At 42.1% G+C, this 72,089-nt stretch overlaps 1 protein-coding gene and 1 pseudogene across 1 annotated transcript; one reads left to right on the forward strand and one right to left on the reverse strand.

Moving 5' to 3' along the window:
• Positions 1 to 29,775: 29,775 nt before the first annotated feature.
• On the forward strand, positions 29,776 to 46,763 carry SPTSSA (serine palmitoyltransferase small subunit A). The gene is made up of 2 exons (XM_087422729.1): positions 29,776 to 29,948; positions 45,604 to 46,763. Exons 1-2 carry the CDS (start codon positions 29,846 to 29,848, stop codon positions 45,705 to 45,707), a joined length of 207 nt encoding a protein of 68 aa, XP_087278855.1. The 5' UTR covers positions 29,776 to 29,845; the 3' UTR covers positions 45,708 to 46,763.
• On the reverse strand, positions 35,822 to 36,186 carry LOC101403018 (large ribosomal subunit protein eL31 pseudogene; annotated as a pseudogene).
• Positions 46,764 to 72,089: the final 25,326 nt, after the last annotated feature.

Here is a 72,089-nt window from a genome sequence, read left to right on the forward strand (position 1 = left end):
TGCATCTAAAGAATATCTATAGAAAACATACAGTAAAACACATGGTATAAAAGATAAAAAATGGTACACTTGTATAGGGCATTTACCATGAATGGAGTTTGCAGGACTGGAAGTTGCTCTGGGAGAGTCAGTGAGTGAGTGGTGAGTGAATGTGAAGGCCTAGGGCATTCCTGTTGTTGGGGAAGAGGGAGAATCCCCCTCCACCCTTTCCCTTAAGGTTCTTATGGCTGGCCAGATAATTACAAGACAGGTTAGCAGGAGAAAATAATACCAAGTTTAATAATATGTATACATGGGAGAAACCAGGGAAACTCAGTTTCTCCTCAAAATGTCAGAGATTCTCATCTTAAATACTATCTTCAGCTAAAGACAAAGGAGGATGTTGGGGGTGGGGGGAGTAGTTTGGGATTTCAGAGGGGAAGAAGACAATTCACATGGAGAGGGAAATGTAAGTGTTTGTCAGACAGTTCTTTACAGGGCCACCTCTAGAGAACGTGGCTGGAGAGACAGAAATTACAGTAATCAAGAGTATGTATATTTAAGTCTTTTCCTTCCCTACTGATAAGAGTTTCCAGAGAGGAGGCCATGCCCCCCACTTCCCAGTACAGAGAGGGAGATACCTTTACAAATGTAAATGTTTGGTAAACAGAACTTTGATAAGAATGGGCTTAGGGAGGACCCTGCCAGCCTATCCATACCCAGAGTTAAATTCCTTTAGGCAGTTAGTGGGAGAGGTCAAATGTCCATCAGAGAAAATAATCAAGGAAAAGAGATATATTTCAGGGTGGTCAATTTTGATCTCCCACACAGTATGCTACTGTAGACTTTATAAACACTGCACACTTAGGCTACACTAAATTTATAAAAAAATATTTTTCTTTCTTCAATAAAAAAGCTTACTGTAACTTTTTATTTTATAAACTTTTTAATTTTTTAAAACTTTTTGACTCTTGTAGTAACCCTTAGCTTAAAACACAGTTTACAGTTGTACAAAAATATTTTCTTAATATTCTTTTTATATAAGCTTCTATTTCTAAATTAAAAATTTTTTTTTTTTAGTTTTTAAACTTTTTTGTTAAAAACTAAGACACAAATACACACATTAGCCCAGGCCTATACAGGGTCAGGATCGTCAATATCACTGTCTCCCACCTCCACCTCTTGTCCCACTGGGAAGTCATCAGGGCAATAACATGCATGGAGCTGTTGTCTCCTATGATAATATTTTCTTCTGGAATACCTCCTGAAGGACCTGCCTGTGGCTCTTCTTGAGGAGGTGACACCTCCTCAGGAATATGTCCACGGTGGTTTGCTTCGTTTGTTTCTTTTTTTCATCATAGGTTTGCTTGTAAGCAGATAACACACCGTGAACATTCCTCTCTATTAATGAAAACTTTGTGGGGGTGTCCATGTTTTCGAACTTTTTCAGGAGCTTGTTGGGATCTGCAAAAGCTTTTGTTAAACTCTTCACTGTGAATTTTCTTGAGGGTTCTTTTTCTTCTTCTGCAGTTTCCTTTTCTCTTGCCTCTTCTTCAGCTCTGCATGCCTGTTCCAGTTCCAACAACGTCTCAGTCAGTTCCTCAGGAACCACCTCTAGGAGCTCCTCAATGTCATCCTCATCCACAACCAAGTTAAAGTTGTTTCCCATCTCAACCACAGCTTTGTTGATTTTTGCAATCTCCTTCTCCTTGGCAAATCCACTGATGTCGCTGATGAACCTCTTGAGTGTCTTCTTCCAGATGCTATTCATACACTCCTTGGTGGCATCACCCCAAGCCCAAGCAAGGTTCTTGATGCAGTCATAGGTGTTGTAATCCTTCCAGAATTGAATCAGTTTCTTCTCAGTGTCTTCCTCAGTTGCATAATAGCCTGTCTTCCTCAGGTAGTAGGCCTTAAAAGCTGCTATAACTCCTTGATCCATTGGTTGGATCAAAGAGGTGGTGTTTGGGGGGAGAAACATTGCTTTGATATTGGGATGAAGATCACCAATAAAAGGAAGATGTGTGGGAGCATTATCAACAATAAGCAAAATCTTGAAAGGTATATTATTCTGCAAACAGTACATCTCCATTTTGCTGGCACAGCATTTCAGGAGGGCACCTTGGAAGAGGAGCTGGGTCATCCATGACTTCCAATTGCTCCTGCAGTACACTGGCAGTGTGTGCTTACTGAAATGCTTGAAGGCCCCTGGGGTTCTCACTGTGCCAGATCACAAAGGGTTTCAATGTGTAGCCTACAACATTGCCCCCAAGCAAGACTATTATCCTGTCTTTAAAAGCCTTGAAACCCGGCATTGACTTGGTCACCTTATGGATGAAAGTCCTTTCAGGCATCCGTTTCAACCATATTGAATATTTGTTCTGGAAAGTAATTTTCCTCCACAATCGGCTTATCTAGAGTTTCCAAAAATTCTTCAGCTGCCTTCGCATCAGCACTTGCAGACTCACCACTCACTTTCACATTATGTAATGAATAATCATTCTTGAATCATTTAAACCACTCAGAGCTAGCAGTAAATTCAACATTGTGGTCGGGTCCAGCCTTTTCTTTCAACATCGCAAACAAACTTTTTGCTTTAGCCGTGATTGTCATAGTGCTGTGTGGGATACGCTTCTGTGTCTGGTCTTCAATCCAGGTCATTAGAAGTTTCTCCATGTCTGATAGAGTCCCTTCTCAAATTTTTGTTAGTCTCATTGCCTTCAATGAACGCAACTCTAACAGCTTCTGTCACTTTGTTCTTGTTTTTCAAGATCATAGCTATGGTGGAATGGGACGTGCCTGATTGATGAGCAATAACCATCACTGATTTTCCACCTTCAAGGTCCTTAATCACATTTAATTTTGTTTCTAGGTCAATCACTCAATGTGGCCTCCTACTGGCAACACTAGCAGTGGATTTTGTACCCTTAGGGGCCATGATGAACAAAACAACATAAGATTAAATCAAGCACAAGGGAAAATGATGCAATCAAGAGACAACGGTAGATAGGAGATGTATGAGGCTGCTGCCGGCATAACATGGCATAATGTTTTACAGTAAACTTTCTTTTTATAAGTAGAAAGACTACACTCTAGAATAATGGTAAAAAGTATGGTACATAAACCAGTAACATAGTTGTTTATTATCAAGTATTATGTACCGTACATAATTGTATGAGCTATACTTTTATATGACTGGCAGTGCGGTAGGTTTGTTTACATCAGCATCACCACAAACACGTGTGTAATGTGTTGAGCTACAATGTTACAAAGGCTGCAAAGTCACTAAGCAATATGAATTTTTCACCTCCCTTATAATATTATGGGATCATCATTGGATATGAGGTCTGCTGTTGACTGAAACGTTGTTATGCGGCTCATGACTGTATATATGTATTTGTTGTTAGTTCTGTCAAGTGGATTCCAACTCTTAGTGACCCTGTGGGCAGCGGAGTGGAACCCTGTCCGGTCTTTTTGTGCCAACTTCTCATCTTCCAGCGCTCTATCAGTCAATGCTCTGCTGCTATTCATAGCGTTTTCATGGCCAATTTTGTTGAAGTGTGTGGCCAGGTCCTTCTTCCTAGTCTGTCTTAGTCTGGAAGCTCCGCTGAAGCCTGTCCATCATGGGTGACCCTGCTGGTATTTGAAATCCTGGTGGCACAGCTTTCAGCATCCCAGCAACATGCAGCTGCCACAGCACGACCACCGACAGATGGGAGGTGAGGTTCCCTGATGGGAAATGAACCCAGACTGGTGGAGTGAGAGTGCCGAATCTTAACCACTAGACCACCAAGGCTGGCATCTATATGTATATGTGTATATGTATGATCAGCAGCTGATTGAAATTCATACCTTTATATAAAATATTTTTTACTCTATTTATTCATGATACATTCAGATCTAAGCTTCCTAAAAAAATGATATTGCCTGACATTATAGAAGCACTTCCTATATCACTGATTTAATATAAAGTGATTATTTAAACACACACAGACACACATGCACACCTAGGCATGCGGATAACTTTCCCCCACTCATTAAACAGAAAAGCTGATCTCTCAGATTCACTGTATTTCTGGGTTTCGGCAGACGTTGTGTTCTATAATTTCAGGGAATAGGCTTGAAATTATTGTAAGACATTGTACCCGTCACCACGACTGACTACAAACATCCACAAGTGGGCTGCTGCTGTTGCTACTGCTTCCTGGTGCTGCTGGTGGAACCTATTTAGATCTCTTGGTTTTAGCTGCAGGATTCGATGTTTGGAATGGTTTCCTTGTGGGCTCTGAAGGGAGAGAAACCCTGTTTAGTGTGAGCCGATTAATTTATGGGCTGCTACAGCAGCAGCATCTACTTGTGTCCCCAGAGTATTACATTTTGATTTACATGGGTTCTTCTCTTTCTTTGCTGGGGCTTTTCCTTCACTTAAAAAAAAAAAAAAAACCCACAAAACTTTCCTTTATTTTTACTCATAGTGAGTTATTCATCATTCTTCTCACTCTCACTGAAGTCAGGTCACTAATACTGGGTCTAATGCTTCCTCTTGAAAGAATGTTCCTCTGACCTACCCAAGCATTAACCATCATGAAAATCATCTTCCTCAGTGATTTTATCCAAATGTAAAGAATAACTAGTTGTGCTGCAATTAGAGAAATGGGGGACCTCCCCCATTCTTTGTGTTCCAGTACGGCCACATTTTTCACTTCCTTTACCTTGAGGTCCCTGCTCGCCAGCAGAGACTGCTGATGGTCCCTTCACTGATGATGCTGATGTAACTTCTAAATCTGTCTGGTAGAGCTTGTCAGGTAACAATGGAGTGTTCACTTGAAGTGGAGCATCTTTCTCAGATTTTTCAATTTTGAACTTAAGTTTTTGTTTCTAACTCCAGGTTATTTTTGGATTTTTTAAGGTACAGTTAAGCCGTATCATTCTCATGGTCTCTGTTACACTGTCCAAACTTTAGTGACTGTCTGGCCTCGGTTGCTTTTACTAATGGCTTTTCTTTTTTCCTTTCTAAGCCTTGTACTTTTTATTTATTTCTCATATCTTCCTGGACTGGCTAGGATCTCCAGTAAAATGTTGAATAGAAGCATTGATTGTACACATTATTGTCTTGTTCCTGATTTAAAGTATATGCTTCTAATGTTTTAAGAAATAATGTTTGCTGTAGGTATTTGGTGGATATATTTTATCAGGTTAATTTATTTTTTGCTAAAAGGTTTTATAATGAATATGTATTGAATTTTATCAAATACTTTAGTTATTGAAATGATTATTTTTAGGGTAGGGAATGCTATTTATAGATTTTATAAATGTTAACTACTCTTGCATTCCTGGGATAAATTTAACTAGTTTATATTATTGTGTGGAGAAGAGCTAACATAGCAGGCCTGACTGCTCCCTTTGAAAGGCCTGCTTGCAAGGTTGGCCCTTAGCTGGCATCTGGGAAGTTGGAATTTTGGGAGGATTCCAGCACCCTAACTGATAAGAATGGCTCACTGTGCCTAAACTGTTTGTACAAGCAATGTGGTTTATGTTGAACACCTGCTTTCCTTCTGGGAGTCTGGAATTTTGGTATTGCTAGACAGAAGGTGCCTACGTGACCAGCCTCAAATGAAAACCTTGGGGACTGGGTCTCTAATGAGCTTCCTTGGTAGGCAACATTTCACACGTGTCACAACTTGTTGCTGGGGGAATTAAGTGTGTCCTGGTGACTCCACTGGGCAAGGACTCTTGGAAGCGTGTGCCTGGTTTCCTCTGGACTTTGCCATATGCCTTTTTTCTTTGCTGATTTTGCTGTGTACCTTTTGCTGTAATAAATCATAGGCATGAGTAGGACTCATGGGGTATGGGGAATCCTGTGAGTCCTCTTCATGAATCATTGAATCTGGGGGTGGTCTTGGGAACCCCTCCCCTGACGTGATATTATATATGTACATATATAAAGTAGACTTTATTTTTTAGAGCAATTTTAGGTTCAGATTATAGTTTTTATATGTTGCTGGATTTGATTTATATTCTATTTATGTTTTTATAGTATTATTGCGGTATAACTGATATACAATAAAGTACACATTAAAGTATACAATTTTATTAATTTTTCCAAATGTATATACCCATGAAACCATCACCACAATCAAGATATTGAACATATCACCCCCAGTAGTTACCTCATGCCCCTTGGTAATCCATCCCTTTCTCCCCACCCCCTCACCCCGGGCAACCACTGGTCTGTCACTATAGTTTGCATTTTCTAGAATTTTATATAAGTAGAATAATACAGTATGTACTCTTTGTCTGACTTCTTTCACTCGTTCAACTTATTTTGAGATTCATCCACGCTGTTGCATGTATAGATAGTTTGTTCCTTTTTACCGCTGAATAGTATCCTCTCGTATGAATTTTGTGTGGATGTACTACAATTTGATTATCCATCACCTGTTGACAGACATTTGGATTGTCTCCAATTATTGGTTATTAGAAATAAAGACTGCTATAAACATTCATGTATAAGTCTCTGTATGGGCACATTCTTTCATTTGTATTTGGTAAATATCTAGGAATAGGATGGCTAGATTGTATGGTTGGTATATGTGTAATTTTTTAAGAAACTGCAAAACTATTTTCAAAAGTAATTGTACCAATTTGCATTTTTACCAGCAGGGCAGTAAGAGTTCCAATTGCTGCATATCCTCAACAACACTTGGTATAGTCAGTTTTTTTAATTATAACCATTCTACTTGGTGTGTAGTGCTTTCTCATTATGGTTTGAGTTTGCATTTCCCTGATGACTAATGATGTTGGTCATCTTTTCTTATGCTTATTTGCCATCTGTATATCTTCTTTGGTGAACTGTCTGTTCATTTTTTAAAAATTGAGATATAATGGACATATAACATTGTATTAGTTTTAGGTGTACAACATAATGATGTCTGTTCATTTCTAAATTGGGTTGTTTGTCTAATTTGTTGGATATGTATTTTGCAAATATTTTCTCTCAGTCTACGGCTTGCCTTTTCATTTTTGTAACAAATAAAAAGTTTTTAATTTTGATGAGGTCAAATTTATCAATTTTTTCTTTTTCTTTCATATTTAAGAAATCTTTGCAAAAACCAAAACAAGATTTTTTCCTCAAGTTTTACATTTTAAGCTCTTACACTTAGGTCTATGATCCGTCTTGTCAATTTTTGTGTATGATGTGAGATATAGGTAGAAGTTGTTTTTTTTTGTATGTAGCTGTCCGCTTGTTCCAGCACCATTTGTTCAAAAGATTATCCTTTTCCCATTGAATTGCCTTGCACTTTTTTTTTTCTTTTGTGAGGAAAATCAGCCCTGAGCTAACATCCGACGCCAATCCTCCTCTTTTTGCTGAGGAAGATTGGCCCTGGGCTAACATCTGTGCCCATCTTCCTCTACTTTATATGGGACGCTGCTGCAGCATGGCTTGACAAGCGGTGCATCGGTGTGCGCCCGGGATCTGAACCTGCAAACCCTCAGGCTGCCGGAGCAGAGCCAGAGCGCGTGCACTTAACTGCTGCGCCACCAGGCCAGCCCCGCCTTGCACTGTTTGATACCGAGCAATGGGCTTGCTCTGTTCACCTCTATCTGAGCCAGTTAATCACAATGAGTTAGGGATAGAGAAAGGAAGTTTAATTTGATTAGCCGGCATGATCGGGAAGATGGCAGACTAATGTCTCTAAAAAACCATCTTCAAAAATTACAGAATCTAGAGTTAGTTATATAGGGAAAGTGGGCAGTAAGGAGGGGGTTTCCTTTAGGCATGATGGACTCCAGGATCTTTTATTGTTCCATTCTTCTGTCAGCTGTGATGGATACCTTGTAGGTGTGTTTCCTGCCTGTTATCAGCCTGTTCCTAGAGAGAAACTCATAGAACAAAGTTTTAATTTATCAAGCTATCAGGGAGTACATATGTAAGTGGAGGCCATAAATCAGGAGAGCATGTGAATTTTTTTAAAGTATGTGCAGAGCAGCAAGTAGTCACACAGAGGAGCGGCTGGGTCCAATTAGCGTAACAAGATGGCCTCACTCATGCTCACTTCCACTTTCTTGAAAATGAAATGATCATATATATGTGGGTCTATTTTTCAACTCTATTCTGTTTCATTGATCTATAGGTCTATCTTTGTGCTAATCCACATTGTCTCAATTACTGTAGCTTTATAATAAGATTTGAAATTAGGTAATATAAGCCCTCCAATTTTTTTTTTTTAATTTTATTTATTTTATTTTTTTCCCCCAAAGCCCCAGTAGATAGTTGTATGTCATAGCTGCACATCCTTCTAGTTGCTGTATGTGGGACACGGCCTCAGCATGGCCGGACAAGTGGTGCATCAGTGTGCGCCTGGGATCCGAACCCGGGCTGCCAGCAGTGGAGCGTGCACACTTAACTGCTAAGCCATGGGGCCGGCCCTAAGCCCTCCAATTTTATTCCTGTCAATGCAAATAATCAATAACCAATCTATAGATAAGAAAGATAGAGTGATATTTATTGAGTTAAATGCTGAGGACTAGCCCAGAAGTGCTATTTTCACCAGGGAAGAAAGCACTCTGGAGAAGTGTGGCTTACAGCATGGTTATATACCATTTCAGAATGAAGAACATACATCAAGCATGATAGGAATACAAATTGTTTCCCCACCAAAGTCACAAGGATGTGTTTTGCTGCAGTTTAGAACATACACAGCAGGTCAACTTGACCTTGGTTCTCCAGGAAGAAAAGCTTATCTTCAAAGAAGTGTTGGTATTGGCGTCAGAGAAAGGGAGATATTCATCCCTATCTTTAAAGAGTGCATTCTTTGCTTTGGGGAAATGTTTGAAGGAGATGTAGAATGCATGTTTGGTGGGCTATAAGTCAGGCTGCTCTGGGAAAAACAAGTTTTAGGCCAAATCAGATTTAAACAAGAATGGCTTCCCCATATACTGCAATATGTGAAAACTTATTATTATTTTTATCATTCCTTTTGAAGTTGTTTTGGTTATTCTAGGCCCTTTGCATTTCTATATAAATTTTAGAATCAGATTGTCAATTTTTATCTATTTTTCTACCTATGTTCACAAGTGATATTGTCCTGTACTTTTCCTTTCTTAGCTGTTCTTATGTGCTTTTAGGATAAAGTTTATTTCCTCTCATAGAATGAGATGAGGAGGACTCTATTATCCTGTGCTCTGAAAGACTTTGTATAAGATTCGGGTTATCTGTTCTTTCAAAGATTGGTTAAACTCATCTGTAACACTGTCTGAACCTGCTGTTTTCTTTATGGAAGATTTTAAACCTCCAATCAAAGTTGCTTAGTGGTTATAGGACTATTCAGGATCTCTATTACTTCCTGAGTTCATTTTGACAAATGATCGTTTTTCTAGAGATTTGTCTGGTTTAAGTTTTCAAATTTATTGCATAAAGTTGTTCATAGCTTTCTCTTATTATCTTTTAATCCCTGCTGGACATGTAGTTATGTCTTCCTTTTACATTCCTAATATTTATGGCTTCTCTTTTATCTTGATCAAATTTTTCACTTTAATTGGCCTCTGGAACAAAATTCCCATTGGGTTTCATCTTATAACTCTAAAAATTCCTTCTCAGTCTCCTTCCTGGGGCTTGTTCCTAAAGAAGGCGGACATATTCCTAAATATAGGCATTGCTGAAGTTATGTTTTTGGCTTTCATCTCACTTTGCATATGTTCTTTGGGTCATCATATCTCTCTCTCTCTCTTTTTTTTTTTTGTGAGGAAGATCAGCCCTGAGCTAACATCCTTGCCAATCCTCCTCTTTTTGCTGAGGAAGACTGGCCCTGAGCTAACATCTATCGCCAATCCTCCTCCTTTTTGTTTTCCCTCTTTTTCTCCCCAAAGCCCCAGTAGATAGTTGTACGTCATAGTTGCACATCCTTCTAGTTGCTGTATGTGGGACTCGGCCTCAGCATGGCCGGAGAAGTGGTGCGTCGGTGTGTGCAGGGGATCTGAACCCGGGTTGCCAGTAGTGGAGCGCACGCACTCAGCCGCTAAGCCACGGTGCCGGCCCCTAGTTCATCCCCTTTTTAACAAGTTTCAGCCTCAATGCCGGTGGCTCCCATGTCTATTTTGAGCCTTGACTTTAATTCTGAATGTCCAAAAGTATATTGGATTTTCCTAGGACCTCGTGAAGTCTGCTTATCTAAAACTGAACAACGTGGCTACTCTAGGATTCCTTTAGGCCAGTTGTGGTATCCACTTCCTAGCTGTTACGTTTAAAATTTAAAATTTTTCTTCGATTCCTTTTTCTTTCCCATTTCCACTTAGATATCATGTCTTTTTTCTTCTTCCTTTCAAATGTCCCAAACTCATCTATCTCTCCTTCTAGTCACACTGAGTCCATTTTCACCCCTGTAGACCCCAGACTCCCCTGCATTCGTTGGTTCATCTCTTCAACAGTGACTGAGTTCCTCCTATGTGCCAGGATTGTGCCAGGAGCGAGGAATCTACAGATCATTGATAGGGCCCTGCTCTCAGCAGGTTGACCTGAATGGGGGAAACAGGTAACCCAACAATCACACTATTGTGTGGTGTGTGCCATGGCACAAACCTAACACCAGGTGTCACCAGAGTATAGAATAGGAAGGACCAGGGACAGCTCTCAAGAGGAAGTAATGTTTGAGCTGAGCCTTACAAGGTTAGTATGAATTGGCCAGCAAGTCAGCCCTCTGAGGTTGTTACCTCTTTGTTTGACCAAATTCTTTTTTGGGAATTTTTTTCTCTGAATGCAAATTTTCCCTATATCTTATTTTTTATAGTAGACTTTAAGGCTCTTAAAATGCTATTTTCACATTTCAATCATTGTAATTCAAGCATAGAATCAAATTTCAAGCTATGAAATAACTATATTTACTAAAAAGCTAAACCTTGGGTATGAATTTGCTAATCTTTTCCCTTGCCACAGCTGTAGAGTCATATTCCAAAATACTATACTAGCTAGATTGTTATGATAGCATTTTGGAGATCAACAAGGTTCTCATAGATTTGATGCTGTCCTAGCCAATCTACAGACCTGTAATCCGACAAAGTTAGGTTTATTAACCCATTGCAATGAGGGAGGCTACACACCATAGGGCCAAAGGATAGAGTTAATAAAGGATTTGGGGGAAGGAGGGAGATAAAATTTAAATGAAGCAGTTTTTTGACAGGCTAAAAGCAAAACAGGGCTCATGTAAAGGGGTCAATGTCAGGTCTAACTTGTGAAGTGGCCCTGGAGTGTTGTTTCCTGGAAAGTACAAAGTTTAGGTGTGGACTGCTGTGTCCACACCCCTTTTCTGAAGCTTTGTACCTGGGTCGTAAGTCATGACTGCTTCTCTGTGTCAGAGTGACTTGGATTCTCCAGTCAGGAATGGAATATTTCATTTCTACGGATACAATTTCAAACAGTGAAGTTTCTGGTAATCTCTGATTTTAAAGAAGAAAAAACTTTCAGTGAGTTAGAAAGCAGTAGTCACACAAAGAAAGGGTTTGTTTTGGTACTTTACAGCTGTGATGTGTCACTATCTTGCAGCTGCCTTTATCCATGTCTGTTATCCTAGCCTGAGCAATGGCAAGGCAGATTTTTAGTTTTCTCAGTCCTGCCAAATTTTGACTTTTTCACTGCTCACATTGCAATAAAGCAGGATCTGTAGACAAACGGCAGAGGGGTCTGATGAAGGCGAGTGCTCCTTGGTGAAGCCTGTGGTGGGTGGGCCTCATTGCTTACCTCTGCAGTGGGAATGGAATTGCATGTAATCATCTGTTTACATATCTGTGCTGTGAGCTTCTTGAGAGCTTCCGGCCTTTCAAAGATTCCTTTTGTTCTCCCAGCTCCTGGCACACAGTGTTGGGTGAACTTGGGGATGAGTCATGAGGGTTGCTCCCTGCTAAGATTTTACCAATCTGCTACTCTTTCAATTTATCCAAGGTGGAGGTAGCAAGAGCCCGCTGTCACCTGACCAGCGTGTCCCCAGAATCCCAAGGACTGTAAAAGTGCCTTTGACTCCTGGGGTCACTTGATCAGCGAAGAATGGTGGGGGAAGTTGTTTACATTTGTGTCAAAATCAGCAGACTCAATCTTCATGCAGAGCGCTAAGTCATATTCTGGGCTTCTTGCAAAATCTTTTGTGGCTTTTAAAAGCTGAGCCTCTCTTTTAGCTGTGGAGGCTGGCACCAATGCTCCCTCCCTGTGTAAGCTGCTGTGGGAAAGTGTGATGATGCTCTCCCGGAACATCCTTAAAAAAAACACAAACGGTCATGGATTTTTCAACTTGCAGAGTTTAAAAGAAGCAGTATCATATTTAAATGAACTCTTAGCCTCTTTTTTTTTTTTTTTTGTGAGGAAGATCAGCCCTGAACTAACATCCATGCCACTCCTCCTCTTTTTGCTCAGGAAGACTGGCCCTGAGCTAACATCTATTGCCAATCCTCCTCCTTTTTTTCCCCCCTTTTTCTCCCCAAAGCCCCAGCAGATAGCTGTACATCCTTCCAGTTGCTGTATGTGGGATGCCACCCCAGCATGGCCAGACAAGCAGTGCAGTGGTGCGCGCCCGGGATCCAAACCCGGGCCGCCAGTATCGGAGTGCGAGCGCTCAACCGCTAAGCCACAGGGCCGGCCCCACTCTTAGCCTCTTTAACTTCATTGGTGTGTAATCCGTCTGCATTGTTGTAGGAGTAGCCAATATGAGTCACTTTAAAGGTTCTCAAGTTGAGTTACTTTTGCTTTGGTTTTTAAATTGCCAGATAAGGTGTGTTTGCTTAACTCAGGATTCCTAGGCACATGCAGAAATGCTAGCTTTTGCAGGGCTCTAGGTACTTGGGCCAGAGTAATTGCCTTTCTCCTTTTACTGTAGTAAGCTGCTTTATAAAATAAGTTCAGCTTTTAAGCGTTCAGCTTCTGGTTCAGAATTATTTTATTGAATCAAATATAGCGGTCCCTGCTTATTAACTGTCTGCACCCACAATGTAACATAATACACCAGTTGCCAAGGCAGTTTTCTGCCATATAACAATATGATAAATAATTCATAGGGAGGATCATAGTCTGTCAAAATATACCTTATGCCTTCAGTAGCTTTTACCTGGAGATCTCAAGAGAGCTTTACACAGATGATCCAGACTTGCATGGAAAGTGCCCTTTGCCAATGTGTCTTGAATAAAAGAATGATCTTCATCTTTAGGTAAGGCATAAAGCTTTGCCCTTTATTCCTGTAAATCTTAGAATTTTTTAATTTTAATTTTTATCAAGTTAATATATAAACTGTTTCAAGAATAAAATAGCACTAAAAGGTAACAAAAACAGTGGTTCCCTCTTCTAGCCATGATGGTGCTACCCAGAAGCATCCCTTTCCAATTTAGTTGTTTTTTCTGGTATTCACTTCTGCTATCTAAATAATATGCTTATACTATGGATTCTTGATTCATCGACTTTAGATAATAGTGTTTACTTTCTAGGTGGTCAACAAGGACCTAGAGCTCTCTTATGCCCTGCCTCCTCTCAATATAAATGTAGTGCAGGCTTTCTTTTTAAAATCAATATTAAGCGATTACATTATTAAATTACTATGGCTGAACCAGGCAGTGTAAGATGGTTACAACTCCTTTCTTCTCCATTTCATTTTTCCTGGAGTTAAAAATCACCTTTTTTTTTTTTTTTGTGAGGAAGATCAGCCCTGAGCTAACATCCATGCTAATCCTCCTCTTTTTGCTGAGGAAGACCGGCTCTGAGCTAACATCTATTGCCAATCCTCCTCCTTTTTTTTTTTTTTTCCCCCCAGAGCCCCAGTAGATAGTTATATGTCATAGCTGCACATCCTTCTAGTTGCTGTATGTGGGACGCGGCCTCAGCATGGCCGGAGCAGCGGTGCGTCGGTGCGTGCCAGCGATCTGAACCCGGTCGGCCAGTAGCGGAGAGCGAGCACTTAACCGCCAAGCCACTGGGCCGGCCCGAAAAATGCAAGTTCTGTGGAAGTAGTAAGTATGAAAGTCATGTGCAGCCTGCTGATGAAATAAAGTGACAAAATGAGCTCCTTAGGGAATGGGTGGGGCTCCTCGATGGACTGTGTGCCTCCCGTCTGGGCTCAGTGGCCCCAAATGACCCTTCAGCAGAGCAGTTACATCCAGGAAGTGTCTCTCAGACTAGACTGAGTGCTCCTCAGGGTCCGGGCGAGTCTTCCCTAGCACAGTGCCTGCCCAGCACAATGACGAAGTTCATCAAATGAGCTCTTACTGGGCTGACCTTAGAAGAATGAAGGAAGAAGCTGACCAAGAAGGAAAGAAGAGAAGGTAAGAATCTTCTAGTTTGTTGGTTTGATGTACATCCTATCAAGTACTTAGAATTATATTGGTAAATCAGACACTTGCCTTTTGTTTTTTTAACAACTCATTACTAGTCATCAGATTTTCATACCTTCTGATTTCTATCTTTATTCTGGGCTGGAACAGGAAGGTGATGATTTCTGGTGTAATTAGTCATGACTATTAGGTGTTTAAGTATGACACATTTTTAATATTTTTTAAGTGGGGGAGTGATATCATTGAAACATTTTTATTTTTAAAAACATGATTTTTCCCCTGCAACATTCAATGTAAATATAACCTGACACTATTTTTTAAAATACGCTTATGGGAATAATTAAGTTTATTCTTAATAGCAGTGACTTTGGGAAACTGTGCTTATTTTTCTGATGCTGTTGTTGCTAAAATATTCTATAAGTTCTTCATTCTTTTATTTATTCATTCAACAAATATCGTTGAGAAGCTGTTTGGTCCTAGGCACGGCTGGGACCTAAAGATGAAAAGGCCTAGGGCTTGTCCTTTGGGAGCTCACTGAATGGTGGGCACACTGTGACAGTGCAGTGACAGTGACAATGCAGGCAGCAGGTGCTCTAGGGGAGGTGTGTGCTGGTGCCATGGGGGAGGGGGAGGGAGGTCCACTTGGGGCTTGAAGGAGATAGTGAAGGCAACATGAAGGAGGAGATAGCGGAGCTGATCTCTGAAAGGTGAGCTGGTTCCAGGAGGAGCAGGAGTGGGACTTGGTGCTTCCCGGCAGAGGGAATAATGGTTCTTTGATGTAGGCACAGAGGACTGAGAGAGAGCTCGCTCCACAGAGAGTTGTAATACTTCAGTGTGCCTGAGGGAGAGAGGGCAGAGCAGAAGCGTAAAGAAACTTGCCCGTCACACTGAGATGATGCAGAATCATGGAAAGATGATTGGAAAGTGCACTCCGGCAGTAGTGAGGAAGGATTGGATTTGGGGACAAGACAGGAAGATGAGGTACGAGGCTGATTCTGCTCATCTGCACAAAGTGGGGGGCACTGTGGGAGGTGGCTGAGGGACCATGCACACCCAAATTCCTAGAGGGAGTTGAAATACTTTAATAACTCTTAGAAACGTGATAGAACTATCCTATATGCGAACTGTATATGTACATGGTGAAATGTAGCCCACAGTTTCATGTGTTCTGCAAGAACGTAACAATTGAACATTTTTTGTCAAGATAGAAAATGACAATCTGGTTTCCCTTACCCTCCACCCAACCAGAAAACATGGTAGTCATGCTGCACCTTTGGTTCATCCACTGAGAATCAATGGTTAACCTACGTTAGGAACTGGGAAGAAAGGAATGAGGTGGCCAGGACAATGGAGTGATCCAATGGTTAGGGAAACAATTATAGATCTTTGTCAGTAATTTAGGAGGCTAGGATAATTCCTGTATTTCCAGCCTGGTCACTAACTTTTGGAATTGCCTTCTGAGTCCCTTCATGGGCTGAGAAGATTAGTTTCACGACTTTTTTACTCATTCCACAGAGCATGAAAGATGACTCATTTAGTCATCTTTTTTACTTATTCCGTAGAGCATGAACCAGCTTGGTAACCTACTTGAGTCACTAGAGTATTCTGTAATTGACTTTGGGATATTGCCAAAAAGGATCTACTATCAAAGGATAAGGTTTACCCTCAGGAAGGATTTGTGAGAGAGCATGCCCAAGCTCTGTCTTGTTCTTCAAAATGCTTTCTTCTTCTATCTGCACCTGGGAAAACATTTATATTTGGAGAAATTTAGTGAAAACTCAGTCTTTTTTTTTTTTTATTTTTTATTTTTTCCCCCAAAGCCCCAGTAGATAGTTGTATGTCATAGTTGCACATCCTTCTAGTTGCTGTATGTGGGACATGGCCTCAGCATGGCCGGAGAAGCAGTGCGTCGGTGCACACGCGGGATCCGAACCCAGGCCACCAGCAGTGGAGCGCGCGCACTTAACCGCTAAGCCACGGTGCCGGCCTGAAAACTTAGTCTTGAACTGAGCTAGTGTGTTTGGTATTCTGAAGAGGCTGGGCCTTTTATGTTTTCAGAGCCTCTGGCTCAGACACTTTCTTCTGTCTAGAATGTCTCTACACATCCCCCTCCTCCCCATTTCCAACTTCAAGCTGGGGAATCATACACACCCTTTGATGCCCAGATCAAATGTCATCTCTTCTGCCTTCCTGACACCCTCACATCCCAGGCAGGAAAAATCATTGCCTCTTCTGGCCTCTTTTCTCCAGTAGACTCTGCACTCTTTTAACAGAGGTCCCACATGCCCATCTTTGAGTTGTCATCATTCACAGACCTGGATACAGCGTATAATTAATTCATTTGGTTGAGTTGTAGAGCATTCAGAAAGGTAGTAACCAATGGTCCATCTGCCTGGGAAGGTTAGAACCCAGAGCCCACCATGAGGAGGCTACATGAGGGTGCTCAGCCAGGGGGCAGGACCTCCTGGCATCTGGCAACAATAATAGCTGGGCACCAGGGAGGACTGAAGTAGAAGCAGGGTGGCTGTGGTTCAGGGCCAGGATTACTGCTGCTAGAAGGCCTTGAGGGCCAAGGTAGACAAGGACCCAGACAGGGACTTGGCATGGAAAGTGGAGGAGGAGGAATGGGGGTACTGGGATGGTGTAGGGGGGTGCTTAGGGACCAGAGCTAAGGCATTACCCAAAATGTGAGAGTCCTGGAATTGCCAGGAGACTTTGATAGCCAAATCTGAGCTGAAGGAGAGGTGGGAGAGGCTGGGGCCAATTGGTGTGTGTGCTGGGGATACCTGAAACCACCATACACACAATTCTCATCTTCCTGGAATATAGGATTCATTTGGAAGATTTTTGGGGAAAATACTTATATATTGAAACAAATTTTTGGAGTAGAATGCAACTTTAGAATGTAGTTTCAGATCAATGTTTTGTCCTTTCTTCTGGCTGGCCCCTTCAGGTTATACCCAGCCCCTCGCCTCAAGGGAGAACTCACTACCGTGCCTCTCAGGGGACCTCAGTGATATAGAGTGAGAGGACTGGTGGAGATGTTCTCTGTGGGGGTGATGGGAGAGTTAAGGAGGCTCATGGACTTGTGATGGTGGTGGCTGAAGGTCAAGGGCTAGCATTGACTGGGGCAGCAGAGCCAGGAAATCCCCGTCTATTTTGTGCCAACTTTCCTCCCACTGTCACTGGGTCAGCACTCTACTTAAAGGGAAAAAGCAAACTCTCAAGTTTGGACATCACCCACTAGTGTCATTTTCATATCATTTTTTTTGTTATTGCTGATTCCGACTGCAGAATGGAACCTCTGCTGAAACCTGTCCACCACGGGTGACCCTGCTGGTATTTGAAATACCCATGGCATAACTTTCAGCATCACAGCAACACACCGCTGCCACAGTATGACAACCGACAGGTGAATGGCGTGGTTCCCTGACTGGGAAACAGACCCAGGTCAGCACAGTGAGATCACTGAATCTTAACCACTAGACAACCAGAGTTGGCTTTCGGACCATACCTGAGTGTTAATTTATGCCACGTTAGGAGCTTTAGCTACTTTATGTGTTGGAGGAATGGAAGTTTTTAGGTATCAAAAATTCCTGTTACTTAATACTTACACATGTGGACCTAGACATAGATAGGGAAAGGATTGTTAATGTAAACAAGTGTAGTCAAGCAGTCATACAGATGCTAAATGTAAGTTTTTCCTGGATTTCTTAGAGGCTTAGAACAAAATGGCTGGAGTGAAGTAGTTAACATGAGAACAACTTGAAGGATGACAGATAGTAGGACATATACTTATTTTACCCATATTTTTCTAAGAACTTCAAGCTTTCTGCCCCCTTCCTCTACTATTATAAATGATCACACAGTATTACATGCTTGTAAGAAAAGCTAAAGAATATAGAATTATGTAAAATGAAAATTGCCTCTTTCCCTTCTCCCTTCAGTCTCCCTGCCCTCAGGGTTAGTTGCTGTAACTGTTGTGTATTTTTAAGGACACACTATGGGATCACCTGGGCCACCAGGTAATTTTCTAGCTTCTGGGAGACTGCAGAGAATATAGTGGACAAAGCTGTAGGCATCCTAGATCTTTCTCTTTACACACATTCATCCATTCAGCAAATATTCGAGCACCTCCCTTACTCGAGGCATTGGTGTCCCTGCACGCACAAACCAGATAATGTCATCATGGCGTATATACTGTTCTGCGAATCTTTTCCCTTAGCTGTACCTCTTAGACATCATTCCATTTTAGTCCCAAATGGACCCAATTCATTTCTTTCAAAAGCTAGTCCATTGTATGAATGTATTATAATTTGTCTAATCTCCTGTATGTGTACATTTATACTTGTGGCCTAGTCTTTCACTATCACAAAAGTAATAACAGGGGGAGGTTTTTGTGTTCTCAGAGGCTAATATGAGCAATCCCGCCTCCTAGGCAGAGGTGGTCTGGTAAGCCCCACCTGTAGGGTGGATGCCAGCCTCTGGGCCTGGCTTTTCAAGACCGGCCACCAGAATTCCTGAATAATTGGGACCTGGGAGGAGCCACAGGGTTGGTCAGAGGCCCAAGTGAAGAGGGAGATCTTTGGAGGATTTTCCAGTGAAATGCCACTGAGAGATGTGATGTCCCACCTGTATTCTTGCCCACCTCAGAGCAGCTGCAAAAATCCCTGTGTTCTTGCTGTGCCTGGATTCCTGGTGGAAGCCACTGAAGGGGCGGGTTGTGTGTCGAGGTTGTTGCCTTTGGAACTTTAGTCTTCATGGATCCTCAGCCACGTCCCTCAGCTTCCTTAGGGCAAATTCTCATAAGTGAAATTTCTGGTTCTTACCTAAGTTGCCAAATCACCTTCTTTTGGAACATGTAACAATTTATACACTAAATAACAGAGATTAAAGTCCTTCTCCCACCCCCCATCCCTACCTATGATAACAAGACTATTGATCAGCCGTTTTTTTACCTTTGCCAATCTGATAGGGTGAAAATGGCATCTAATCATTGCTTTAATTTGAATTTCTTTAATTATTCCTGATGTCAAGCATCTTTTCATGTTTATAGGTTATATTTCTGCTGTGAAACACTTGTTCAATTCTTTTGCCCATTTAAAAATATAGTTTTTAAAAAAAATTTTTTTAAGGAGTAAAGTATTTTATTGAAGATTCTGTAGAGACATAGGAAGAATTACGTCCCTAGTTTATCTTTTTTTTTTTTTTTTTTTGCAGGGAAAGATTCACCCTGAGCTAACATCTGTTGCCAATCTTCCTCTTTTGTTTTTTTCTTTTCCCTCCCCAAAGCCCCAGTGTGTGGTTGTATATCCTAGTTGTAAGTCCTTCTAGTTCTTCTATGTGAGCTGCCGCCACCGCATGGCAACTGGCAGACGGGTGGTGTGGTTCCGAGACCAGGAAATGAACCCAGGCCGCTGAAGTGGAGCATGCCAAACATTAACCACTAGGCCATCAGGACTGGCTCTATCTTTTTTATTGTTGACTTGTAAGAATTCTTTGTATGTTATTAGGCATATTGGCTCTTTGTCATATATGCTGCAAATATTATGAAGGAAAAATTATATTTGCTAGGTAAAACAGACTATTTTAATGAGTATTCTCCAGTTTCTTTTCTTTTTTCTATAACCTCTTCCAGTTTCTTATGTAATATAATTATGTATAATGTATTTTTCAATTATTTAAACTTGAAATATAGCATTATAAAGATATTATTGAGTCACACTTTCTATGCAAAGTTTTAAACAATGAAAATCCCTCCAAATTAAAAAATAATCAAGAATCACATATTCTAAAAGAAGTTGGTTTAGTAAATTGTAAACTGCATTTAAGTATTACTACATGACATTTCTTCTTTAGCAGATAAACAAAAAGTAAAGGCCACCCTCTGTCAGGCCCAGGCTTGAATTAATATTTTAAATTATACAAAGTCTTTAGGAACACATCCCTTGCATAAAATGGAACAGCCCTGCATCCTAAATCAAATTTTATCTTTTTAAAAAATGAATTTCTTATGAATCTCTGAAGGTTTTCTTATTTGTGAGTTTTGGGAGAAAGATTATTTTTTTTTCTTGTCTTCCTCTTCTTACCTAAAGACTTTGAGACAACTCTGATATGTCTTCAGAATATTTTGACACTGGTTGAATTTCAGTATTAGTCAACTAGAATAAAGATTTATTTTGGGAGAGTATCAGAGACACTAATTCCTAGAACTTGCTAGGGCAATGTCAGATAATCCGGTTTTTATTGTACCTGTAATTTATAAAATTATAATGAAATAACATGTGTGACATAATAATGCAGGGCAGCTGCTCCTAACTCCCTGGCCTGCATAATATATGTTCAGATAGGATTGAAATTCAGCAGTAGGAAGCTTGGCATTCCAGCACTAATGACAGAAAACACTAATTGGCTCTAATGAGCAGATGTGCAATTTAAGCAAATAGTTGGAAACCACCTCCACCTTAAGTTGTGGACAAGCTCTTCCAGGACCTTAAATTGATTTAATTATGCCTAGATTAAATAGCACAGTCCAAAACCTATTTGATATAATTTTAAGAGTCATAGAAGGGAAGTTATTTTACTTTACCGAGTGATTATTTTGTAGAATTCTGTCTTATAGGTGAACTGATAATCAGTTCAAATATCTTTCTTTCTTTCTTTTTTTATTTTTTTTGTGAGGAAGATCAGCCCTGAGCTAACATCCATGCCAATCCTCCTCTTCTTGCTGAGGAAGACTGGCCCTGGGCTAACATCTGTGCCCATCTTCCTCGACTTTATGTGGGACGCATCACAGCATGGCCTGACAAGCGGTCCCTTGGTGCGCCCCCGGGGATAGGAATTGGGCCGCCAGCAGCGGAGCACGAGCACTTAACTGCTACACCACAGGGCCGGCACCCAAATATCTTTCTAAAGTAGGCAAATCTCCTGCATCTGAATTTTAGACTTTAAATTTCAGTACCCTAAAGAATATTTTATATTCTATATTTGCACTCTCAGAGGTTATTTTAAAGGCTACAAAGAATGACGCAAAGGGCATGGCCTGCTATTTCTTTGCAACATAAAGGAGACTAAACATGAAATCACTATTGTATTTGTACTCGGAAATGAGAATGAGTCAGCGGAAGCAAGAACTGTTAACGTGAGACTTGTTTAAGTGGGGCCTCACGTTTACATGCATTTGCTAGAGACAGGCAGGTTTGCAACCGATGGTATCTGAAAGGGTACATTTGGCCCTTGCTCCGGGATCTACCTGCAGGACACCACCCTTCCATCCACACACTGCTCCCTGCCTTTCTCTTCTCACAGCAGCCTCTGCTGCCTTCTCAGCCTTCACCTCCCTAGCCTCCTTGCCTCCTCAGCCTTGAACTTCTCAGGCCTCAGGGTCCTCAGTTCTCATCTCCTTTCATAGTCTAGATCCCTCAGCCCCGCTCTTTGGTTGGTCTGGGTATTTGGATGAACTCTTTTCATTTACTTCTGGCAAGAGGAGGGCAAGATCATGCCACCCTTCTAGTCCCACAGGTGTGTAGACTGCATATGGGGGGTGTGCCTTTTGCAAGGGGGAGCAAGGTTTCATTTCCTTGAAGACCTGAGGTCAGAGTGGGGACTGAGGGTGTGGACAGTAAAGCCCTTGTGTGGAGGGGAAAGCGCCCTCAGTTCCAGCTGTTCCTCTCCTAGGAAACCACGGACAGCACAGCACGGACATCTGGACTACTTGTCGCCGACATCAAGGTTCCTGATCCATCAGTGCCACCACACGCACTCATGGCATTCTCAGAAGTCACTTGTCATAACCTAGCGCCAAACAAAACGGGGATATTAGAAGTCAGGCTTCAGTGCCTAGTGCAGAGTCAGCATTCAAGAAGGCTGTGCTAAATGAATGTGTGAATGAATGCAGTGGTTTAATCAGCTTTCTTGTATTGCCTTTATCTTGAATCAAATTACTTGCCATTTTTAGCCATATTTTAACCAATTGGTAAGGCATATTTACCACTACACATAACATGGGTGAGGGAAACTCCAGAGCTGATTCTACCCCATTCTGAAGCACGTGCATTTGTGAACTCTGTTTTCGTTCCACAGTAATAATCCCAGTGAATAAATTACATATGGAGGAAATGTTGATAGTCGTTCTTTATGAATGTTTGTTTTCTTCATTGTGCCATTCTGTATTTGCTATAATAAAAAATGCATGCCCATTGACCAACCATCTACTGTGTTTTGAGACATCGTGCAACATGTTTGGAGGGTTTTCCTTAGTTTATACTTGAATTCACTAGTTTTGCTTAACCCCTCTCCTCCCCACTCCCAGCCACCATACCAGCGCTTTCTCTACCCTGGGAACCAGCTGTCACCTCTGCTATCCTCAGAGCCTCTGCTTCTCACCTCCTTTTCTTTCTCTTTTACTCACCAACAGTCCCCTCATCGCTCCTGGAACAGCTCAGCTGCCAGAGGCCCTGCCCAGTCCCTGTAGGATGGGCTTGGGCCTAGAACCTGGAGGTCACTGTGGCTTCTGGTCCAGGAGTATTATGAAAACCTAGTGGGCAGGATGAATCGCATGTTTCGTTGCCAGTCTGTGTGTTCATATGTCCTCCGCTGGGCCATTAGCTCCTTTAGGGCAGGCTCTGTGTGACCCGCCCTGCCACTCCCACAGCCCCTGGCAAAGGGAGGCACTCACTACAGCTTTAAACCTAATTGTAAGTTTAAAAGAATGGGACAAACGGAAGTGTTTCTTTCTTTTTTTTAGGAAGATCAGCCCTGAGCTAACATCCATGCCAATCCTCCTCTTTTTTTGCTGAGGAAGACTGGCCCTGAGCTAACATCCGTGCCCATCTTCCTCGACTTTATGTGGGATGCTGCCACACCATGGCCTGACAAGCGGTGCGTCGGTGCGTGCCTGGGATCCAAACCCCGGCTGCCAGCAGTGGAGTGTGCGCACTTAACCGCTATGCCACAGGGCCGGCCACGGACGTGTTTCTTCTTAGACAATAAACTGAGGGCAGAGGTCACGTCGCCTCGGTCTCTCTGTGACTTGTCACTGGCACAGCTGGCATATTGTGGGCACACAGCAGTGCACGGTAAGTGAATGGATTGGTGAACCACTGGGTCATTTTGACTGAAAAGATGATTTAAGTGAAAGCTTTCAGGAGGCAAACAACGTGGAATAATTTCTTGAAAACCTGTCATTCTTTTCTCATAGGCCCAAAGTATTTTCAGGATGAGTTTTCAGGGTTAACAAGCTGGTAAGCCAAGTTTGGGTGACAAAAGCCAGCTCATTATGTTGATAAGAGTGAGGCTATGTGTGGACATATAAAATGGCCGATCCTAACAAAGAAGGCAACCTGAGATGTGTGGAAGAGTGACCCCTTATCACTCAGGGACAGAAATCAGGGGTGGGGAGCAGAGAAGGGAACTAAAACTGGTGCAAGGTTTCTGTCTGGAAATCAAGGTGCTTTTTTGCCATTAACAGAGATAAGAAAAGTGAGTTTTGGGTGCAAGATTAGTTTGGACTTGAATGTGTCTCTGAACTCCAGCGTCCATAATTATTAAATAGGGGTGTGCTTGCTTTCTGAGGAAATGGGATAATGGTTGTGAAAGCACTTTGAAATTTGAAAACTGGGAAGGCCTAGACTATTACATTAATGATAACCTTTATTATTATTTTAATTATATTTAGATATATTCTGCCCGCAGTTAGAGAAAAGACTTGAAGTGACATTTGGGATCCAAAAGGAGGGATGAGACAACAGAAGAAGCGGGCGCAAATGGAGAGAGGCAGAGGGGCCAACAAGTCTTTAGGGATGGGGAAGAAGATAGGCTTTATCAAAGGGCTAGTGAGAACTCCAAGGGAAGGTTAGATAGTGCAGAGTGGTAGAAAGCAAGACTATGGAGAATTTTCAGAAGCTGGAAATGTTCCACAGTGTCAAATGCTGCAGAGAGGTTGCGTAAGAAGAGGAATGATTAAACCCCACTGAATTTGGTAAACTTGAGTAAATGGTTTCAGTAGGGGGTACATTCGTATATTTTGGAGGGGTGGTAGGGACTAGGTGTTAAGGTCCTGGAAGGGAGGAAGTGGTGGCTGTGGGTATCACCACAACTGTAGTGCTTAACAGCAAAAGAAAGATAGCTTGATAAATTCTTTTATACTCGTATTCCAAAAAGGATTTGAAGGGAAAAACAGGGGCAGAGAGATTGGCTGAGAATGTATGGAGGGTGCAGGGAAGTACGAGAGGAGAGAGAGGAGACTCTTGAGGATGTGACATTCAGTCTAAGTGGAGGGAGTCGCTTTACAAACTAGAGAGAACTCTTTTGAGGCTGGGGGGAAATGTGAGGGTCTCAAGAGTATTGGCAGAGCAGAAGAGAGGGATTGCTGGAGGGAGGCCTCCTGTGAGCGCAGAGGGAGAGAATTGGGCAGTTAAGAAGAGAAGCTCTGAAACTGCGCTGGGAAGAGCTGGGTATTTAGCAAATGTTTCTTGTGGTATAGAAAACATATAAAAATTTGCAAATAACAAATGTTCATTTGTCATACTCAACTAAGAACTATGGATTAACTTTCACACAAATCTAAAAACATACAGTAACTAGATCTTTAAATGCTGGTTGAATTGCTATTTTTATTATGTGTCAGCAGGCACTAATCGTTATGAATGCAGCTACATAGTTGTGCATGTATGTGTGTGTTGCATGCGTGTTTCTTTTAAAGATGTTGCAGAGTGCACTGTTTCTTCTCACACCTGACTCAGACCTGACTTCACTTTTCAGAAGCTGGAAGCCCTAGGCTGACATCCTTTCCTCGTCCCCCGCTCCTCTCGGGGCAGGGGCCTGAGGTCGGGCAGAATGCATGGGCTATTGGTTGCTTCCATCACCTGCATGACCCACCACGCCAGGTGTGAGCTTTGCTGAGGTACAAAATTACTTCTTACTAGCATGTAATCGAAAGACAGGCTGAGAAAGAGTAAAGGTCCTGGCTTGCTGACTGGACTGTAATCAGTGGGTGCCCCTTAGCCCTGGACACCACTTGGGGCCTGCCGGTGTCCACACTGATGCTCCTGTAACCAGGCCTGGAGGTCAGCCTGGCCCATTAGCACGACCTCCCTAAGGTGCCAATGTCCCACCTTCCCATTCTGCTCTGGTATTTCCGCCTTCCAGACACATCCCGGCACTGAGCCCTCCCTGCCAACCCTTTCTTGTGCCAGACTCTCCTTTTCCCTATAAACGAAGTCTCCTCTACTGTCAACCTCTTTGTAAATACTCTACCTTCTTCCTCTTCCCTGAGGAATGACCCATCTCCTCCCACCACAGAGCTGGGGGTCGGGTGGGGTTGGCCGCCTTCTTGCTCCCCATTACTGCCTCCTAACCAAAACCACATGCCACTGGGCTTTACCCCTTCCTGCTCCGCTTGTCTCCTGAGCTCTTCTCCATGCTCCTTGAAGACTTTGACATTTGGTCTGCAGACTTTGCCTCTCAACCGTTAGTCCTGCCATCAGCCTGGACAACTTCAGCTTTCACGTGGTCAGCCCCGCCCAACGCCAGCGGCACTGGCGTTTACTTCCCCTCCACTACACTTTGGCTGCCTGTCCATGGTCACACCTGTGTCTTTCATTGCCTAGGACTGGCCCATCTCTGTAATCTCAAGTTTCAGAAGCATATTCGCGGTTATCATCCTGCAGGATAGAAGCTCTCCAGCTCATCTACTCCTACAGTTTCCAACCTCACACAGCTCTGGACTACTCCAATTTCTCTTTTCTGCATTGACTTCTCCCGCTGACCCAATTCTCACAGCCATTATTTTATTTATTCTCTCCCCACCAACCTTCTTGCTTCCTCATTTCTGCCTTGTACTCAGCCAGCAAGACTCCATCCTGGAGTAAGGCTCCTAATTCATCCTCTCCGGTTTGTAGACCAGGGAAAAATTCACTACAATTCAAATAGCAGATATTTATTTGGGCAATTAGAATTGCAATTCGGGAGACACAGATTCAGGCAGAAACCCAAAATGTGTTCCGAGGAAGAAAAGGGAGGCAAGGGTTTATAAAGGCAAAAAGATATAAATCACACAGGTTGTTTTGCAAAATTTATGATTGGTGCTGGCAGCAACTGTTACTTCCTGGCTATACATGATTGGTTGCTAAGGCCGTCTCTAAGGCAAAAAGTTCTTATCTATGGGAGTGAGCATGTTTCTTGAAAGAAGGTCAAGATGACAGCAGTGAAGCACAATTCAAAAGTTACATCCCATCTGGGTAGAGATGTGTGTATGCATAAGCCCCATTTCATTAATGGCCTCCCAGCTCCATTTTAGAAGCCTTGACATATGTTACTCCATGTTGTTATTGCTATCCACAACTTCTATATATATGGGTCCTTGTGGGCTGCTGGTGAAAACTGTATGATTTTTTTCTGCCTAACAATCCCTAAGCAGCTTTAGGGAGCTTCTGCCACTCCCTTTTTTCCTTTTCAAACCCTCCACCTCAACACCTTGCTTACTCTCAACAGAGGGCCTTACTTTAGAAAGGCCTTTCTTTTTCACTGAGAAAACTGAGTCTGTAAAGTAGGGAGTTCCTTAAGTTACTCTCCTGTGTTTATGTCCGTCTGACTCCCATCTTTCCATCCTTCTCCTCTTAGGAAAGAGCTATGGGCTGCTGTTTATTAAGGCTTTAGTTCTGGTCCCTCATCCCACCATCTTTACCTGATTCTTTAGGCCCATAAACTTGCTCACACCTTTCCCATCTGAAAATCAAACCAAACAAAAACCCTTGTTACCATCCTATCCTTCTCTTTCCCTTCACAGGCAAGCTTCCTGAAAAGACAAGTCTGAGTAGCTCTCTTCTTACCTCCCACTCCCTCTCTAATCAAGTTTCTGCCCTTATCATGCCACAATGAATGAGTCATCACTTGAGCCTCATGTGGACAAAATGTATTGGCACTTCCCTTCCTCCTTTTGCTTGCCCCTCCCTGAGCCATTTGATCTGCTGGCTGTCCCTTCCTCCCTTGGCTTCTCCCCTACATCTCTCCTCTTTGCTATCAAATCTCAGTTAGCTCCTTCTGAGTGCCCTTTACTGAGTCCCTTTGGACCCTCATCCCTGAAGCGCTGGAGACCCTGGGTTTATTCTGTACTCTGCTCTTCCCACTCTGTGTGCTTTCCCTGGGTGACCTCATCTGCAGTCACAGCTTCAGTAACCAGGGGCTTATTGAAAATTCTCCTGCATCTAGCTCCTGTTCAGGCTTCTCTTCTGAGTTCTAGACCCTTATGCCCAACTGCCCTCTGGGCACCTCCACTTAAATGTCCCTTGGGTACTCAGTCTCAGCCTCATCCTAACAGAATTCACATCTTTTCAGCCAAATTTCTTCCCCTGGATTCTTTGTGAACATTGTCATCATCCAGGATCCCAGCATCCCAGCCTCTTTTCCCTATTTCTAGTCAGTCGTCAACTCTAGCAAGATGGGGGGGGGGGTTTGTTCACGAGAATCCCAGGGAAGCTGAGGGATGCGGATTGGCTTGGTAGGGCTGCTCTCCAAAGAGATGCAGTGGATTGGGGGGCTACATACCGTGGGGAGGGCCCTGTGGTAGGAACAGCACTCGGGGAGCTGGCCCAGTGAGGGAAGGGTAGCTTTGGGTGATGCTGCCAATCCTAGGTAAACTTAAGTGAGCATCACCAAGTGCTGAGGTATTTGGAGTTCTTGAAGAAAAAGGAACAGAGCTTGCCTGTGCCCGAACAGAACTGAAAAGAGATAGCTCAGAGAGGAACAGGGACAGAGAGAAGCCCAACACAGTAAGATTCAGAAGTGGGAGGGCCAAGCGTACTTGGATCTTTCATAGGTAAGGAGGCCCCAAGTGAGTGTGGGTTATACAGTTCCTATTCACAGGTCTCCAACCAGATCCTCTTTTCCTCAGTAGCCTCCAGGCTACTGCCCACCCTCAAGTCTTGTCCAAAATGCAAATCTTATTAAGCCATTGGCTCTTTTAACTTTTGGATGTCAAGTTAAACATTCCTTGGCTCCTTACACAAGGCCCTTCAGGATATGGTCCCTGTTTACTATCTAGCCCCATCTTTTGCTACTGCCTACACATTCTTTTTGCTTCAGCCACGTGGAAGTTCTTCTAGCCCTTTAAAAGCATGAGGCCTTCAGATAGGGGTTCTATGCTCCTGTGCTTGGAATATCCGCTGGCCGTCTCCTCCTCAACCCTATTAATTCTGCCATTTCTACCTTCCCTTCAGTACTCAGCTCCAGCATCATTTCCCAGATGGCTTTTACAGTCCCAATCTGATTTTCTCTAGGCTACCATGGCATCCTACACATAACATAAAAATACTCTTTACCACATCTCACTGTAATCAGTTAACTTGCCTCTCTTCCCTAGGAGACTGGTACTGTATGAAGGCAGGTCTCAGTCTCTCTGGCTTTCTATCCCCAATGTTTAGCTCACGAACAGCAGTGGATATTTCTAAACGAATAAATAAAAGGTAATCAACCATGAAAGTTCTAACGTTTAATAAGTAGGCTATTTAACCTAGAAACCTTTTAACATACAAATAGCAGGCCACTTAATTGTGCCATTTCACACGCTGACTGTCGTGCATCTCGTTCCGGATGGTGAGTGCAATGTTGGTGGCCCATTTGCCAGTGGGAAAATCTGGACATTTAAGAGAGCATCTTCAGGAGGTATCATCAGCCCACAGACGGATCTCAAGCAGCCTGTCATCTGCAGAACTCACATCAGCATCCTTCTCCCGGCCTTGACCTAATCATTACCTATAGCTACTAACAGAGGTGGGCAGATAGACATATTTATGGTAATCTCTCTTTGGTATGTTGGTCTATGTGGGTGTGTTTCTGTGTGCGCGCGCGCCCAGGAGAGGGAGGAAGGAGCGCACCACTTTTTCAGAGACGCCTTTCCTGACCTCCTTGACTAGGTGACGGTCGCTTCCCCACCGTCTCTGAGCACCTTATTCTCCCATCTGCACGGATCACATCTTTACTTGCATTCGTGTGATTAGTGCCTGTCTCCACTGCATGAGGTAAGCAGCCTAATATGTTCCTGTTCACCCCTGTAATCCCCCTGCTCAGTAGGATGCCAGAGGCATCACAGGTATCCCACAAATAAGTACTCGACAAGCATCTCTGGCCGGAGTGGGGGACTGGGGGCCGCGAGCAGCTCCCACCCACTCCGGCGCGCAGACCCCGGCCAGCGCTAACGCCCCGCCCACCAACGGCCGGCGTGGCCAGGCGGGGCCGGGCGGGGCACGCAGCGCGGGGGGGCGCGCTCTCGCGGGGACAGTCCTCCAGCTCGCGTGGGCGCGGCCCGGGGAGGGGGAACTCGCGGAGGGGGCGGGCGCGACACGAGGCAGCGGCCTGGCCAATGAACGCCGGCCTGGCGGGGCTCGCGGCCGGCCGCCGGAGCGCGCGCGGGGCTGGGCGTGCCCATGGGTGACGCGCCGGCCCGGGCGGGCCAATGGGCGCGGGGTGGCAGGCGGGCGGGCCTGGCGACCGGGGGCTTTAGGAGGCCAACAGGAGGCTGGCCGGACAGGCTGACGTTCGTCCGCAACGCGGGAGGCGCGTGGCGGGGATGGCGCTGGCGCGGGCCTGGAAGCAGATGTCCTGGTTCTACTACCAGTACCTGCTGGTCACGGCGCTCTACATGCTGGAGCCGTGGGAGCGGACCGTGTTCAGTATCCTGCCCGGGCCGCGCGCGCGGGGGCCGGGGCGGGGCGCGGGGCCGGGGCGGCATCCTCCAGGGCCCAGGGCCCGGGGGCCGCGGGCGGAGGGCGGAGAGGCGGCCCCGCAGGAGCCGCGCGCGCGGACTGGCCTCTGCGCGGCAGGCGCGCGGGCGGAGGGCTCGGGACCGAGGGGGCGCGCCGGCGGAGTGGGGGGCGAGAACTCTTGAGACCCGATCGCCTGTGAGTCACTTGACCCGGGGTGGAATCGTCTTTATTCCTGGAGAAAGTCCCCTAGGGCGATGTTTAACCTGGTGTGTCCTCACCTGCACTTCGGCCGCGCCTGCGTTGGATTCAGTGCCCTGTTCTGTGAGAGGCAGGGACCGTATAAGTGGAGCAAGTCGCTCCCGGCTTGGACGCCTTTGACCTTTAGCTGTCCCTGATTTAGCTGGCTTTAGCCCTAATGAGAATGCTAACCAGTTTTAAAATCGGTTTGTGAATTTGTGTTGATGACACCCCAATACAGTCTTTGAAAGTAGTTATTGTACCTTTTTGGTCTTCAAGATGGCTAGTTGTAAAAGTGTGTTTTTATTCATTAATTTGCTGTTTGCACAGTCCGTAGAAGTGGAGCCCAGAAAAGGAATTGTGGTTAGTCGTAGATAGTATTTGAAACTTGTGTTTTCGTAGATAGCTGATAAATACTTGTTAGTGACTGTTGAGTGTTTACTGCAAGCCAAGCAACCGTGCTAAGCACGTTGCCTGTATCTTATTTAACTTTCATAACAACCTCAATTAATAATTCGCTGTTGTGAAGATAGGCTCCGTGAAGTCTGTGATGTACGTGTCTCCATTTGTCTATGTTTACATCTCTTGATATTATTCTTGCGGAATAAAGGCTAATAATGAGTTGTAACTTTTTGTTTAACTTGGGGGCCAATATGAAACATTTATTTAACTTGCTTACTTCACGCAGGGTTTCTCCTTTTCATTGTGGTTTATTTTGGAGTAACTTCAGAATGACTTTGCAAGTGCATCGTTGCATTCTGGTAGAGTGACTGGTTAATTTCATTCCAAGTCTTAATAAATGTGTTTATTTGTATTGAACTAGTATAGATTGTACTCAAAGCTGAGTCTTGTTTCAACACTTTCGAGGAGGAATCTTGGCTGCTTACAAGTAAATTTACTTATTTTTGTTATTGTTGGCATTTCTTTCCAAACCTGGAACTTAAGAACTGGCATGCATATTTTGGATTTTAAGTCAGAATGGAAAGTACGCTTTGATTTCCTGCACCATTTATTTGTAGCTACAGTTTAATTTCACTCTGAGTTCTGTAGGTTAGAGCTCATGAGGTCATCCTTGTAAAATGGATACAGTCATGTATTGCTTAACAACGGGATACTTTCTGAGGAATTCGTCGTTAGGCGATTTTGTAGTTGGGCATTTTTTTATCAACCAACGTCTGAACAGTTTCCATGTGCAGACATGCTTTGTATCTTACCAAAAAAATGCTAAGTGACACTTGTGGTAAGACAGAAGGTAACAATAAAATGAATCATGTAAGTGCTAAGTAGTATTACAATGAATATTATAGAAGGAGACCAGCACAGATTGAGAGAACTATTGACCTCCATCTCTGGAGGGGAAGTTTTTAACATGTTTCAAAAGCCCCCTTTCCCTGTTGGCGGCCATCAGATGGAAAGGAAGAAGACCAGGTTTTGTAACCAAGACAAGTTTTGTAACCAGTGAGACACTCCCTGTAGAGCCTCATTGGATAACATTGTAACCATGCTTTTGAGGGGAGGTGGAAAGATTAAAAATACTTTATTAAATAATTTGAAGCATAAGTAAAGTTATTTTAGCCTTGTTTTTTTAATTAAAAAATAAAGTTTTTTTTTTCTGTAATCACTGGGTTATATTTGCTGTCTCTCTACGGCTTCTTATGTTTCCATGGCATTTTATACTTATATTTATTTTAAGCAAAATGTGGGCAGTTTTTTGATTTATGTTAGGAATTAGATTTCCCCTGAAAGACAGTCCGTGTTTCTTCAAGAAAAGAGTTTTTTTTAAAACTACTGTGTTGGGCACACAAATAATGCTTGAGAAACATTTGTTTATATATTGATTTGTTATTTCAAAGCAATTGCAGAAATATTTGGGAATGGTAAAAGGGACCTGATTTTAAACCACTTTTAAGGTAGCTTTGGAGCTTGGCTGTTTCTGATGAACAGAGTTCAGTTCTTGGAGAGAAATCAAATTTAAAGAAGTAGAACATGCTATAGATTGAAACAGCTTCTTTGATTTGTTTTGGAGATGTTAACAAAATTTGCATTGCTCTGTCTACTCATTTGTAAAATATGCGTGTTTGCGGAATTCTGTATTCCTCAAGTATTATGTACTTTCAAATTGCCAGATACTATATTCTAGATAGTGGAGCTAGAATTAGATAAAACATAAAATATTTATTCTAATTCCACCAGGTAAATAAGTAAAAAATATAGACCAATAGATTATAGCTGTTGTAGAGAAAAATAAAACAGAAAAGAGGATAGGAAGTAAGGAAAAGGGAGTGTTCTTCAGTTTTAGCTAGAGTAGTCAGGAAGGGGACATTTAGAAAGATTTAAACAAGGAGAGAATTCCAGGGGAATGAGCATACCAGGCAGAAGGAGCAGTCAGTACGAATGCCCCAAAGCATCAGCATGTCTGGCATGTTTCAAGGATAGCTGAGGAGCCAGTGTGCTGAGCTGGAGTAAAGGAGGTGTGAATAGTAGAGAAGGAGGTCAGATCCTCTAGGGCCTTCTAGGCTTTGGAGTAAGAATTCAGGAGATGAAGGGAGGTGCTCGTACCTCTTAAGTAGAGTCACTCCAATCCAGTAACAAATTTTTCACTGACATTTTAATATTTAATAAAGTAGGAAAATAAATCATAAGAATATATATTTCTTTTCTCCATGAGACTCAAAGCTCTTTTCATTTTGAATGGAAAAAATACAACCTAGGAACAGTTTCTCTCTCTCTCTCTTTTTTTTTTTTTTGGTGAGGAAGATTGGCCCTGAACTAACATCCGTTGCCAATCTTCCTCTTTTTGCTTCAGGAAGATTGTCCCTGAGCTAACATCTGTGCCAGTCTTCCTCTATTTTGTATGTGGGACGCTGCCACAGCATGGCTTGATGAGCAGTGTGTAGGTCTGTGCCTGGGATCCGAGCACGCAAACCCCAGCCGCTGAAGTGGAGTGTGTGAAAGTAACCACTATGCCACTGGACTCACCCCTTTTTTTCTCATTTTTAATGTACTGAGTTCTGTACTAAGTTTCCAAGAAGATGGACTTCATTTCTTCCTTCAAGGAAATTAAAGCCATGTTTTAGGAAAAATAAGAATTTACACACGTTCTCCGATGGATCCTCCTCTTGTCATTTCAGCTGAGGGAGCTGGGCAGCAAGTGCTTTGGGATGCAGGGCAGGAAGAGCACAGTGGACTGGGGTGCTCAGAGAACTTTTAAGGAAGTATTTAAATGTTTTTTCCCCCCAGATGGGAAGAAGGTATGGACTGGGGTGCAGAGGTGTGCTGGGGTGGCAAGTGCGCCAGGCTGACTGGCTGGAGCAGGGATTCTTTAAGGCAGACGAGGGGGAAAGTCGAGTTGAGAAAGCAGATTGGGGCCATTTATTAATTCAGCAGATATTAGGTGTGCGTAACTTGTGCTGGATGCTGGCATAGGAGCTTGTGATACATCAGTGAGCACCTGAGACAAAGATCCCCATCCTTGTGGAACTTGTATAATAAGTGAGGTCTATAGTATGTTAAGTGGTAAGCACATGGAAAGCAGAAAAGTAGGTCAGGGTTGGGGGATAAGAACTGTGCGGATGGGATGGAGTTCTTGTTTTTAAAGAGGATATCAGGAGAGGCTTCATTGAGAAAGAATATTTGAGTAAAAATGTAAAGGAGATGAGGAAGTTAGCAGGGTAGAAATTTGAGGGAGGAGCATAGCTGGCAGAGGGAATAGCCAGTGCAAAGTTCCCAAGTCCAGAGCTTGCCTGGCATGTGCGAAGGCCATCACGGAGGCAGGGATGGCTGGAGCAGAGCGAGCATGGGGGAGACTAATAGGCAGTGAGGTCAGAGTCAGTGGAGGTCGTAGAGGTCCTTGTAAGGACTTTGGCTTATCATGTTAGTGAAAAAGAGTGCTCTTGGAAGGTTTTGAGAGAGGAGTGATCTGATCTGCCTTTACGGTTGAAACGGTTTACTTTGGTTGCACGGTTTGGAATAGGTTAAGGATGCTGAGAGGAGGCAAAGGTAGAAGCACAGGTGGGATTGAGGTAAGCTTTGAATGATAACAAAGAGAAGAACGTTGAAAATTTTAAGCTGTATGTTATTTTCAGTAGCAACTAAGTTAATTTATTTTCTTAGATTTTTGCTGGATCCTCAAATGCTTACAGCTAGAATCAAAAAGGATTTTTCTTCACATCTCAGTATACTAGAGTAATTAAAGTTTTTGAGAGTTTAGAAAATACGAATTCCTAAATTGTAAATACAGTAGACTATACATCCTCATGGTTCAATACTCAAAAGGTACAAAAAGGTAGATGGTGAGTTTTTTTCCCCACCCTGCGCCAGCCACCCTGGGGCAACCAGTGTTAGCAGTTTTCTGGGCATCTCGCCTACGATATTCTGTGAACACCAGGAAAATGCTTTTAATATGTGTTGTTTAATAATGCATGGTTTGTTGAAGTCAAAGTTTTTGTAAGCCATTAGAGAGGTGGTTGAGTAGTATATTTTGCCATGCCACTTTTGGAGGTACTAATAATGATTGCATATGGTTCCCCACAATTAAGTTAGTATTTCTTTTTTGTATAGTTTCCATATAAAATATATTTTTTAGATAAACACAACAAACACAACAAAATCGACCAAAAAACCCGCTATATTTTGGCCATTGGGGTCCTTTAGATCACTGCCTCTCTCTGTTTTTGGTAGAGCTTCCTCTAAGCTAGTCAGTAAAGGGAATTATCATTAAAACTCCAGGTCACCAGACTCTTCTACTAAAACTTTTTTCCTAACGAACTCCTCTTTTGAGGAAAATGTTTGGACATATGGAGTCATTTGACGCTTGAAATAGACTTCCAGTAAAAATCAGCATGTGATTTGATGATTAGGCAAAATTCTTAATATCAGAGAAAGTTACTTCTAGAAAATATTCTTAGTAAAGAAACTTAATGTCTTTTAGAAGGATTTTTATCAACATACTTTCAAGCAAAATGTGATTTCAGAAGAACCTTGAAATAACCTGAACATTTTGCACTACCTTCAAACTTACATAGAAAAAGAATTTCTTCCCAACAATTTCCAGTCTTTCTTTTGTATTTTATGCCATTTCCTTTCAATCTTCCTGTTGTAGAAATGAATGCAGCTTTCTGTGACCAGGAGGGCTAAATGGGAAAGTAGAGGTAGGAATAACTGTGACTGATAATTAATACTTACAGTCCTCCAGCCCAGTGTGATTCAGATTTTTTTGGAGCCCCTAAAAGAAAGAAAGCATGGGCTATGTATCCTCTCGCTCATTTAAGTTGACATCTGAAATCTTTCATAGTAATGTACACAGTTACAAGCGATTTAATTTCTTGCTTTTCATACGTGTATTTTATTATTGTATATTTTTGTTAAAACCTTCAAACTATAATTTTTTCTTTTATAATTCATAGAAAATGTGCATTACATAACCTAATTGACAAAGCCAGTCCTCATTGTGAAGCCAAATAGGCAGTATCAGCCTTAATTTCTGTCAGAACAAGCTCAGTGCCATTTTTCTGTTCAAGTAATTGTTATGTAAACATCTTCACTCCTGTCTCACTTTTTTTTTTTTTTTTTTTGGTTTTATAACTTTATTTGACAGTCAGTGGTTAGTTCTCATTCACATTGACTGTAGGGATTTTTGAAGGTGGTGACAGGTATGTAGGAAACGAAAGCTTGTGCGGTGAGTCTTCACCCTCATGACGTTTTCTGGACAAAGGCACATGGATACAGTTTGGGACGTTCCTTATCCCTTTGGCCCAGACAGCTTTCTGGAGCCTGGTGTCAAAGCATACGTTTGGAGTTCCCATCTCCTTCATGGCAAATTTCTGGATCTCTTTGAGTGTCTGAGTGGCACTCTTCTTGAAGCCCGCTCCATGGGCGTGCTTGTGAATGTTGACAGTGTGTTCTCTGGCCACTACCTCATTGATGGCACAACAGCACTTCTTCTGCCGTTCTTCTTTGCGGGAGCCATTCTGCTGGGCTCAGGTTGGAAAAATGTCTCACTTCTGAATTCAAGTTAGATGAGGCTGGAGCTGTGCCAGGAGTTTGTTATCTGAATGAAATAAAGTACAACCCAAGTTAGTTATTATTCCTTTGTTTGCTGTCCCAGAGGTTGTTTGATACCCTGGGGAAATGCAAAATTGTAAGATTCAGGAAGTAAAGTGGGGGAAGTGAAGTTGTAAGTTGGGGGAGGAAGGAGAACTAGCTGATCACAACGATCTCAGATCAGCTTTAGGAGAGAGTGCAGTGGAATCTGAAGATCTGTACACTGATTCCCCTTAACCGGTCCTGACCTTCTGGAAAGTCTTCTTGTACCTCCAGGGCTCCTGTGCTTTAGTTTGAAGACAGCTGCTCCAGCCTGTCGTACACTGCCTTGATATTTGGCTGGCTAAGTGAGAATGCTAGAATGTCCCTTATCTGTACTTCTTAGGATATTATAACGTTTTCTTTAGCAGCTTTCAGGAAAGGTGGAAGATGAAGAAAATCATGCTACACAAGAACCAGGTGGTCTGTACCAGGACCAGGGCAGGGAACGTCATGGGTGGTTGATAGCAGTGGGAACAGAGCACACATAGATATTCTACAGTGTTTCAGCGTGTGATACCATCGATTTGTCAGTAGAGGTGACTGTGGGTCCTGTCTCCACTGCTTCATATTCTTCAAGACTTTGTGACTCCCCCCCGCCCCCAGCCGGCCCAGGCTTTGAGTGTTGTGACGTTTATGGTACTTAGGAGCAAAGACAAGATAAATTCTTTTGATTTTTTTTAAAAAAAAACCCTCAATGCTCAAGTTTAATAATTAAAACTACATATACTTAATTGGGTATATATACTTTTCAGAAACAGGAATGCTTAAAAAATAGAAGTTATGGAATGATAGAAAGATAGTATTTATGATCAGTAGTTATGAAAAGTAGAATTACTACTAATACAATAATTTTGGCCATCACATGTTATATGTGTTCTTGAAAAATCCCCCAATAATAGGATTTATGGGAAAATGGCATTGGACCAGACCACTGAAAATCCATGCAATTTAGTAAAGGCACTAACAAAAACAGTAATCTGCACCTTGGGGGATAACTTGGATAACCCCGGGCAGGCAGGCTGCAGGCTGCCCTGGGGGACATTAGAAACACATGGACAGAGTTGACTGGAAATGAGGTAATACAGGTGGTGTGGGCTGCCATTGAGGAGGCGTTGGGTGGGGGCAGAGCAAGCTGCCACTAGCTGAGAGCTGTGCCGGCTTAGAGGTCCACCCTTCTGAAGAGGGAGCCAGGTGCAGATGTTAATTTTTAATTTTCTTAAAATGAGCTAAAAGGACTCCTGCCTGTGCAGTAGCTGAGCTGAAGGATTTTCCTGCTGAAGGTTATAATTCATTTCCCATTAATCTGGCTCCCCCAATTTATGAAAGATCCCAGATGAAACAATGCGGCTCCTACGCTATACTAGTCATGTGTGACCTACTGGTGTTCCAGAAACATACTGTAGCAGAACAGATTATATTTGAGAGCAGACTGGGAATTTTTTTCCCCTTGACCCTGGGACTTCACATCTTTATAGAAGTTAATAGAAGCTTTAGTTATAAAGGTGCACAGCAGCACATAGCCTTGGTGTCTCTGGGCTCAGAGCTACAAACCATGTCCAGGATTTCAGTTTGGAGTTGAACATGATTATTGCTGGTTTCAACAGCACGCTTTTTTGTTTGTTTAGTTTTTCAGGAGGTTGTCATGAATTTGTGGTTTCTAAAGTAATTTCCATACTTTGGTATAATGAGCACTACAGAAAGCTGGTAGAATGGGTTTTGCTTGCTAAACACTAACTTTTGGTGTTGCTGGGGTATCCTTTAATGTGACCCAAGAAGACCACGTTGGCTGACATACCCAGGACTGTCACGGTAGCCACTTCTTCCACTTGCTTTCATTTTAAGGCAACTAGAAAAGTATCAAGAGACAGTTGATATATTTGGTAAAAATAAACTTTCTTAACATTTCTCGTGGTGATGATCTCCAGTTTTTTGAGATCAAGGGGAAAAACCCACAGTAATAAGGAAGGTTTTCTTTTTGGAGCTGCAGTCAGTAGCCGACAGCTGCTTTCACTTAGGGCTCTGATTGCTTTTCACCAAACAGCCTACGGTAATACTTTGTCAAGTGCTTTTTCTTTTTTCATTAAGGTAGTTCCTTAAAATAAATCAGATTTATCAAAACTTTTTAGTATTTCTAAGGATAAAAGTAGCATTTTAGAATGATTTTAGAAAAGGAATTTGACTAGTAGAAGATTGCATTGTTTTAGATGACATTTTAGCTTTATTTTTTGATGTGACCAGTGCAGAGACTTAAAGCATTGAAATTCTTTAGATTAGTGAAGAGGTGTAAGTCATACCCACTGGAACAAAGGTTCCTGGCCTTTTCCCAGTGAGAAAGTACTCTTGATTTCTCCACGTCTTCTAAGTAGGTTACTAAGGCAGGCGGTGATAGGGCGGAGTTACTGATTGGGACAGGAAATGTTACTGTGGTCTTGCTTCTGATGTATGGTACTTGTCTTTAAAGCATTTCCTCTCTTTGTTATTGGGCTTTTTTTTTTTTTAAGCTGCTGGGAAAAGGGTTGGGGATGGCGCTTGTGTGGGCAGAAACCCTCTATTTTTTCCTATCTAGCTGTAAACGTATCAGCTTGTGATTAGTTGGACATCCCTGTTAAAGAAACAGCAAACAACATACAGATAATATGGTTTCACATCTATTTGCTTTTAAATCCATTGAACCCATAAAATATTTATGTTGTGTCCAGGTTATAAATAACCTCTGATTGTTCATTCACCCCTTGTACAAACGTTTATCTGCCGTGCCTGCGCATATCATGGCACGTTATCTGCTCAGTTCTTGAATGATTTATGAGGTGCCTGCTTGAGCTAACAGTACGCTACAGCTGGGAGCAAAGGAGCCGCCCAGGTGCTCTCGCTCTCAAGCACTTAAAATTCAGAGGTAGAGACAGTTATAAACACACAAAACAGAAAAGCCTATTTTTTAGTTTTTGAGGTTTGCTGTTTGTTATGTTCTAGATTTCACTAATTTTATTCTCTGTTTCTTGAATCCTGGAGTCCCCTCTAAAATATAGACCTGATTAATCTGTGTACAGCTACTGATACTTATACAAACAACACTAAGAGTTTAGTAAGTAGAAGGACTACTCTATCACTTTGTGTATTACCTTCCAATATGTGTGTATTATATAACATTGATTATTTACATTTTTTCTGTGTGTTTGTGTGTGTCTCAGTGTCTCAAACAGAAGATTACGTTAAGGATGATTGAGAGGTGGTGCCTAAATGTCCTCTCCAAACAAGTGGGATCCTAAAATGTTAATGTAGGAAGGAGCCTCATTTTATGGAGAAGAAACTCGGGTCCAGAGAAGTTGTGATATCCCAGGATTATACTATAAATTAATAACTAATAGCAGGAATTTGGGGAATTAATTAAATTCCCAAATATAGGTCTGAGTCATGACGTTAAATGCCCAAGCCCTCAAACGATAGTTTTAATGAGGATTATATTACCTTGTGTTGTGAAATAGATTTGATTCCAGATTCTCATATCAACCCTGAAAGGTAGGTGATATGTCCCCATTTTATAGATAAGGAGACTAGTGATCAGAGAATTGTTGACACAACTAGGGATTGACAGAATCACAACTCAAAGCTAGCTCTCCTCCAGTGCCGTGGTGCTCCCGGTACCAATGTCTAAGGATGTCAGTAAATCTACCATTTTAAATGATGCCAAGTGTAATATCAGGGAATATTCAACTCAGTACATTGGAGCTATTTCAACTGCATGGCTAAAATTGCTTAAGTTGCATTTGTAGACAGCTACTTATACACGGTGCTTTCTTTTTGCATTTTTTGCAAGGTGATTATTAAAGCTGGTAGAAAGTCCTCACGGTCCCATTGTCTACTTGTTCACTTAGTGTGTGTCACTGTACAGTGAAGTCAGTTTTAAATATTCTCTTATGGTTTAGAGCTTTAGGATAATTTTTGGGAATGATTTTGAAATTTAATTGTGTAGAAAACTTACTTTTAGAGTCTTATTTAATTATTGTAATTCTTGAAATAAGTAGAAATGGGATCAGAATATAGGAACATTTTTGGGGGGACACAAGATAAAAGTTAAATTTAATAAATGGCTCTGGGTAAAAGGTTAGGTTAAGTTTTTTTGAGCAGCTTATAAACTGGCATTTGCATCTAGGTTCAAATGACTTTCGATCATTTTCTGTCTATCTTGGCCAGAATTGAGAGTTGTTTATTCTGTTTCCGAGAGCTAAGACTTTCTGTTTATTTCCTAGTAACAAATTAGATCCAATGATGCTTAACCCAAACTTTGTAAGGGAGGAAGATCCTTCATACAAAATTGTTTTTAGTCTACTACTGTATGCAGTTCCATTTTCCTTTACAGTTCTTATTTATTAAAAAAAGTTGACTTTTGTATTTGTATTGTGTTTTGTATTCAGGCATACAAAAAAGCCCATAAAGGCTAATATAATGAATGTGCATGTACTACCAACTAGCTGAAGAAAAACATTACTAATACATTTGAAGCCCCTTTACGCCCCTTCTCAGTTGCTCCTCCCTGCTTCCTCTTCCCATTTCACCCCACTAACCACTATCCTGAATTTAGCATATGTAATTGCCATGTATTTCTTACTGCTAGTACTCCATATGTATGCATCATAGCGTAATGCCGTATAAAGTCATGAACTCCAGTATCTTACATTTTAACCAAGAAAAAACTTTTTCAAGTTTTGATAAATTTTTGTTTCATTTAGAAAAACATCATGATTCTATGTGCATATAAAAATTTTAAAAGTTTGACAATTTAGTGTTCACAAAATTGGGCTTAAGCTTGAGATTCTTGTCTTATAGTGGAGTAATATCTGTTAAGCTAATTTATGCATGTTTCTTAACGATATATTCTCCATACTAAGTTGAAGAAATATAGTGCCATAAAGAGGATGTAATATAATCATTCAGAGGGCTGTTTTTAGTAATCACTCCTTACTTAAATTTGAGCCAATGACCTGAAGGTTATTACTACACCATATCATTTGCTTGGTGTATACATTTATAAGACTTATGTAAAAGCTGTAAAAAACCCAAAAAGCATTCTGAAAATACAGTATTGCCTAGAAGCAGATTTTGGTTTTCTTTTCTGTAGTCACTATAAAGTTTGTCAGTCACTGTAATGTGTGGAATATGTAGAAAGCACTGCAGTAAATCTAGAGTCCTATAATGTTTCTTGAGCAATTCCTTTATTCATCAAGTATTTAGTGAACATATGTTATGTTAGTTGGAGGTACAGCAGTAATAAGACTTTGTTCCTGTGTTCAAGGAATTGGATCTGGATGAGATAAATATATCTACAAGTAGGTAATGTCAGGTGATAAGTGCTATATTATATGAGTAATGAGCTTTAGGAGCATTAGGGAGTAATCAATTCTGCCAGGAGGTTGGGGTAAGAATGGGAAAAATCTGAGTGCTAGGGAAGGCCTCATATAAGAGGAGATAACTAGCTGAGCTCTAAGAATGATTAGGTTTTACTAGGAGGAATAGGACTTTTCACATATAGGAAGGTATTATAGTAGAGTGGTTGAGAACACAGATTTTTGGAGTTTGACTGATTTGCTTTGGAATTGGCTTGATCACTTACTCTGATTTTGGGGTGTTACTTGAGTTGAAAGGCTTAACACAGTGCCGGGCACACACTTGGTATTCACAAAACGAAAGTGGCTGCTACTACCCTTATTCTTGCTCATATTATTATTTAACCATAAGCAAAAGGAGAGCAATATGAAAACATAAAACATTGTTTTCTGAGACTCATGTAATATGGCTGCGAGTAGGCTGTGTGTTTGTTGGGGATGATTTGGGATGTTGGGAGGTACGATGGAAAAGTAGCATAGTGGATGCTGTTGGTCCCCACCTCGATCCCCCTTACTAGCTGAAGTACCTTTCCCCCAGCAGAATGTTGAGTGTTGTCTGCTATGCCTGCTAGCCGCCCTCTTCTCTGGGGTATCGCCCTTGGCCAGGGCGGCCGTCTTGCCCAGGTGGTTTTTCCTCACCCCATCCTGTAGCCAATGACTGACTGCTAAAGAGATACAAAAGGTCAGGCCTCCTACCTCAAAGCAACACTGACGTGTGGTACAATGCGTGCGCCAGAGCCGCCTGTGGAAGCTGAGCCCCTGAACTGATGTAGCTCCACTGTCCCCCCCCCGCCTCCACTCTGTTCTGCTCTACTCATTCCCATTCTGATAAAACGCCCTCAAAAATAACTTGTATAAGAATCCCAGTCCCAATTTCTCAATTCCTGTCCACTTCTGTGGACTCCAATCTAAGACAGGTACTTAGATTGGAAAGATCCTTGGTTGCTTGGCTTAGAATTCAAGTGCTATAGGCATTGGGAAGCCTAATGTATGTTAAAAGGATCACTAGTCAGGAGTGTCATGGAAAGTGCCTCGCAGACTAAAATGGGAGCTTTTACATGATTGAGTAAGGGATGATAAATACCTCAGTCATTTATCATTGATTGGTGTAGGGGAACAAGATGTGAGTCATTTGTAGGGTTTGGGAAGAACTGAGAAGTCTTAGATAATTTAAATTTGGGGAGCAGGAATCAAAGAAGTTTCTAGATTGACTAGGCAAAGAGTTAATCAATGGTTATATCAACTCTTTTCAAGTAGTTGAAAAATAGGACTCATAGGGAGAGGTAGTTTTGGAGAAAGTAATGAGTTCAGTTTTGGCTCTGTTGAACTTAAGGTACCTTAGAAATGTCGTTGGTGGAAATGTTCAGTAAGTCACAGGAAATACTTGTCTGCACTATGGAAGGTGAGGTCAGGTCAACAACATTAAGGTGATTGTTTAAGTTATAAGAGTGTACAGGGCCCAAGACAAAACATTGGAAACTCATTTTATTATTTAGAATGTTTTCAGCTGCAAGTATAACAAAGAAAATCTAAAACTGGATTAATAATAAGAGGAATTTATTGGCTTATGTATCTGTAAATCCAGTGGTGGAGTGGGCTTCTGGTGGTGGTTTGATCAGGGTTCCAGCTCCATGTTTCTGTGATTATTTTTGTTTCACTATCTTCACGTGTCAGCGTTGTCCTGAGTTTTGCTTTCCTCATGGAGGCAAAGTGACCCAGTGATTCCAGGATTCCATCAGCACATCATACTCTTCTAGGAGAGAAGTGTATCTGCCTTCCTGAGTTCCTGGCAGAAGTCCTAAACTTTGAGCTGGTTGATCAGTTTTGGGGGTGGTCATTGTTATAAAGAAAAGTGTTTATTAATTGGTTAAGATCAGTCAGGGCTTGGGGCCGGCCCTGTTGCATAGTGGTTAAGTTCCACGTGGTCTGCTTTGGTGGCCTGGTTCACGGATTCAGATCCCAGGTGCGGCCCTACACCACTTGTCAACCACGATGTGGTGGCGACCCACATACAAAATAGAGGAAGCTGGGCACAGATGTTGGCTCAGGGCTAATCTTCCTCAGGAAAAAAAAAAATCAGTCAGAGCTTATCCCTGGAGATGGGATAGGGTTAGGCCTACCCTAAGAGCATCCCTAAGAGCATGGCTGCTATGCTAGGAGGAGGGGTGGGAGAAAAGCACAAAATTCATTCTAATCATCTTACACATAAGGGACAAACAGGGAAGAGCCAGTGAAACAGGAATTTGGTGAGAGAGATGGGAGGAGAGCCCTGGAGAAGTACTCAGCTCAGACTGGAAAAAGCTTTGAAGAGGAAGGACTAAAATAGCGTCAATTCAAATAGCCATTGGATTTGTTAGGAGGTCTTTGGTGACCTGAGAGCAGTGTCTATGGCCTGGAGGGTTAGAAGTCAGACGGTTGTCTGGGTGATGAGCAATGATATGGAAGCAGGGAGTGTATACTTTTTTTTTTTTTTTAAAAGAAATGAAGTGGTAAATAGAAGGTTTAAGAAGTAACTGGATTAAGGGGGGCTAAAACGTCAATTAAAGAAAAATGATTATGGGAGACTTTTCCCCCATGTTTGCTGGATGAGGGGAATGAATTTAGGGTTTGAGTCAGATGGCTTCTGTTTGAGCTCTGGCTCTTGTATGGCCCTGGACCAGTCACTCTGGTGTTAGCCTCTAATGAGTAATAGTCATAATAAACATTTCACAGGAAAGATGTAAGGGTCAAGCAAGATAATATATAGTAGAGTTTTGTCAACTAAACTTATACAAATACTGGTTGGTAGTAAGCCTATTGTTTATTTAAATCCTATCTTCTCATAAAAGAATGTAAAGTATTATAAAACTGCTAATATGGAGAGCTGAAAGGTATGAAAGATGGGGGCGAGGGAGAGGGAGACAGAGAATATGAATGAAGGAATTAATAAATCATGGTCCCCATTCGGAAGCAGTTATTTCTCTTAGCATGGCTACATGACCCTGCAAAGTGAAAGCCCTTAGATTTTACATAATTTTTGTTAGCAGTATTTTGTGTGGCCCAAAAGGACTGCCCTTGTTGATTTGCATATGTATAGTTTCAGTTCCTTTTGGAATGAGGAGAAAAGAACACAGTTCAGAATGTTTATTGTTTAGGTTATCAAGATTGATATTTTTATTTGACGTTGCAAAGTTTAGTGATAATAATAAATGTTTAACAGTAGCAGATGCTATGGGTTTGTTTTTTTTTTTTAATTTTATTTATTTATTTATTTTCCCCCAAAGCCCCAGTAGATAGTTGTATGTCATAGCTGCACATCCTTCCAGTTGCTGTATGTGGGACATGGCCTCAGCATGGCTGGAGAATTGGTGCGACGGTGCGCGCCCGGGATCCGAACCCGGGCTGCCAGCAACGGAGTGTGCGCACTTAACCGCTAAGCCACGGGGCTGGCCCTATACTATGGGTTTGTATGTCACTAGTATATGATTGACCTTGACTTTGTCTGGCTCTAAAGCCAATGCTTTTAGCCACATTCTAGTCTAAATAATTCTAAAATTCTTGGATCATACGTTTTTATTATTCAAGTTGGTACACCTTTTGCAGTCATTAAATACAGTTTTATTCCTATCATTTGTGTTTCTTAGTTGACAGTGTTACCTTCTATGCTTCATTTTAAGCAGTCTGATGTTTTGAAGAATAATAGGGAGAATAACAGTACCTAGCTTGTAAGGTGGTGGCGAAGATAAAGTGAGCTAAAAAACTTAGAATCGTGTTATTGTTATGGCTGTAACTATAATTGTTAGTTCTATATAAATACTTGATGTATACGAGAAAGCATTAAGTGAATGGGTGCTTCAGTATAAAGCAGTTGAAAAAATGTTGAGATTTAGTTTTGAATAAATTAAGAAAAATTCAATTGAGTTTCCTTAACTACAACTCAGACTCCATGCTGGTTTCCATTGTGGGGATGGCACTGTACACGGGCTATGTCTTCATGCCTCAGCACATCATGGCGATATTGCACTACTTTGAAATCGTACAATGACCAAGATGTGACCAGAATGGAGAAGTTCCTGAGGGAAGAACCACCCTCTGAAGTTGGAATGAGACTTCATCAGATGTCATAAGAAACTCTACTAGATGTCAACATAACCAACCCTATGAATATGAAGACTGAAATTCATGAGTAGAACAGGAAAATAATCCTGACTCATGTGTTGTGTTCTTTATTTTTAATTTGAAAAGAGGCTCTTGTATAGTAGTTTTTGTCTATTTTAACAGTGTAGTCATTTGTACTTTGATATCAGTATTTTCTTAACCTTTGTGACTGTTTCAATATTACCCTGTGAAAGCTTTTCTTAATGTAACTTTGAGTACATTTTAATTGCCTTCTATTTCTAAAATCCAAAGTCATTAGTTGGGCTTTACTGTTCTTGCTATTGTATGGCATATACATCTGCCTGGATATATTTCTACTCTTGACTAAAGTTTTGTAAGAAACAATACAGGATTTGGGGCAGGGGGATGGGGAGGGAGGATATTTTATTGAGAACTATTTACAAAAGACTTATCTGTAAGTTTGAACTCAGGAGTACAGTTTTAGCTATCTAGACTCTAACAGCTTTTGCTTTAAAACTGTTAAAATGTTTCTTAATAATGAAAAAGAAAGATCTTGCTGAAGTTAAAATAAGGAACATTTCATTTTTTAAATATTTAATTCTTATGTGGACTCATTTCCAGAAAACTTTGGTGATGATTCTTGTGACAAAAGGTGGTTGAATGGCATTATTATGTAATGCTTGTATAGCATAGAGTTTTAAATAGAAAGTATATCAGTTTCCTTGGAGGGCCATTATTAATAATGTACTTCTTTAAATTTGGTTTCATGATTGTAATGGGTGCTGCAAATGCATTTGCACATGGCAATAAGATACGATGAGATGAATTGTTAAAAACTATGGCAAAAAGAAATTTAAACTTGGTTAAAATCCTTTCACTCTTTGTATTGTTTTTTTTTTTTTTTAAAGATTTTTATTCCTTAAACGTAAAATGACTACCTAATTTTTTGATGTAAACTCATTAAATTCAAGGAGAAAAATCAGCTGATGTAGTGGTATAATTTTGTTTCCTCATTGGTTAAATATTGATTAGTATTTATACTTCTGAATTGATTGCTGTGGACAGATAAGCAGTAAATATATCTTAACGTGTCTCAACATAAAAATATTGCTAATTAAAAAAATTAGACATATTATATTTTACCATGCTTCCCAGAATAAGTTTTGCTGTTTTCTACAAATGTAAATATTTTTGGCCTTAAATTTTAAGGACTAGACTTTTAAAGTGTTTTCTACTCCAGAGGTACCAAGTAATATATAAACGTTTGGTGTTTTTAAAGAGTCAATTTATATCATTACTATTAGAGATGGTGAGGATAATATGTAATTATTTAGTTTTGAAGTAGTTAAGAGTAGTTGGGTATGGTTATGTCTGGTTATGGTATGGTTATAGTATTTATACTATCTCAAGCAGAATAATGAATATGAGGGGCTGGCCTGGTGGCGCACAAGTGCGCGCGCTCCACTGCAGCGGCCCGGGGTTTGCCAGTTCGGATCCCGGGCACGCACCGACGCACCGCTTGGCAAGCTGTGCTGTGGCGGTGTCCCATATAAAGTGGAGGAAGATGGGCACGGATGTTAGCCCAGGGCCAGTCTTCCTCAGCAAAAAGAGGAGGATTGGCAGATGTTAGCTCAGGGCTGATCTTCCTCACAAAAAAAAAAAAAAAAAGAATAATGAATATGAGGATTTAACTCTGGATTTGTTCAACTAATGCTCAAATTTGGTTTTCCCTCGTTGACCCCCCTATAGAGAACCATTGACAAGCAATGTCTAATATCTGAGTCTCTGGTAAATTGAGGACAGGAAAAGTTGAGAATCACTAGTTTAGATGGGTATCCAGGTTACCTATCCTAGCCCTCTACTCAGATATCTATTTTTTTTTTATACATACGTTTTCTTTTTTTGTGTGTAAGGAAGATCAGCCCTGAGCTAACATCCATGCCAATCCTCCTCTTTTTGCTGAGGAAGACTGGCTCTGAGGTAACATCTATTGCCAATCCTCCTCTTTTTTTCCCTTTTTGTCCCCAAAGGCCCAGTAGATAGTTGTATATCATAGCTGCACATCCTTCTAGTTGCTGTATGTGGGATGCCGCCTCAGCGTGGCCGGAAAAGCGGTGCGTCGGTGTGCGCCCGGGATCCGAACCCGGGCCGCCAGTAGCAGAGTGCGCGCACTTAACCGCTAAGCCACGGGGCTGGCCTTACTCAGCTATCTTTAATTCATCTTCACTGTTTGCTGAAATCCATTAAATTGCTCTTGTATAGCCAATGATTGTTATGAAACACTGGCCTGTGAGATAAGTTTAGCCTTAGAATCTTGAGGAGAGTCAGAAAGGCAAATAGGAGCAGGTGCATTGAAAGGTAATCAGGGAAGCATATTGTCACCAACTGATGCAAGTGTCTGGTCTTTTATTAGTAAATAACAAATGGGAGATCTTTCCACTTTATTTGTTTACAAGAAGGTATTTATTAGACAATTCTCCATGGGTCTGTTATGTTTATGTCTTCCAAGCAGAAGTACTGACTGCTTTTATTCTGGAATATTTTTCAAGGATGTTTGTATGATAGAGAAGATAGAGCAGAGAGAATGTCTCCCTCCAGAACAAAGGACAGCTTTGCTAAGAGCCTTGAAAGAGAGAGTATGTCCTGGAGCAAAGGGCACTATAAAAGATCTGGGTTTCCTTTGCTCAGGGTTCCTCTCCTGTAATGTAACCCTTTGCATATACAGATATTACCTGGCCCTCTTTGCATTGTCCTGTGGGAATTGGGGCTTGGGAACCAGAACAAGAAAATGATACTTTGGCTATGGCTGTGAGTAATAAAGTACTTTGTGTCTGACCCTGGAATCTCATATCTTCTGCCAGGACCGATAAAACTGTGCCAGACTAACTTGTTAGTTTGCAAGTAGGGTAGAGTCTCACACCCTTCACAGTTCTTAACAGTTTTGGTGATGAGGATGCGACGCCGACAGAGACATGGTATTCTGGAAGAGGAAGGATAATGGCCCTGCGGGCCAGATTGAGAGATGAGACAACTCCCTGGTATCCAGTAGTATATGCTCTTGCCAAAGTATTGAGTGGGTTAGGGGAATAAGGGTCCCCCACTATCTTACTTGTTAATTAATGATTAGAGGCTGAGCAGTGACAGGATTGAAACAAGCTGCCTAAATGGTGCATTAGTTGTTGGTCACTCCTGTGGACAGCTGTAAGAAGGAATCTTATAACAATGGGACAACTCGCAAGACAATGTGGCTGTGGCTGCTGAGCCAAAGAATCCCCAAAATTGAAATAAATGGTGTCAGCAGTGAGGGACACATTATTCAATACAGAACTTTTGGTGGTCTGAAAACATTAGAAGTACATTCGGGTGATCCATGAGCGAATGACCACTGAAATTGAAGCAAAGCCTTGCTTATTGGCTCAGAGCTTCTCTCTCCCTCTGTGACCCCTTCTCTCTTCTCTTCTATCCTGACTTCATTTTCATTAAGAAGAAAGATGATTAAGCCTGGATGGTCAAGCTATTCATGAGAACCATCTGTTTTACTGCCTCCTCAATGAGGGAAGGCTAGTTTAGTAGTCCAGGTGAGAAAAAGATGGTAACTTAGACCAGGGTGGTGGCACTGGAGGTAAAAACAGGATATGGTGACTAATTAGATATGGGGGTGGGGGGAGTGGGTAGGAGGAGAGTCCAGGTTTCTCTTTTGAGCAACTTGCTAAGTGGTGACATTCACTAATAACAGGGACTAGGGGAAAAGGATCAGATATGGGGTGACCATGCAGGAATTAAGTGGGTTGTAGGTGATAAAGGACTTTGTAAGCCATTATTAAGGAGTATGGACTTGATCCCAAGAGCAGTGGGGAGTTACTGAAGAGTTTTAAGTGAGGGGGTGATACCAGATTTGCATTTTAAAAAGATCACCTAGTTACAATATTGTACATGGATCGGAGGAGATAAAAACTCTGGTGGGAAAACTATTTAGGAGGCTGTTAGAGTAATTCAGGCAAAGCATAGTGGCCAAAACTAAGTTTGTTGCAGTGGAGATGAGAAGTGGATAAAATTGAAAGATATCAAAGATAGAGGAGAGATGGAAGTTGTAGTTGTTGACTGGATTTTTGGCTGACTCAGTTGAGTGGTTAGTGGTTCCATTCATTAAAAATTAATATACAGAGATGAATGGGTTTGGCATAGGAGAAAATGATTTCAGTTTTTGATATGTTGAGTTTGATGTTAGTGGCATATTTGAGTGGAGATGTTGAATAGTCTGATGAATATGGAGATATGTTCAGGAAATGGATCTGGGCTGAAGATATCTATAATATATAGATATCTATAGATAGATATAGATGGATATATATACATATATATATTTGGGAATCATAGATAGATGATAACTGAAGTCAAAGGAAAGGATGAAAGTTCCTAGGAAGACCATAGAAAGTGGAAGTTCTTAATCTGGTTTCTAAGCCTATAAAGCTGAAATTATGTGCAAAATTATATGTAAATATTTTGGGGCACTTTTCCAATACTTTAATCAGATTTTCAAGTTATTATTCATTGACTTGAAAGGATTAAGGACCACTGTTATAATCTATATTTGATTTTATTTGCAATGAATGTGAATTAATAATTAAAAAAACCTTTGGTACTATAAGCTAGGTTGAAACATGACAAAATGGGGAAAAACTGGCAACATCTATGAAAAAGGGCTCACTTTCTTAATCTACAAAAACATTTTGGACATCATTGAGAATTAGAGTTCCATAGCCTTTTATCAAAAACCTTTGGGACTATGAATATTTCAGAATTCTGATTTTTGGGGGCTTTAGAAAGGTAAATGGTGTATATTATTTAATATGCCCAGTGAGGCCCAGGGCAGTATGTAGTTAATCAAATACATTTTTAGTTCTGCATTGAAATATATGAAAATTCATACTAAATGAGATAAATAAAACTATAAATATCTTTGCATCAGTCCAGAGAAGGTTTTGCTGACAAATGAGTTCAGATCAAGCCAGATTTTGCTACCAATTGGGTTTTGAACAATTTAAGAATTTCAGAGTTGTTTTGATTTTTGGGATTGCAGATAAGAGATTGTTCATTTGTACTAACATTTCGATAAAATATTGGACGAAGAGCAGACATGTCACAAAAGAAGAAATAGGAAATGTCCAGTAAGCATATAAGAGGTATTTAGCTTCACTGGTAGTCAAAGAATACCAATAAAAAAAGATATATTTTGTTACTTGTCAGATTGGCAGAGGTTCATAACGTAGGATTGACATGGGAGCTGGGCACCCTTATCGTGGAAGCAGAATTCTAACATGGCCCCGTGATCTCTGCCCTCTGGTGTTATGTCTTCTAGAATCCTCTCGCCTTAAGAGTGGGTAGGACATGTGATTTGCTTCTGTGCCAATAGTGATGGGATGTCACTTCCATGATTATGTTACGTTTTATAAGACTCGTCTTGGCAGACTAGATTCTTTTCCAGGCCTTGAAGAAGCAAAGAGCCATGCTGTGAACTTACTGTGGAGAGGGCCCTGGGGCAGGGAACTGTGGGCGGCCTCTAGGAGCTGTGGGCAGCCTCTAGCTGACAGCCAGTAAGAAGCCAGACCCTCCCTGAGGGAGGATTTTCATCCTTGTAGCATACAGCTACAAGGAAGAGACTTCTCCAGTTGAGTGTCCGGAGGAGAAGGAAGCCCAGCTGGCGCCTTGATTGCAACCTTGTGAAACCCTGAGTGGAGGACACAGGAAAGCTGTACCTGCACTCCTGAACCACAGAGACTTTTGTGCTTTTAAGTTTGTGATAATTTATGATGTAGCAATAGAAAAGTAATACGTTTATGCTGGTGGAAGTGTATATTGTCTCAAACAAGATGTATCAATATTTAAAAAATAAAAGGCAAGCAAACAACTATATATATGCCTTTCGATCCAGCAGTTCTGCTCTTAGGCTATAGACAGTTGTATAAAATTGTATGTTCAAGGATATTAATTAAGATGAAGCTTAAAATAGAAAAGTGGTAAGAAGATGAATGACTGACATAGAGGACTGGTTAAATTATGGTGTATTTATACTGAGGACTGTTAAGCAACCCTTAAAAATGATGTACGCATCTAATTTTTGTTATGGAAAGATGGCAAATAATAAGTGTTATGTACTAGACACCACAATGAACCAAAATACCACCATTTTACTGTCAAAAGGCATGATGTACTTTAGGTCTGTTATTCAAATGGGCTTGCTCATCTCAAAGCCCAGAATTAGGCAGGATTTCCCTCTCAGTCATAGGCAGTGCTAGATCTGGGCATGAGGGGAATAGCCAGCCTCTGGAGGAGTTCCCTGTGGGTAGCCCATTCCCAAGAAGACAAGTCAATATGGGTCTTGCGTTCCCAGTTCTTCCCAGATTTCCAAACAGGTAAGTCACTTCACCTTCCCAGGTGGAGAGAGGCCAGGATGCATTGAAGGAAAATCCTCCCTCAGGGAAATCAGGAGTGGGAGCAATTCTTCCCTTGGTGGCATACTGGCCTCTGATTCTACCATCCAGGGAGCAAGTTCTGGGGGTGGCCTGTAGGTCTGGCCACAGAGAGGTCAGTGGTGGTGGAGACCTGCCTTGAGGGGCATATCTGAGTCCTCTGCCCTTGCTGTGGTGGCAGCAAGAGACGCATGGTGGTTGGGGGAGCCAGGCCAGTGCAAGCAGCCCTGAGAGCCTTTGGGTATTTCTGGAGGAGAGCTGTGGGAGAGGATGGAGCAATTTAGATGTTCAAGGAGATGTGGGATCTGGGGACACACTGATTACACATGTCTAGGCTGACCACTCCTGAATTTATAATGCTGTCCAGACCTTGCTTCTGAGAGCCTATGTTGTATTTCCTGCTGTGTACCGGACACTCTAATTTCCTCTTCTTGGCCCCTAAGACCTGATCCTGCTTCAGTGTTCTCCATCTCAATAAATTGTCAGAAACCTAAGATTTACCCTTCTTGCTTCCTGTTTCCTCATTTCCATTTCTGATCAACCATCAAATTTTGTTGATTTCACCTCCTAAGTAATTGATCTGAACTGTCCACTTCTATTTTATTTTTTATCTACACTGCCATTACTCCATTTATTCCTACCTTCCCTGAATCCATTCTTAAAATAAAACTCTTTTTCTGTACTCACAACACTTCTGACATCAAATGTATGGGTTTTTTTTCCCACACAAAAACAATTCTCTGACACCAGAAAGACATCCTACAATTCAATTCAATTCTGACACTATCTACCTGGAGTTAGCACCAGATCCCATAGGTTAAGTGTCCAGTCTCACAAAACTACCCCCACTTCAAAGGCCAATGGAAAGTGTGGACTTCTTGTACTTCTGACCTACCGGCTATAAATTGGAGGTTCTCACGATCACCTTGTCGGGTTCCATAATTTGCTAGAACTCAGAAGAACACTTTACTTATCAGTATTGGTTTATTACAAAGAATACTCAGGAACAGCCAGTGGAAGAGATGTATAGGGCAAGGTATGTGGGAAGGGGCACAGAGCTTCCATGCCCTCTCCAGGTGTACCACACTCCCAGCACCTCGATGTGTTTACCAACCCAGAAGCTCTCCCAACCCCATTGTTTAGGGTTTTTATGGAGCTTCTATTATGTAGGCATGATTGGATAAATCATTGGCCATTGGTGATTAAACTCAATCTCCAGCCCCTTTCCCTGGAGGTGAGGGGGTAGGGTGGGGCTGAAAGTTCCAACACTCTAATTACATGGTTGGTTCCTCCAGCCTCCATCCTGAAGCTGTCTAGGACCCCATCAAGAGTCCCTCATTAACTTAAACCCAGATATGGTTGAAAGGGACTTATCATGAATAACGAAAAACTCTCCTATCACCTCTATCACTCAGGAAATTCCAAGGATTTTAGGAGCTCTATGCCAGGAACCTAGGATGAAGACCAAATATGTATTTCTTATTATATCACAACATCTCAATTATTCATGAAGCACCAGGCTGAGCTGTGAAAGAAAAGATCAGATTATGTCATTTCCACCTAAAACCCACCTATGTCTTTCTACTGCATTTGAGATCAAGTCCCAAATCCTTAACATTTCCACAAGGCCTGGATGATCTGCCCTCTGTGCTTCACAAGCTTGTTCTCATGACTCTCAGCAATCTACCCCCACTTCCCCCAGCCTTCTTTCCACCTCAGGGTGTTTACCCAGGCTCTTTCCCCAGCCTGCAGAGTGCTGCCCCGTTCTCCTTCTAGCTTTTCTCCTGTCTGCCCAGCACAGGTGTCTCTTCCTCAGGAAACCTCTGTGACCCTCCAGACCAGGTTAGGGGCCCTGTGACACCGTGTCACTTAACACAATTCCAGTGATTTCTGAGTTGTCTCTTTCCTACTGGTCTATAAAAAATTTGAGAGTAGCTCTTGTATCTGTCTGGCTTATTTCTATTTCAATATCTGTAAATATAACCGGGATGATAAAACTTACGTTTCGAAGAGATGAAAATTTTTTCCCCTAGTTCCTATCCCATGAAGCTGACCCATAATCCCCCTCCTCTTTAAAATTTTAATAGCAGATTCTATAATGGAAACTTAAAAAATGGGTCTCTTAAAAAAGCAAGACCCATTAAAAATAGAAGTAGCTTTTATTGTTTTCCCTTAAGCATAAGAATAGTATGAGCTTATTATAAAAAATTTCAGAAAAATTGGATGGCACGGATCACATTTGTTAAAATCATTATTATCATAAAGGCCTTATTGTTAAGAACCTATTGTGTGCAAGAAATTTACACACAGACTTCTTAAACTAGCCCTGCCTGGTGGGCACCATCACTACCTTACAGATAAGGAAGCAAGGGTCATAGAGACTTTCAGAGGTCACATCCCAATAAGTGATGGGCCTGTGTGTGTGTCTGCAGATTTATGCCCAAGGCTATTAGGCCGGAAACTGTGTGCCTCTCTGTTAAGTGGTTCCTAGCCAGGATGGTCATCTTTGATTCTGATTTAGGAGATCTGCCATGGAGCCTGGAAATCTCTACTAGTCAGTTAGGCTGTTCCGCAGTTATAGTTCTACAGTACCAGATAGTCTCGTTTTCTTAATTTAGAGAAAAGTACAAGCAGGCCTGACTTAACTTCTGATCATTTCCTTAGGATGCCAAGTTGTTTGTGCCCATGTTATTGACTCCTGCCAGCAAATAAGCACTAACCTGGAAGCCCTCTGTAGATCTGCTTGCTAATGCTCTGGGTAAGTCCTTCTCTGGTTAAGGTCTCAGTTTGTCTCCAGGGTCTGTTACTTCTCTGCTGCCACCTTTTGGCCCCGGGCATCTTGCCTGTGGACTGCAAGACCCTGAGATCCACAGTCTGTGGGCTCAAGTTGAAGAGCAAGGAAGGAGAGATCAGAACTAACCTAAGCAATGTTGAGAAATAAAAGAAGGAAGAAGAGACAGGAGGAGGAAAGAGAAGGGGAGGGAGAGAGAGAAGAATCTGACGAATAAAGGAATATTTTGTGATTATAGAGTAGTAAAACTCATTTTTCTTTCTTTTTTTGTTGTGAGGAAGATCAGCCCTGAGCTAACATCTGCTAATCCTCCTCTTTTTGCTGAGGAAGACCAGCTCTGGGCTAACATCCGTGCCCATCTTCCTCTACTTTATATGGGATGCCGCCACAGCATGGCTTGACAAGCAGTGCATTGGTGAGCACCCGAGATCCGAACCGGCAAACCCCGGGCTGCCGCAGTGGAACACGCACACTTAACCTCTTGCCCCACCCGGTGGCCCCAAGACTCATTTTTCTTGTGCGGCTGATAATCCATTTCTGAAAGCAGTTTTATTAGGGGAGTCCCAAACATATATTTTAAACATTTAAAAATATCACATAAGGGGTGGCCCAGTGGTGTAGTGGTTAAGTTTGCGTGCTTCCACTTTGATGGCCCAAGGTTTGCGGATTCAGATCCCGGGCGCGGACCTACACGCTGCTCATCAAGCCAATGCTGTGGCGGCATCCCACATACAAAATAAAAGAAGATGGGCACAGATCTTAGCTCAGAGCCAATCTTCCTCCAGCAAGAAAAAAAAAAAAGAGGAAGATTGGTAGCCGATGTTACCTCAGGGCCAATATTCCTCACGGGAAAAAAAAGTCACATAAAAGTAAACAGGACTGTAACGACACTTTAGAGGAGAAAGGTTGGACTAGTGCCAAGATGGAAAAATTTTTCATTCTGTGGAATCAAGGTCATCTTTGGCTTTGAGGTCTTTGCATTTGGCCACCACTCAAGGCAAAGCTTGACAGTGTGACCAGCACTGAGGTGAATGAGTGAACTCTCTGAAATATCTTGGAAAGATGTCCATAATGTGAAATAAAAAAATAACAACACACACAAAAATTGCAAAATAGATTTATAGAATCATCCCATTAAAAAACCTGCATCTGGGCATAAGTGCAAAAGAAGTTTTGGCAGCTAAACAGTAGCGTGAGAGCCTTGGATTGTACGAGAGAGAAGGGTGGAGAGTGGGGTGGTTAGAGGTGTGTCCTCAGAGGCTTTTGCCTGGAGATGGGGAGCTATGTTAGATCAATTGAGGTGAGCACTGAGGACAGGAGGGCTCTGGAAGAAGACCACCTCTCAGACTGTGCATTGCCAACTTGGGCGTTGCCAGAGCAAAGTATACTCAGTGGTGAGCAGCAGAGGGAGGCCTTGAATTAGAGTCTCCCTGGGTTGCTCTAGTGCCCTTGGGGTTTAGATGGGACCCAGAAATTGCTGAGAGACAGATTGGGAGTTTGTCAGAGGGGACTTCCTAAAGCAGGAGAAATATCTCTGTATGTTGGTGAGAGGCTACAGAGTGGCCCCTCCAGACTAGGACCTAATGGGGGTCACAGTTAGAAATTGGAGAGGCCTATTGAGACAGCGTAACCCGAAGGGAGGTTGAATCAACAAGGAGGAGTTGGCCGGTAATCCTTGGGAATATTGAGTGAGCCAACAGAACAGACCATGGAGTCTTCAGGGAGGCCAGCAGACAAGTTGTATCAAGGCCATCCAGCAGACAAGGACAGTCACCCTGGAGCTCAGGGAAAACGAGCAAGGCAGCGCAAGGATCAGCACAAGGCCACGGACTCCCTTTCCTCCTCTACTCCCCAGGGATGTGTAAGCCTAATTCAGAGGAGGGAGCAGGGGAGGAGGAAGCTTTCTGAGATCCTGAGCATCTTTATCCACATGGAAGACTGAAGAGACTGTTTAAATAACTGGATCTGACTAAGTTTAAGTTGCAGTAGATGTTTAGTGAAATATTTGTCTTATCTATTAGTAGGTAGGGGGTTAATGCCTAAGAACAGAACTAAAACATAATCAAATTCACTTTGCAAATATGCATTGTAGCAAATTAAACTTTGCAACCTCATTATATATGAATGTTAGTATATGCTTGAAGAGAGCATCAGGAGAAAGACGTGCCAACGGTTGGCAGTGGCCAGTCTCCAGGGGATGGGGTTCTTGGTGACTTTCTCTTTCTATACTGTGTACTTCTGCAATGTTTGTTTCTTTTTTCTCCAGTTTTATTAAGATATAACTGAGATATAACATTGTATTAGTTTAAGGTTTAGGATGTAATGATTTGATATATGTTGCAAAATGATTACCACAATAAGTTTAGTTAACATCCATCGCCTCACATAGATATACATTTTTAAAATAAGCATGCATTAATTTTGTAATCAGGAGGACCTTATACAAAGAAATTAAATTTCTTTAAAGCTTTCTGATTTTTATAATGTGTTCCTTCATCTTCCTGTATGTAGCAGGAAAAATAAAGCAGACATTATCAAGATAAGAACTTTAATTCTAGGATACTGTAGTTTATTAAGTGGAAAATGTGTGTATTTGGTTATTGTTTTACTTTATTTGATCTACATATTTTTTTTTTATTAAAGATTTTATTTATTTATTTTTTCACTCCAAAGTCCCAGTAGATAGTTTATGTCATAGCTGCACATCCTTCCAGTTGCTGTATGTGGGATGCGGCCCCAGCATGTTCTGGAGAAGTGGTGTGCACCCGGGATCCGAACCCGGGCTGCCAGCAGCGGAGCGCGTGCACTTAACCGCTAAGCCACGGGGCCGGCCCTGATCTACATATATTTTAGAAAATTTATATTGCATAAATATATAATTATGGGTAAATAAATATGGGATTTGTGACACCAGGCCCTTGGATAGGAAAACAACCTCTTTTAATGTCGCTGTTTCTATTGGAAAAACAGGTTTAACTTAAGGCAAAACTTTTAGGTAAGTAACCTGCTGTAAGAATAAGTATTACATGCGTGTTGAATTTATCACAATCTACCTTCAAATAACATCATCCTATTTTGTGAGCGGTGTAAGGACATTACAACAGCACAATTCCACTGAACTTCTTCCTCCTCCTGTGCTCTTGTCGCTTACATTTTACCACTACATATGCTAGAAGCTTCTCAATTTATTGTTGTTCATTTTTGCTTTGAAAATTGATGATCTTTTAAAGAAATATAGAAAGAATATATAAAATAAAGGTACCAATTTTTTTTTAACATATACTCAGATAATTTATCCTTTCTTTTACTCTTCACTTTCTTCTGTAGTACTAGAGTTCTATCAGGTTTTCTTTCCTTTTTGCCTGAAGAAACACCTTTCACATTTCTCATAGCAAAGATTTATAGAGACATATTCTCTCAGCTTTTATCTTTCTAAGAATATCTTTATTTCATCTTCATTTTTGAAATATATTTTCACTGAATATAAAATTCTAGGTTGACAGTTGTTTTCCTTTTTTTACTTTACAGAAATTTCTCCATTGTCTTCTGACTTTCATTATTTCTAGGGAGAAGTCAGCTTTATTTGTATCCTTTCCTGCCTGGATATAATGTGTTTCCCATCCTCCTCCTCTGGCTGCTCTTTTTAAGATCTACTTTGTATTTTTGGTTTTCAAAAATTTGATTTTGGTGTGACTAGGTCATTTCTTTGTGTTTATCCTGCTTGGAATTCATGGAGATTCTTAAATCTTTGGATTGTTTTCTTTTATCATTTTTGGAAAGGTTTTGGCCAGTGTATCTTCAAATATTTCTTCTTCTTCACTTTCTCCCTCTTCTACTTCTGGGACTCTAATTAATGTTAGATGTTTTCCCACAGATTTGTTCTGTTATTTTTTCTCTCTCTCTTTTTTTTCCTCTTTGTGTTTCAGTTTTGACACTTATATTGATCTATTTTTGGCTCTGTGATCTCATCCTCTGCTTTGTCTAATCTGCGGTTACACTCATATAATGCATTCTTCACTTCTGATATCATATTGTTCGTTTCTAGCATTTCCATTAGATTCTATTTTTAAATAGTTTCCCTGTCTCTGCTGAAATTCTTCATCTCTTCCAACATGTTTCCATCTTTCCCACTAGATACTTTAGCATTTTCATCATAGTTATCTTAAAGTCCTAGTCTGATAATTTCAACGTTTGGGACGTCTCTGGGTCTGTTTCTATTAACTATTTCCTTTTACAACCATGGGTCACATTTTCTTGTTTTTACACATCATGGATTCTTTTAAAAAAGATTTTTTTTTTTTTTGTGGGGAAGATCAGCCCTGAGCTAACATCCATGCCAATCCTCCTCTTTTTGCTGAGGAAGACTGGCCCTGAGCTAACATTCATGCCCATCTTCCTCCACTTTATGTGGGACGCCACCACAGCATGGCCTGACAAGTGTTGCATCGGTGTGTACCCGGGATCTGAACCTGGGCCGCCAGCAGCAGAGCGCGCGTGCTTAACCGCTATGCCACAGGGCTGGCACCATCTTGTGATTTTTAATTGCATTCTGGACATTTAGTATAAAAGAATAGTAGATACTGAAGTAAACTATTTTCCTTCAGAAAGGTAAATATCAGGCTGCTGGAGTAGGGAAGTCAGTCTGATCTGTCATTGAGCTGGATGTGTCCTTTTTTGTGGTTTGATTTAGTTTACCACAAGCCTCAAATGTTTTGAGGGTGGGATCTGGACTTCCTCTTTAGCAAGGCTTGTATCTGAGTATGGGTGAGATTCCAGGGGTCTCCTGGTGCTTCATGGCTCACCTGTCAGCTTGTGGAGCTATTGGACATCTCTCCTTGCTTTATTGACCAGCTGCTTACCTTGTTGGTTGCTGAGGGTTTGCCTTTGCTCTGCATTGCTGCCATCTCTCATGAAACATCAGTCCTTTAGTTAGGAGCCTGGAAAGTAAAATCTCACTTTATTATTTACCATTAAAGTTTAGCTAGCAGAAGAAACTACATTTCCAGGATAATTTTTCCCTTGTAGATACTTATCTGTTTTCACTAAATCTTTGGCATAAATAATGTAAACGTGTAATTAAATCTAGGAAGCACTTATACCTTCCCACAATCTTTAAAACTTACTACGATTAGCTGTGCTACCAGAGTTTTGTTTCATTTTTAATTTGACATGGTAGTCGTGGATCACAATATTTTTTAATACAAGATTCTGGTTAAAAATTATACTTACAATTGAAAGATTACTGGAGCATATATAACTTGTGACCAAGTAATTAGAAATATATGTCAGCTAGTGAGACTTTGAGATGTAGTAACAGATGATGAATCTAGTGTTTCCAATGGGTCATTTTAGGAGATCATAGCGTCCAACAATAGTGGGAGAAAGCAGTGGGAGATTGCAAAGTAATAAATTTCAAACCTTTGAAAGTTTTCATGCCCAGGTGCTTCTGAAGCTTCATGCTTTTGCCTCTGTAGAAAAATTCAGTTTTTATTTAAGAAAAATTTGATTTAGTGTTGTCAAGGTTTATTCAACTACCTGGGAATCTAGAGAGACAACTTTTGTTTTTTTTTTTTTTTTAAAGATTTTATTTATTCATTTTTTTTCCCCCCAAAGCCCCAGTAGATAGTTGTATGCCATAGGTTCACATCCTTCTAGTTGCTGTACGTGGGACTCGCCTCACGTTGGACGGAGAAGTGGTGCCTCGGGGCGCGCCCGGGATCCGAACCCGGGCCGCCAGCATCAGAGCGCGCGCACTTAACCGCTAAGCCACGGAGCCGGCCCAGAGAGACAACTTTTGGATTTACATTTTCTTATTTCCCTTTCTGAGCTTGCAGAATTTATCAGATTCATTCTCATTGCCCATTGATTTCTAAGAACAACCTCTAACTTCTGACATTTTTAAACAAGACACATTTGAGAATTATCTGTCGTTTCTCATGGACTTAATAAAACTTTATGCTTTTCCAGCTGTGTAAAGTTCAGAAAATTGATTCCTTTTTTTCTTGCTTGATTCAACTGTGTTAAAGACAGTCATAAGATATAACGTTAATTTTTGCCTTTGTGTCTTATCCTCTTCAAAGCTTTTTGAAATTGCCAAACAAGGGCACAGGTAGGTTCGTTGACTGAATATTTGTTGTGATCAGTATGAAAATGCTGATTCATAGCTATTTCTAGTTGGTATAATACTAGGTATAAAATCTTCAGTCTATATGAAAATAGAAATCATTTATTATGCTAGTAAAAATTCAAGTAACTATTCTATAAGAAAAACAGAAATACAAGGAGTACACACAATTATTTTTATGAATTAAAGCACAGCTACTTCCACTTTAGTACCAACTATGACAAGATTTTTTTCCCAACTTTTTCCTTTTTTCCCATTTTGGTGAGGAAGATTGGCCCTGAGCTAACATCTGTGCCAATCCTCCTCTTTTTGCTGAGGAAGATTGGCCCTGGGCTAACATCCATGCCCATCTTCCTCTACTTTATATGTAGGATGCCTGCCACAGCATGGCTTGATAAGCAGTGCATAGTCCCGTGTCCGGGATGCAAACCTCTGAACCCCAGGCTGCCGAAACGGAGTGTGCAAACTTAACCACTACGCCACCAGACTGGCCCCCTTTCCTAACTTTTTAATTAGAATATTTTCGGTCATTCAGAAAAGTTGAAAGAATGGTACAAGATAAACATTATATTCCCTTTACCTAGATTTATTAAATGTTAACATTTTCTGATAATTCTAAAAAGCGACAACACATCTTTTATTTGGGCGGTTGAGAATTTTGTTTCTGTTTATTTTTTTGGCAGTTTGCTTCTTGGTGATTAGTTACAGAGACAAAAAGACACAGTGACGAAATTATCCCCTCACTTGGGTCAGTGCCAGCCTCATGGTATCTGCTACTTGTGAGCTGTTCATTTGGGGCATGGGTTCTCTTGGCTCATAGCAAGGGGAGAAGAAGAGGAGGCATAAGAGAAGCTTTCCTCTGTAAACTGTCTTTTCCTCCCTTTTGATGAGTATTTGCTGATCTGAAGAATTAACCATGTTCATTGAGGCAGGCTGAATTCAATTTCCTTTTCTTCTTTTTTTTTTTTGGTGAGGAAGATTAGCCCTGAGCTAACATCTGCCAATCCTCCTCTTTTTACTGAGGAAGATTGGCCCTGAGCTAACATCCATACCCATCTTCCTCTATTTTATATGTGGGACGCCTGCCACAGCATGGCTTGATAAGTGGTGTGTAGGTCTGCACCCAGGATCTGGACCTGCAAACCCCGGGCTGCCAAAGTGGAGCGTGCGAACTTAACCACTACGCCACCAGGCCAGCTGCTTTTTCTTCTTATGAAGTAAAGAAAGTTCCATCTTTCTAGGACTTTTTGGTATACTGTATTATCCGACAGAAAGTTCGCTATGATTTTGGGTTCTGTTATATTTCCCACAAACCTGTCTTCAGGGTTAATAGTTTATAGCCCTCTTGTTCAGATAAGAAGGATTGGCGCTGGAGGATTTATGATATCTAACCTAATTTTCCATCACCATACCTTGACCTTGGCCTTCTAAGTTGTAGCCCATATAAAGCGATCGATTGCTACCAGATAGAGGCAAATGACCCTCTTTAACTCTAGGGCAATAGCTAATAAGGTCTTGATAATTTTGATTTATCCACTGTTACCTGTGATTGCATGTGCCTCTCTGAAGCTGCCCTGAGTTGATGGATGCAACTTGTATGACAGGAAGCCAGTTCCAGAGGCTTTCTCCTTGTATCCTTAGCCTCACCAGGGCTCCTAGAATGGGAATGATGAAGTCATTTTTCTTTCATTGTGGTCTTCTATAATGAAATACAGTAAAAATTCATCTTCTCTTGAGCATGCCCTTTTTTCCTTGTCAGATCTACAGTCTTTTCTTGACTGAACCAATTTGTTATCTACAAAAGCAATGGCGCACTTCCTTTTTGATTCAAGGGGCTCTGGATTGGCCAAGAGAAGTTTTCTCTCAGTTTAGTAGTGGGTCAGTTCTTTCCTTAGCCAAGACATTTGGTTTCCCTTTTAATGAATTTGAGCGAAAAAGAAACATCTGTTATTGGAGACCCTCTGGAATACTTCAAACTATCTTATCCTTCAGCATAGTTGAGCAAAACTCAAGGCAAGCTAGGTTGGAAGAAGCCAGAACTAATTTTTATATATGTTCCAGAATCTAAGGATACCTTCGTCATTAGTAGAAATGAGGATGTGATAGTCTGGATCCCCCTCATTTAAAGAAGTCATCACTCATGAATTTGAGGAGCCCTCGCAGTCAAGCTCTTTGTGCTTCTGGCTTGTCTGAAGTGAAAGCCTATTGGCATGTCCTTTAAAGTACTGAATCACAGATAATACTGGATTTCATATTAACCTTGGGCAAGTAGTTGGGGCAAGAAGAGAGATCTTATATCCTGATGTCCAGCCCTGCCACAAAGCTACATTTTTATATATTTTTTTTTCTACTGGCTTTTGCTTGGTAGTACTTGATTTCAATTCAGTTTGCATCTGAAGTTTAATTTGCATCTGAACCCCTATTTGTTTTTGTGTTTGTACAAATTTATTGCCTAAATAAAAGTATGTTAAACATTTCTTGGGCACAGGAAAACGAAGACTCCTTATATTTAAATAAGGCAGCATGTCATATTAAATGTGAGGCCTCTTATTGTCAAATGATGTTGATTGCATCATGAATATGATTAGTTCTTAGCATCTCACATGTGACCCAAGATACCTGCCTATTAGTGCAAATGGAATCACATCAACCATAATGACCCAAATGACATTGGTTCCTATCCCACCCACTCCAGCAGGACTTCACCCTGTAAAATATTTTTTGAAGTCTCCAGGAGGTCTCTCCTATGTGCGCATAAATGAACACTCTCCAGCGGGCACTGCTGCTGCTTTGCCACCTCCACAGCATACCCTTTGGGTCCTGCTGGGTCCCAGTGCCATGGGTCTGAGTCCCAAGTCCTGATATTGTCCCTGATGCCCCAGAGCAGAGCTGTGTGGCTTCTGGGAGGTGGGGAAGAATGCCCTCTCACCTTGGAGCTTGGTGTTGCCCTCGGCTAGAGGGGTTGCAAAGCACTACTTGCCCAGGCATGCCACCAGAGCTTTTCCTTTTTATGCCACCTGTATCCCATAGGACTCAGGTATGGGACTTTGGGGGTGGGCCTGGAGAATGTAGTCATTATTATTATAGATAGTTAACAATGATTGAGCATTTACTAGTGCTTAGCTGTGTGATAAGCCCTTTAATAATTATTCCTTTTAATTCTAGATTGTATTATTTCCATTTTACAGAAGAGGAAACTGAGGCTTCAGAGGTTAAATAATTTGCACAAGGTTACATGGCCAATACTGGCAGTCTGACCTCAAAGTCTGCTATCTTAAATCACTAAATCCAAACTGCTGACATTGTACTGTTCTCAGCATCACTCCGGCCTCTAATCCCAAAGCTTCTGTATTGCATTAGTTCATGGTGCTGGGTTCCTTCCTTTTAGGACAAATTTTCTTGCAGTTAGGTTCTTCCACCAATTCATCAGACATATACAAATTTATGCAAAGTTTAGCAAAAAACACAGCATGGTTTTTTTCCCCCCTGGAAGGCACTTCAGTCTTTTAGGCAAATTGGCTTATCCTCACCTACATTTCTGCTAAGTCCCAAATAGGTTCAAACTGGGCCACCAACCACTGTCCCCTCTTCTGCACAGTGGTTTATGATTGGCATTGTCATTTTAAGAGATAGGCACTATTGTAACTCGGCTTTCTAGACTCAGGGTAAATCTATTTTTTCAGCTATCAACGGGATAGTTTTACTTAGGTCTCCCACTTGAACCTCATATAATATATATAAAATGGATCTCATCCCAACATCCTATTTTTGTGGGTAGGACTTTCTTTCCACCTTTTCCCAAGAATGAAAATTCAGAGAGGTCTTTGACTTTTTCCTCACCTCTATTACTTGTGGTCTGGTCAACAACTCAGCCTTCCACACAACATTTCTCTCCTCCCTAATGCAAGCATTATTCCAGTAGTGTTCAAGGCTCTGTTAACAATCACTCAACGTCCTACCTTGAAAATTGTTGACTCTCTCGGGTCTAATGGGCTTGCCTTTACTGCTGTAGCCTCCCACCCCGTGGCACATCTGGATCTTGTCAGCATGTTGAAATGCTCCATCTTAGAAATTGGAATCTCTGGGCCATGTTCTTCCTATCCCTTCCAGCTTTCTTGGGCCCTTTTTTCACTATATCCCATCTTCTACGTGAACCAATCACCACACTATTATAACTGTCTGTTATAACACAGACAGCTAGTTCCCCTCAATATCCATTTTCTCTTCTTCTGTAAAGATAGAATTTCTCATTTTTAGCTGGGCACATTGTTGCCCCGAAAATAAAGGCTATATTTCCCTGCATTGTTTGCAGCTAGTTGTGGCCATGTGACTCCATTCTGGCCAGTGGGATGTGAGAGAAAGTGATGCGCGCCACTTCCAGGGAGAGGACATGCCCTATTTTCCCCCCTTCTTTTATTCTGTTGAGTAGAATGTGAATGCGATAGCTGGTCATCTTAGATCTTGTGGACAATAGCCACCCTCAAGGGATGGTGGTGCAACAGGATAGAAAGAGCCTTGGACAACCTCATGGAATAGGGCAGCCCTGCCAGCCCTCCATCTGTGTCTGGGCTATTTCATGAGAGAGAAATAAATGTATTCTTATATAACTCATTGCAATTTTTGATCTCTGCTTCATGCAACCGAACCTGTATCCTAATTCAAAACCTATTGTCTGTGTGCCCCTGTGGACTGAAGCTCCTTAAGGATGGGCACTATGTCTTAGTCACCATTTGTGTTAGTCTAGTTCAGGACTAATTTGTTGGTTCTGGAGGTGGAACTGGAAACAGATTGTTTTTTTCCCTCCAGATGAAAGGACAAATACGCAGGGTATGAGTAAAGCACAAGCAAAGTTTTATGCTGCCTCTTGCCTTCCGAGCCTCGGTGGGGAAGGAAGGGGAGGGTCTGTAGGCAGAGGGCGAGGGCTTATAGGACAAGGTTCCACCCATACCGACAGTAGAAGAGGGAGGGTGGCAATGTTCCAGGGCACCATGGATACTGGACAAAGCCAGGTTATTTCTTATCCTGCCAGAGAAAAGAGAGACCCTGTTAGCACATTGCAGCTGGCACCACAGCCAGGTGTGCATCCCGTTGACTTAGGCTATTCCACTGGGCTCTCCTTGAATGGGGCCAGCTGGTGGGGTCCAGACTCTGGATAGAATTCATGCAGGCGGGCTGGGCAGCCTAATTCCATCAAGGTGGTCGGGCATTTAGGGGTTGGGCTACACAATCACGTTGAGGGTGGCCAGACACTCAGAGCTGGGGCTCCCCAGGCAAAGATGACTCATTAATCTATAAAATATATGGATCCGGGCCAACTATATGCTTACATTAAAAACACCTTGTACCATCGTTGTCCAGTCAAGAGTCAGAAACCACACCAATTGTTTGAACAAAGATAATTTGATATGTAGACTGTTACCTGGATATAAAGTTGTTAACTAAGTGGCCGAAAAAGCCAGAAAAGAGGCCTAAGGGATCAGAGAGAGAGCAATTGCAGGAAGCAGCTACCACTCACAGGGGTCGGGAACAAAGACTGGGATTATTAAAACTGGGAAACTTGGAGGAGGGGCCCTGCGGAGTAGAGCTCAGACCTCTGAGGAAGAGGCGCAGCTCTGCTGGGACCAGCATCTCTGAGCTCGGAGAGGGGACTGTGGGCTTGAGAACCAGACCTCCAGGAAAGGAGGCAACAGCTGGGATGAGGCTAGGACTACAAACACTGGAAAAACTGCAAACTGGATTTAAATGCTGCTCCAGGTGGGCAGAAGGATTGCTGGGGTGATGCTCACAGGACCGGGCAGACAGGAAGCAGTCCCTTCTCCCTCCCTTAGCCTCCCAGTCTCCCTCTAGCAGAGCAGAGCCTAACAGGGAGACTGCTGGCCGAGTGGAAATGTGGTTTGCAGAGTCCCAGTCCCAGCAGCACAGGGCAGAGCATAGGAAGATGGGTGTGGAGCTGAGGGATTATAGTTGTGTGGGACTGGCACCCTGCTCAATGATGTCTAAATTCAGATTGTTTCAAGTTGCATCAGCCAGCGTTATAGGTGAGCCCTACAGACTTCAACTACTTAAGGGACAATCCAGTGACTAAAGGAAGATAGACTTGTTGCAAGATGACATTTGAATTGTGCCAGGGAGATGATGCAGATAAAACATCACAGGGCTAGTGATAGGAACTAAGTCTTGAAGGATGAAAAGGAGTTCCTGACGCAAACCAGTGGAGAAGGGTGTTCCACTCAGAAGGAACACGGATGCAAAGGCCAGAAGTGGGCCAAACCCTCCAACAGGCTGAGTTGCATGAGAACCCTCAGGGCAAAGCCTGAGCTCCTCAAGTCTCTGGGCTTCCCTAGGACAAGGCAGGAATTGGGGTGTGGGTGGCTAGGGAGGCAGTAGGCTTCCCCAGGACCAGGGACTGCCTAGGGATCTCACCCTCAGTGTGATCAGGACCCTCTATCTGTTTTTCTGTCATTTAAGGATGATGTTTAATGCTGGGCAGACCTGGACAAGTTAATTAAATCCTCTGATTAGAGAGGATTATTTGCATTTGATAAATAAGGAGACTGAGGCTCTAAGAAGTTAAGTAACATGCCTGCGATCACAGAATCAGGGACTCAAATGACTCAGTTTCCTACTGGATGTCTCTATCTGGATATCCCCATGGATTCTCCAACTGAGTATGTTCTAACACGAACTCCTTCTCTTCCTCTGCACCCAGCTCCAGACCTTCTTTCTGGATCCTTGAAGTCAGATGGTGACTGTATGGCTTGGGTTCATTCCTTCTTCTTGCCTCCATGCCCCTGCCTCTCCCCATACAACCAATCACCAAGTCTCGTAGATTTGACCATTTAAATATACGTTCTCTATTCTCCGTCATTACTGGCTTGTCTTCGTTCAAGCACTCACTTGATTGTTGCTAAAACTTTCTGCTGGTCTCCATGCTTCCAGCTTGGTCCTCCTCCAATTCAGGCACCATTCTGAGGCCAGAGAAAGCTTTCAAAAACACAAAAATCATGTCATTCCCCTTCTTACAACTTTTCAATGGCTCCCGTGGCTTCCCAGAAAAAAATCCAAGCTCCTTTGTCTTTTCACAGTGAGGCCACTGTAATATGGTCCCCACCAACTTCTCCAGCTTTGCTCGCCACCATCTCCCTCCCTCTTTTGGGGTGGGGCAGAGGGACAACCCTGACCAGGGAAACAAATCAGGGTTCACCTTCCTCCCTCCACTGACTGAGCTGTGGGCAAGAAATTGCAGGGATGCCACACTGCTTCTGTTTCTTTCAGCAGGTCGCCTGCCTCTGATGAAATGGGTGTGCCACTTCAGCCGCTGCTCATTTCAGTGTGGCAGTGGTGTGGACACCCGCTGGCTTCTGTTTTCTGTGCTGGAAGGAATGTGTGAGGATTCCTGGGTCTTGCTTCTGTGCTGTCTTTTCTAGTCCTCCTCTATTTTTCTTTTTTTAAAAGTATATTTATATTAGACCCAAATCTTTTAATGCAAAGGGCAGAAACTCAGTTCAAATGAGCTTAAGGCTAAAAAGGGAATTTATTGACTTATTTAACCGGTAAATCTGGGGTGGAGCTGGATCCAAGGATACAAATATTATTATTTTTTTGTCTCTCTCCCCTTCTGTTTTGCTACTCTCTGTGTTGGCCACTTTCTCTCCCATTTCAAGATGCGTTCCTTGTGTGCAGGAGGTGAAGGGTGGCATGGCTGCAGACAGCTCTGAGCTTACGGCTCCCAGCCCAGCCACCCCAGAGGAATGAGAGCTTCTCTCTCTCAACATCTCTCTATAAAATCCTGAGGAAAGACTCTGATTGGTCCTGCTTTACTCGTTTGTCCTTCCTGCCTCTGCCTCCCCCACCTCCCAGTCCCTGGGGCCAGGAAGAAGGGGAACATCAATTACAAAGGCCTGGATCAGAAGCCCACCATCTGGTCAAGGGAGTGGGGCACTGTGATTGGCAGTTCATCCAGAACCACATAGAACTGAGGGGGCAGTTATCCACAGAAAATGGGGGTGTTATTATTAGAATATGGAGGAAAGGCATGTTGGAGAGACGGAAGAAAAAAAGGACAGACAACCAAAGAGAGATCTACACTGCCATCATCACCACTCCCACCACTCGCACCACGACTAGTAAGCACTACTGCTGCCATCAGCGCTGTTTATTGAGCACCTACTGTGTTCTAGGCACAGGGCAGGTCCGTTATGTATACAGCTTCTTTCTGAATGTTACATATTCCACATCACACCGTTTATAGAAGAGGAAACTGATGCTTAGAAGATTTAACACCCTTGCTTGAAGTCACGGAGTTGGTCTGTCTGACTCCAGACCCGTGCACTTCACACTACACTAAACTGCTCCTGGTTGGGGAGTCCTCTGTCCTGCCATTGCATGTTAATTACAGCCCACAACTGACCCTATGAAGGAGCGACTGCAAGAGCGCATGACTTTTTAAATTGACCTTTGGTCACATTGGCCTGCATGTTTTTATAATGTCAAAGGTGCGTCTTTATGATCTAATCTGTGGAATGAGGTTAATGAACCAGTACTTTCTCACATGGGCTGAGTGTGACTGCTGAGGTGAAGATGAGGAGGGCCGAGCCATTAAATGGGCACAGGGCTGCAGCAGCACATGTCGGGAAGAGGAAAGCCCACCCGTGGACATTTTACATTCAGGGTTGCGAATAAGCATTTTTAAAAACAGAAGCCTACAAAATCTTTTTGCATCTATTCTTTTACTTGGATTGTTTCAGTTAAAAAATGCCAGTGGCTGCTAAAGACTTTAAGCTATGGGTAAATAGCAATCAAAAACATGGAAATATAATTTAGCCCTGACATATGAGCCACATAGTGGGTTAAAGGAAGAAGTCAATATTGTATACTTAAACATGTGTACTTAAACAATGCTATATACTTAAAGTATACTCATATACTATACATACTTAAAACATACTATATATCCTACATAGTACTTAAATATACCACACATACATACACACTTAAAATGTTATATATACTTAAAATGTGGCTCACTTATTCAGTGAAGAAAATTAGAGGTGTTAATATGGATCCTGGTTTCATTTTGACTGCAGTATACTTCACTAGGCTGGGGGGACCCTCAAGGCACTTGAAAAACTTTTTTTGAACTTAAGTCTCCTGGTTATACTCCCTTGATTAGTGGCTGGCGGTCACGAAGGGGTTCTAGACTGCAGTATTTATAGGATGGTCAGTCATGGTGCTGTCCCCTTCACAAGTGTCCTGCTAAGGGTGGGAGGTCATATTTCGTTCCATTCTCCTGGTCAGGGGTGGGCACCCAGGCCAAGGCGAGTCAGGCTGCAGGTTGGTCAACGGCCTGTAAGATGGCTCGATACCAAGGATCTGCCCAAATTGTTCTGATGGTGACCACACTGGAATAAGAATTTCTTTGTCTTTAAGAGGATCGAGATATTCGATCCTTAAATGGGGTTTCCTAGGCCAGGGCATGTGGGAAACACCACATCCATCCCCCCTTGGAGAGGCACAGGGTGCTTTAGCATTACTCTGAGAATCCTATAGACTTACTTGGCAACAGAACTCTCACCTGTTAACATCTTTTATAATACCGTGTTCCATGGGACAGAGTATAGAGTAGGAGCTGGCATGTGGCAGGGAGCAGAAGAAGGGATGGCAGCAGAAACAGAGAGGCCGCTCTGTCCCCATGTCAGGGGAGCCTGGCACTCCATTGCTAAGGGGGTGACAAGAGTCCCCGGTCATTAGATGTATTTCACACTCTGAACTGCCTTCTTGTCCTTATGCGATCTGGGTACAGCTGCCCCTGGGCAGCCGTAGTATTTTAGTGTTCCTTGTTTCCATATGTATTCTCATCTCAAACCTCCACTAATTAAGATGAATTGAGCGAGACTTTTTTCTTGTAACCGAGAGTCTGACTAATGTAACAGGATGTTAGATGTGCCTTTTTAATGGTCTCTTCAGATACTGAGACAGGTGACAGATGTCTCCGCTTCCCCATGAGATGTTGGACCACCTATGCGGGACAGGCTGAGAGACTGTGGAACTGGTGTTGGCAGCACTCGCCCCTCACATGCTCCAGGAGAGGGAACAGAGGGTGAAGAATCATTGTGGGGGTGGGCAGTGAGAATCCTCTGGAGAGAGAGTTGTCAGGGCTCGCAAGCCAAATGGAGGGCCTTCAGAGTTTCAGGCGAAGGGACTGGTGCCTGTTTCTGGCCAGAGCTGGCAGCGCGAGGCAACCAGGTGATGATGGAGGAACAGTACTCCCTCGATGGAGGAGCTGAGGTGTGAAGAGGTGGAAAAGGAAGTGGAACTTGGGTTATCTTAAAAAAGAGGCTCTCCTGGAGGGCAAGGTGAAGCCAGCTTTACACAGCTAGAGGGGGACAGCAGGGGAAACTGGAGCCGAGGGGACGGCATTGGTGGCCAGTTGGAGGAGATCCCACCTATACTGGGGACTACATCAGGGTCCTCAGCAGGGATGAGGGTCCCCGTAAGGAAGAAGTCATTGTGCATCTGCTGCACTGAGGCCGGCTTTCAAATGACAACCGCACCAGCATGGGAAGACTTCGATGTCCCTACGTCCTTTTCCTCCCTGCACTCCCCCGCTCCTCCGCGGAGGAGCCAGAGGCAGCAGAGGGCATGCGGCAGGGGGCATAGAAGGAGCTGCTACACGCCACACACCCCATGCTCAGCAGGTCTCCCAGCAGAGTGGTCCCAATCGAGGAAATGGAGAAGTTTTAATTGAATGAGAGTTTGGAGATTAGCCTTTTGAGCAGACTAGAATTTTTGCCTAAAAATGACCAAAGAATTTTTATTTTCTGAGTGACTGGAGAATCTATAAGCCTCAGGCTGGGATGGAGCAGTTCTACATGGTGAGTTTTGCAGAGGTAGTCCTGCCTTTGGCTTATTCAATTCTGCACT

The sequence above is a fragment of the Ceratotherium simum genome, chromosome 3, assembly GCF_057802395.1.
Source record: "Ceratotherium simum simum isolate JZ-2026a chromosome 3, ASM5780239v1, whole genome shotgun sequence".
NCBI lineage: Eukaryota > Metazoa > Chordata > Mammalia > Perissodactyla > Rhinocerotidae > Ceratotherium > Ceratotherium simum.

Bases quoted from the DNA above. Each gene is read 5' to 3' on its own strand.
- SPTSSA (XM_087422729.1), top strand. From the start codon at position 29,846: ATGGCGCTGGCGCGGGCCTGGAAGCAGATGTCCTGGTTCTACTACCAG. The intron at 29,949-45,603 runs GTATCCTGCCCG...ACTACAACTCAG, and splicing joins GTGGGAGCGGACCGTGTTCA to ACTCCATGCTGGTTTCCATT.